General features: G+C 47.8%; 4 protein-coding genes across 5 annotated transcripts in view; 1 reads left to right on the top strand and 3 right to left on the bottom strand.

Moving 5' to 3' along the window:
- The window catches only part of MOB3C (MOB kinase activator 3C), a 14,993-nt gene extending 5,036 nt beyond the window's left edge, over window positions 1–9,957 (bottom strand). The window contains exon 1 of the mRNA XM_009479435.2: window positions 9,540–9,957. Within this exon, the coding sequence (XP_009477710.2) occupies window positions 9,540–9,957 (418 nt within the window). The remainder of the gene's footprint in view (window positions 1–9,539) is intronic.
- Window positions 9,958–25,248: 15,291 nt separating this feature from the next.
- Window positions 25,249–35,240, bottom strand: ATPAF1 (ATP synthase mitochondrial F1 complex assembly factor 1). 2 transcript variants are annotated; one of them, XM_075711576.1, is made up of 9 exons: window positions 35,050–35,240; window positions 34,586–34,694; window positions 33,975–34,025; window positions 33,180–33,242; window positions 31,697–31,747; window positions 29,834–29,881; window positions 27,404–27,499; window positions 26,705–26,812; window positions 25,249–25,752 (listed from the first exon to the last, which is right to left on the bottom strand). In XM_075711576.1, exons 1-9 carry the CDS (start codon window positions 35,238–35,240, stop codon window positions 25,558–25,560), a joined length of 912 nt encoding a protein of 303 aa, XP_075567691.1. In that variant the 3' UTR covers window positions 25,249–25,557. The 2 variants fall into 2 exon arrangements, with proteins under 2 accessions (XP_075567691.1, XP_075567692.1); XM_075711577.1 differs by having other exon boundaries at window positions 34,586–34,901; window positions 35,050–35,085.
- A 1,173-nt stretch (window positions 35,241–36,413) lies between these two features.
- Window positions 36,414–54,060, bottom strand: EFCAB14 (EF-hand calcium binding domain 14). The gene is made up of 11 exons (XM_075711125.1): window positions 53,879–54,060; window positions 52,773–52,921; window positions 49,283–49,428; window positions 47,306–47,404; window positions 44,361–44,471; window positions 43,401–43,481; window positions 42,339–42,530; window positions 41,582–41,662; window positions 40,225–40,336; window positions 39,226–39,357; window positions 36,414–38,378 (listed from the first exon to the last, which is right to left on the bottom strand). Exons 1-11 carry the CDS (start codon window positions 54,058–54,060, stop codon window positions 38,203–38,205), a joined length of 1,461 nt encoding a protein of 486 aa, XP_075567240.1. The 3' UTR covers window positions 36,414–38,202.
- A 1,565-nt stretch (window positions 54,061–55,625) lies between these two features.
- On the top strand, window positions 55,626–67,814 carry LOC104028538 (cytochrome P450 4B1). Its single transcript, XM_075710191.1, has 12 exons — window positions 55,626–55,805; window positions 60,243–60,387; window positions 61,042–61,086; window positions 61,617–61,744; window positions 63,298–63,422; window positions 63,540–63,691; window positions 64,261–64,367; window positions 64,695–64,885; window positions 65,422–65,555; window positions 66,189–66,253; window positions 66,789–66,871; window positions 67,646–67,814. The coding sequence occupies exons 1-12, from the start codon at window positions 55,626–55,628 to the stop codon at window positions 67,812–67,814; spliced, it is 1,524 nt and encodes a 507-aa protein (XP_075566306.1).
- The last annotated feature ends 2,099 nt before the right edge of the window (window positions 67,815–69,913 follow it).

The raw sequence follows: 69,913 nt of genomic DNA, 5'->3' as shown, positions 1-69,913 counted from the left end.
ACCTAAAACTCCTCCCAGCAGAAAAGATACCTTCCCTTGTCCTCTGAATCAAAAGCATGGGTTCATACTGTTTTTCTTCCTCCACACACCCTCAAACATCACTTCTGATGCCTCAACAGAAACAGGTGGGGTTTCTACCTTTTTTCCTGATGCTTGTTTCAAACAAATGTCTCATTAAAACAGGAAGAAAACTGCCCATCTTAATGATGCTTAGGTTGTGATTTCATTGCACCTGTATGACACTCCTTCCTGAGATGTCCTCGCAGGCTGTTCAAGAACGGGACCCACCACACATTGCTCTATACTTTTAGCCTTGTCCTACGCAAGGACACAATTTCATACTCTACATTTCCATCCTTGTCTAAATGCACTGCTATCACAGGGGAAAATCTCAGAGGTGTGATACAGTCAGTGTCAGCAAGCTTGGGGTAAATCTCTGAAGGAAACTTGGCTTTGAAACCCTGAACATATTTTTGGGGAGGAGGAAAATGAAACAACTGGAATTTGTTTTCCTGACGCTTCTTCCTCTCCCCTGAGCAATTCAATGCAAATTTGAAAAGAACAAAATAAAAACCTCACTTCCCACGGTTGTACCAACCTCCTCCCTTAGCTTCTTATTAATGCAGTACATAGCCTCTTAAAAATCTTTCCAAATAATCTCTGCTCAACCATGGCCAGATCACACATTTTGCACTGTGGAAAGCATCAGCAAATCTCTTAGCTAAAAAAATTTAAAATGGTAATTTTATCTTTGAATCTTTCTCATCAGCCTCACTAGGCAACTAAATTATTTTCCCCAAAGGCTCCTGGCAGTTTTGTTTCCCAGCAGCAGTGCCATGCCCCTCTCCTCCATGGGTGGCAAATGCAGAGGATCTGTCCCTCCAACATCATGTGTGGAGCCTGTGTTTTCAATGACCAGGGTTCAGCGGGTGCTGGGCTCAGTATTGCAGCACCCATAACAGAAAATGATCTTTGGTCTAAAACAGAGTCACCCTCAGCCCAGCCCAGTCTCACTTTGCTCTGTGCACAGCGCAGGTGCGGCAGGCAGGACAGAAATGCGTGTGTGCTCGTGCCACAGGTGAATGTCCCAGCCACCACTTGGAGGAGGACACGTATCTCGGCTCAGCATCACACAAACACAGAGAGGTGGTTTTGAGACTGATACACAGCCGCTGCTCTGCATAACCACAAGCACCCTGCAGCCCCAGGGCTGCTCCCATGGCAGGGACCTCAGCGTGACCCATTTCACTGCCAGATCTAACAGATCCCAACAGGACTTTCTGGGAAAGGTGTTTGCATCTGGCAAAGTACAACCAGGCTCTCCCCATGCCAGCAGCTTAGAGATGGTACTGGAGATCTTCTGCCCTGCACCCTTGACTGCAGAGCTCTCCTTGCCTGCCAGTCCAATAAGGCCAGGGATCAGAGAGAGATCTCTGGGTTTCCCTTCAGTCAGGAGGGACACGATGCTTTACCAATGGCTTCATTTGAGCTTTTTGCACTGAGTGAGAATTTGCTGATCAAATAAAAGCTGCAATCACCCAGCTGGGGACTCAGACATGCCGTTAGGGTGGCCCCTGCAGACCAGCTTTGAAGAACCAGTCAAGAAACATTTTTTTTAATACAGAAAAATTCATCACAGTAGGTAATTTCTGATGAGCACACATTGCCGGGCCCTGGCTGGGGAGTACACAGTGTTCTGAACAGCCTGTCTTCCCAACACCAGAGGCAAGCAGTCGCTGCTGGGAACTCAGCAAGGTGCCAGCAGGCAGACAACAATGCATTTGTTGCCTCCAACAATTTGTCACCCATCCCACTTGCCTCGTGCCTCCTCTGGTCCAAGCAGGCAGTGAGGAAGAAATCAGACCTGACCAGCCACCTGGAGTTTATTGCCAAACTGCGAAGAGTGATAGTGAAGGCAAGCAGCAAACCTCAACCCAGTCCTGAGCTGAGAAAGAAATAAGATCAGATAGTGAACAGCAGATCAAAAGGATCTCAGACTCCCAGGGCTGATAGCATCTATAGTCCAGATACTGCTGGTAGATGAGCCACCTCCAGAGCTGGCAGATGGTGACAAGTGGCTTTGCACCGCTTTTGTCCTGAGGTTAACCAGGAACCCTCTTGTCCTATAAATCAGTTACCAGCAAGTCTTCATGGACATACTGGCAACTGAGACTTGGAGGGGAGACACCTCCAGCTAAATCCTGGGTTCTCCAAAAGCAGCTCTTGTGTCAGGGAACAGAGATTTAGCATAAATCGTAGAATCATAGAATAGTTTGGGTTGGAAGGGACCTTTAAAGGTCATCAAGTCCAAATCTCGTGGCTGCTGGCAACTATGGGAGTTGCTGAGCTATCCTATACCTAATGATGCCTGGAAAGATACCATCAAGCTGCCAGGACCTATAAGTACCCTTCTGGGCTACCCCACCACTGTGCTTTCACATGAACCCAGCACCAGCTGGGAAGCACCAGCTTCGGGAAGGTGAAGCTGGGCTGCTTTTCTTTGTGTCCATCACAAGGTGTCAGTGTGTGGCCATCCCCTCCAGACACGGCCAGGCTGTAGTGATGGCTGGGTGTTACTAATGGACTTCGACAGGTCACCCCTCCCCCTACCATGTCATGACACTAGCACCCACTATGGTCCTTTGGGTCCAGGGATCGCTGGGGTCCAGCTCTGGCCCTTTCTCCCCGCATCACCCCTCTCACTTGCACACATGGCCAGGGAGGCACGGGCAGTCCCAGCAGCACAGGGTGCAACCCTGGGCCATCAGGTCCTGCTTCCTCTCCCCGTGCTGCAGCCACGTCTGCACCTCCTGTGCCAGGACCCTCCATACAAGCTACGGATACTTGACTGGACCCTGCATCTGGCACGGGGGCCTGCACCAGTTGATCAAAGCGCTTCCCACAGGAAGGAAGCAGGGCGGATATCTGATAAGCAGGTTGCCTCCGCCAGCCGCAGTCGTGCCTTGCTGCTGATCTCCAGTGACTTGGAAAGCAACCCACAGCAGCCCCGCAGGCACTGGCCACGCCAGCGAGGAGCTGGAGAAACTCCCTATCCCCTCGCCCAGAGCTGAAAGGAAAGGGCTCTTCAGTAAAGGCTGCATCTCACCAGCCTGGGGAGAGCAGCAGAAAGATCTGGCATAAATATGGCTTGCCCTGGGTCACGGCTGCTGGCGCAGCGGATGTCCAGCAGACAACGCATGTGACATCCTCTCCAGCACATGAGGGGACACAGCAAGAGCAGGCTGTGCCTCCTCCCTGCAGCCAGGCATGCATTGCAGCCAGCACATCCCAGCAAGGGGAAAGCCCTGGGACAGGGGTCTCAGCACTGGCCACTCACCTATCCTGCCCTTGCAGATGTTTAGCTTTAAACTGAGCAGCCAGGCCCCCATATGTTCACATTGAAGCCGTCCTGGCTGCTAGGAAGGGTCACCATGACAGCAAGCAGGGAGCAACAGAGCCCATTCCCCATGCATGCAGAGCAGCAGGCTGCTCCCACCATGACTCCCACCTCCCTGCCAGACTGGGCCAGGCAGATCAGCCTTACAGCCAGCAACAGAGAGACCCCATTTGTGGCCAATGCACCCATAAGCAGCACTTGGAAATGGGGCAGCGGTGGCCCTTGCTTGGGGGACTTCCTCCATCCCTTGAGGTGGTGTATGGTGGCATGAAGCAGCAGGAGTAGCAGCTTGGTGAAACGAAGGGATGAGGCCAGTGGGACTGACTCTGCACGGCTGAGATGACCCATTCGCAGGAGTGTTGCAGGTCAGGGGGAAGTCAGGATGGAGCCCCAACTTTTGACAAACCACCCTGGCAGCGTGATGTTTCTTGGATTTGCTTCACCCTCCCCAGCCCTACACACACACAGCAATCCAGCAACGCCATCCCAGCATGTCCCACTGATGCTGGTCCCAGCTGTCCCAGGGGACAGCAGAACACCACAAAACCCATCTGGGCTGATTTAAAGGCATTGAAATTACCTTTACATTTAAATCCCTGGTGCTGACCATCCAGCAGCCTTGGAGGAAGCAGCAGCAAACCCACAATCTAGGCCCCCTCTGACTTTTCTTGCATGATGAGTGATGAGGAGGGGACCACAGGATGCAATGTGAGCTCACTCAGATGACAGGAAAAACATTTATAGACAAGGTCAGCTCGTTTTCTCCACCCGTGATCGCAGGCATGCACTACCCAGACATTGCATACAGACCAGACAGCCGGCAGCTGGGAGCATCGCCTGTTCCAGAGCAGAAAGGCAACCTGATCCCAGGAGGAGTGGAGCAGAGCATCCAGGGTAGCAGAAAAGGGAGAACCTTACCCATGTTCCAAGCCAGGGCAAAAGCTGTAAGTACAGCAGGTGTAATTTCACTCACTGCAATGCAGCCAGGGCACTGGCAAGTGGTGTGACTCACAGCCCTGAAATGAATGAGCACCTTCAGTTTATCTTGGATGTTTTGCTTGAAAACCCCAAGATATGATTTAATGCTTGGAGAAACCTGTTTTCCCCACTCTGTGCTGATTGCTTCAAAACATAAGGAAACCATGTGGGACCACGTGTAAAAGGAAATTAAAATGAGAGGTAACAAAGTGTCTGTGCTTACGGTAAGGGACTGTGAATGGCTCTTGGATCTCTCCTGCCATCTCTCCTGTCTCTAACCCTCGTACTCCAGCCAATTTAATTTTTTCATGATGAATCAGTACTGGGAAGCTATTTTGCTTCTTGGCAATTGTATTTTTTTCCTCTACAAAAGCAGTACTTCAGTGAACTATGTGATGAATTATTGTTGTTGTTATTATTTCTCAATTCCATTTTGGCCACCGTGGTGTTCAGTGATTCATTTTTTCCTAAAAATAAGTCTTTAAAGTCCCATTTAAAACTAATGGCATGATGGCAGCTGCAAGCTGGTGTGGTGTTAATTTTGGAAGAAAATAGGCAGGAAAAAAAGACAAATCATGTAAAAAATAGCCAACTGAGAGAATGGCAATAATTAGCTGAATTCTGAACATTTTTCTCCTGTTGTTATGGGGAGAAAGTATCAGATAATTTCACACCAAGTTTTCTCTGTTTTTTATAATTGTTCTGGGACCACACTTGAATGGCAGAGCTTGAGTTTTGAAAAGCTTTCCAAGAACTGTTCAAAATCTCCTGTGACTGATGCTCTTTAGAGCCACAGGCACATTTGGCAGAGAGCACAGGGTGTTTCCGGCTGGGTCTGGTCCAAACCCTGCGTCTGCACTGATTCAATAATGGAGAGGTTTCAGCAGCCATGATGGTGCTGATGGAGGATGCCTGGCCTTGTGCAACACGCAGCCTGGTGCTGGGCTGACCGGTGCAGGTGCAGCTGACTGCCACGGGCCCTGCAAACCCCATCCACCCAACCCTCCTCCCCAGCGCACTACCACCCAGCAGCAGCTCCCTAAAGCCAGGCACCACAGGGCAGAATGATTACCAGGAGGAGCTGATTTTTTTCAGGTGGTAATTTGTTCACGTGGACACTCACTGAAGAAATCTACTGATAATAGTTTTACCAGCTGGTAAAAATACACCTGTAAAATCATTTATTCTTCTCCCTGCATGGGAACAATGCTTATTCTCCATTTAAATGTATTTTTCAGGACAGCTACATTGGTTGGAAGAGTGGAAACAGAGCGCTAGCATACGCAAACTGATACGGGTTGTCTGGGAAAGCTGCTGTTGCTGTAGATTTATAGCAATCAGGTAGGCATAGCTCACCTCATGCAGGGATTTGTCTCATCTTGACCGGCAGACAAACAGGTTTCCACTCCAGAGGAACGATTATACAGCAAAGCCATTAAGTGGGACTGAGCCCTGCAGGTGGATTTCCTTGGGGATGGGGAAGACTCACTATCTCCCCCCAACCCTTGGTGTGGTACACAGAGTGCTTGGCAGCCCCCCCAGCCCCATTAAACCACCACAGGGATTTTCTACTGGTGCAGGCATGCCATCTGAGGGCTGCGGTCCTGCTGGTTAACTCCACCAGGTCACAAGCTGTCTGCTGGTGTCAGGCTCCCTTGCTGCCATTTTGGATGTCAGCTGCCCCTCCGGCCTCACTGCAGAGCCGACACACGCTCTGCATCATGCACTTTGGCTAAACCGACGGTGTTTGTCACCTAGGTTGCTCTGCTCCCTCTCAATTCTGACATGTGCTGAAGGACCAGATGCTTCAGTGGTGCAAATCAGCCCAGTTCTGCTCCGGTCACTGGAGTTGTGCCCATTTACCCCAGCCAAGGTCTCACCTGAGATGCCAAAGGATGCTGTGAGCCCACAAGACAGTGAACCGTCTCTGCTCAATTCCAGCTAAGCCTCTCACCCCAGGGTGAAGGATTTCCCCTCTCTGACCCATGAGATACCTCTCCCTTAACTGTCAGGACAGCCACGAGCGAGCCCCACTGAACCATGTGCTGCATCAGCTTTGTAGCTGTGGGTCACGCAGCCTGCTGTGGTCCCGGAGAGCTTTTAGAGGGACAAGGATGCTGAGGTTAGCCTCAGGCAACATTAGCAAGTTTGGGGAACACTTGCTGTTTCTAAAAAAAGAAAAAAAAAGAAAAGTCTGTGGTCAGGTGGCCTCAGCCAGGGAAATCTTTGTGCTGGGATGGTTTTATTGCACATGGCAAAGAGGGGCCAGGAGGGAAAGCTGAGATGCACACAGCTCATGAAACACCCACTGAGACGGTGGTCAGCCATACTGGTGGACCTCTCCAGTACAAGCAGGAGTGGAATCCCATCTCTGTTAAATCCTATCTCTGCTGCTAATATTGAAGAGCCTCACCGCCACTCCACAGCATGAAATTTATAATTTCTCCCCGTCACCTCATCAGACTCCTTTCCCCTCCTTAAAACAGCTCACATCTCCCCTGTGTCCTCTCAGTGCCTTATCCCCCTTGTTCTGGGTCTTTTCCCAAGGGGGAAAAGGAGGGAGGGAGGGAGGCTGAGCATCTCCATTTGCTCGCCCTGGCCACTGTCCCCAAGCCCCGTGTCCCTCCCTGTTGCACATCCCCCAGCCTCCCCTGCAATCCGGCATGATGACGAGGAGCAGCCGGTCGAGAACGGGCAGATGTGACATTTCCCTTCAGCCAAACACCTCCATCTTCTGAAATGCCAGAGCTGCCGAGCAATTACCCAGCCTGCGACAAACTGCCACCGGCTCCCTCCTCCCCCTGCCGACAACAAGAAGCTGTCATGCATTTAAAGTGCGATCTCGAGCTAAGTTCCCTTTTACATGTGCAAGGCCAGAAGCACCAAGACACGCCAGCAAGGGGACTGAAGTCAGAGACACGAGGGTCATCGTCCCCCGAGAAAGGGGCTTGGAAGAGGGACCCTGGGAATGGCTTTGGAAGAGAAAAAAAATGGGTTTGCCCCACGACCGCCTGCAGCCAGCCTGGATCTCACCCAGAGCTACTACCCCCATGCTGAAACAAAAGGAGAAGTAGAAACCAAAGGCACCAGCCGTCCCTCGTCATGTTGGGATGTGTTACACCTCAGAAGGAGAAGTGCCAGAGACAGGGTGAAAACCAGCAGGGCCATGACTGTACTTGGCTTTTGTGCCTCTGAGGGAGACGTAGGCGAGTGGAGGGTGCTGACCCTCCGTGGCTCCTGCTTTCTGCAGAGTTAAGACTCCCTGTAGCCCTGACTCCTCAGAGCAGCTTTCAAGCAGCATCACATCACAAATCCTACCTGAAAGGCATGAAATTGGACCCGGACACTCTCCTTTCTGGCCAGAGGGAAAAAGGAGTAAATCCACGTCTGCCCCCTTCTTTTAACAGTATGCAGAGCTTCTCCTTGGGAACAAGTCACCTTGGAAAATGGAAGATCCAGCTTGTACCCTGTGCCTGCCGTTTCGCCCCTTGGCAGCAGCGAGCCTGTGCCCAGCTGCAGCCAGAATCAACAGGGACTTTGTTGTCCCCAGCAGAGCTGGAGCTGCCAGCACGGAGCATCCTGCACCAACATTGTCAGCCAGCCACCCTTCCAGCCTCCTCTGTCCTCCGGGATGTGTGGAACCCACTGAGCCCACGAGGGAGGGGTGCCTCCATGGTGCAGCAAATGCCCCCAGTGAATCCCAAGGGCAGCCTGCCCCACACACCCTGAAGGCAGCCTATCTGCCTGTCCTCTGGCACGAGGATCCAGCACTGCGCTACCCAGACTGCCAGCAAGGGGAAGGCAGCAGCTATTGCCTGCAAGTCTTGGCTTCAGGTGATTGGAGGGAGAGAAAAAGAAAGCCCTGGAAGGCAGGTTGTACCACCCTAACCCCAGGCATAGCCAGTGCAGCCAGGTCAGACGAGGGATCTGGGGGGGTCACCCCATCCCAGAAGGCTGAAATTAAGAGTTTGGCACAACCAGCCTGCAGGCACTGCCTCCCTCTTGCTTGCAGAGAGCCACGACCCCTCTGAGCCTCTGAGGGCTGGAGACTTTCCCAAAAAAAGACACACAACTAGATGCTACAGCACAGCCAAACAGGGCTACAACAGTTAGTGGCAGCCAGTAATCCCACACAGACCATTTTTCTTCCATGTTTCCCAGCGTATTAATGAAAATCCCGAGCCTAAACTGCACTGATTTCATACGGCTCTGTCAGCTATGCTGCTTGGAAAAAAAAAAAGGTCAAGCAGACCTGCAAAGCCAGGTGTTTCCCCCCTGAAGCTCCTTAAATCTTCTTTTACATTCAAGCAGCTTTGCATTTCATCTGAAAAGCAACCGCCCCAAGGTGCGACCTGAGGTTCTGCCAGCCCCACCACCCAACGCATCAGCTCCAACCCTGGAACTCATCTCCCCAAACTACAAGAAAGCAGCTAAGTAGCAGGGCTAATATTGGCCCCAGCAGCTGCCAAGCACTGCAGGTCAGCAGCAGAGGGGTTAGTTTGCAAGCTGTGTTGCCTTTGGCAGCTGCTGCAAGCTCTTGAGGCCAAACTTTTTGAAGGGATGCATCGTAGACGCTGGGGGTTGGCAGCTGGAAAGGCCACATCCTGGGTCAGGCATCTCTGCTTGGGCGATGCCTCAGCTAAATAGCAAGATGTGATGTATAATCAGGGCTGAGATGAATTAGCAGAGACGGAAAGGAGCTGAGAAGTGGAGCAGCAAGGTGGGACGAGGGTTAAACTTTGGGAGCATGAACCTGCCTGGAAAACCAGAAAAAAATGCAGTTTGTTAGTCAAGAGAAGAGAGCGCTGCAGGGATGTGATGACCACCTCTAGCCAGCCCTGTGGCTCAGCTCCTTGAAGGAGGGCAAGGAAGCTGATGACCTACTAGCCCTCATTTCTCACAGTCACAGAATACGTGGAAAAAGTTCAAGCACAGAAAAGAACAACATTGTTTTTTACATCCCCTAGGAGCTGGATGAGGAATCCCAAGCTCAATTTGCAGCAAGGGGGTATGTGACAGACACTGAGGAACACCTGTAAAAGGAAAGGCTGTGATCCTTGGGATCACAAAGTTCAGCAACACCAACCCTGAGGTGCACCAATGGCTTGGGAACCTGCACCAGTTACAACCCCAGCCTTCCCACGAAGAACCAGAGCACACTCACCTATCCTGGTGGGGAAGATGTCCTCGTTGTTAATGAGCATCTCAATCCAGTCCATCAGCATACACATGTACTGCGGGGCCGACAGCTTGGTTGGCTTCTTGTATTTGCTATCGTCCTGCCACCTGTACTCATACTTGAACCCACCCGACATAATGGGGCAACTCTTCTCCGTGCAGTACTCCGACATGGTGCCATAGATGAGGTTGATGCGGTTGAAGAAGTCCACCACGTGCACAGCGATCCAGTCGTTGATGCTCTCACCAGGAGGCAGCTGCACCACTGCTTTCAGGTCCAGCCCGGACTTGAGGGAGGCTTGGGCTTTCTTGTACAGCTCGAAGCGCTGGGTGCCGGGCTCAAACTTCTTTCGGGGACGAAACGTTTTGTCTTTGTTGAAGACTTGCTTGAGACACAACGCCATCATGGGGCAGGGCCAGCCAGGGTGAGGGCAGAGGCTTCGCGCTATGTGAAACCCCAGGGTCGGCGCAATGTGACCCCAGGGTCTTCAGGGGTGGAGGTTTCTGGGAGGAGAAAGAGAAATTTCGGTCACCTATGAAGGCAGATGCATGCATGGGCACACTTGCAGGGACAAATTTGCACCAGGATGCTGGCTGGCCCCACTGCTGTGGCAGCACGTGAGGACAGAGATTTGGGGTGAGCTCCTAGCCCTTCTACACTCACCGAGGTGACCTGGAGCAGCTGCTGCCACCTCACACAGCAGCTCCCAGCACCAGAGAGGGCGAGCGCTGCTGCACATGCCCCATGCAAAGCTCGATGGCTGACAGAGCCCTTCCTTCCTCCTGAGCACACCAGGAGCTCATCAATAACTGCTGCTATATAGCGAGAGCCACAGTATCAGTGGAGCCCACCAGTCCGGACAGTCCCAACCTGGTGGCCCTTTCCTCTTCCAGCAAAGGGGAAGCATCTCTTTCCCAGGGATTTCTCAGTACAAATAACCCCTGACCTGCTGCAGCGGCTGGTGAGCGATGCCCCAGGGACTTTGCTGCGATCACAGCTGACTGCTGGTTCACACAGCCTGAGTGTTGAGATCAATGGGAAAAGGGGGGATTATTTTTGTTGTTCTGCCCCGTGTGTTTGTTCAAAAGAACAAAACCGCATCCGAAGAAGGGAAACAGCAGCCCAGCACAGCAACACGACGTGCCAGGATGCGGCTGGCCCTCCAGGCATGCACACAATGCACACAGAACCAGTTGGGGTGGCGAGCTGATGCTCCGGGTGACTCGGTCTGGAAGTCATGGCTTGGTAAAGCTGCTGAGCTCACCCCTTCCTGCCCGAGGTTAGCAGCACAGGCGAGGGCTGCGGTATTTCCCTTTTTTTTTTTCTTTTTCTCCCTGAAGCTCCAGTGGAAATTCCATCCATCCACCCAGGCTGTCCCGAACAGGCTGTAATATGCTTGTGCATTTAGTTACCTGCACTCATCACCTGTGGTGTTAACGTGAGATCAAGGCCCCTTTGTGCTAAATGCTTTGCTGAGGCTTAGGGAAGAGAAAGTCCTCCAACAGCCTCCCCTGACAGGAGGAGATGGAGAAAGAGTTAAAAAAAGGAAGGAAAAGATTCACGGAAAGGGGAAGTGACTTACCCAAAGTCACGAGCAGGAGGGAATGGTGCCCAAGCCAAACCTGGATGCACATTCGTCATTAAAAAGACAGCTTTCAGCCAAAAGCTTGCTATATAAACTGTTTTCTAAATTTAGTCCTGAGCCACAGGCAGATCCTGTTCTGCCCAGCAGAGACCAGCTAAACATCTTGCAAGGGAATCCCTGTGCTCCCCTCAAAGTGCACCCACAGGGGCATCACTCGGAGGCAGCAGGACCTAGCGATCACCCCAAACACCAGCAGGATCTGCCCTGCGGGGATTTCTACACCACAGCCAGCATGTGGCTGCAAGGGGAAAACCTTGGTGTGGGTGCAAGTGCAAACCCTGGCGTGGGTGCCGTTAGTGCGCTAACCACAACCTTTCCTGCAGGCTGCAGTGACGCTTTGCCACCATTACATAGCTCACAGCATGGTGGTACCAAACCCCGCCTTGCTCTGCTATAGCCAGGTACAACCAGACCTGAAACCGTAGGATTTTAGGTGCTTTTTGCCCCATGGAGGTTGTCACAGCCGTCATGCAGTGTTATGCAGGATGACTGTAACACCGGGGTATGTGCAAACCTTCACCAGCTCATGCGGCTGGGTGGGATTTTAACAGGTCCAGCCCTGTTATCCTCATTTATTGCCGAAAGGCAATGGCTGGGAGGTATTTCTTATATGCTTTTTCTCCCCTGCCCCAAGCATCTGGTTCTGGCCATGTCAAAGAGCTGGCTCCCTGCTTCAAGAAAAGAGCATGAGCTCTCAAAAATGCCAACCGATGGAAGGAACCGGCATCATGTCATGACTCCTACCTGTGCTGAGGGGAAGGGTCTTCAGTACAGCAGCCCCAAGGGAGCCCAAAAGAGACCAGGGAACTCTGGGCATGGGTGAGGCTGTAACGAAACGCCCTCATCCGGGGCTTCCCACCCAGCTGTCACATATTCAAGGCACATCCTGTTGAAAACACCTCTTGGTTTTATCAAAGGCTTCTTGGGGAGTTTGCTAATGCATAACAGTTTCTAAAATAAGTACATATACATGCATATATATTTATATATAACTACTGCAGTGGGGATCCTAATCTAGTAATGTAGGAAGTGCCGGGCTTCCCTTTGGGATGAGGCATCCAGCAGGGTCTGCCCGTATGGAGGTAGGCATGATGGGGCTGAGCAGTGCCCAGCCCTGCAGCCAGCGTGGGAGGGAAGGAGCCAGCGGCGCCTCTGGTGCTTTTGCCCCCCCGCCAAAGCACTTGTCACTAAGTGGCTCTGCCAGCAAGCCAGGACGTGGGGCTGCCACCACCAAACCAGGACGCGGGGCTGTCCCTGCCGTGCCACTGTCCCTGCCCTCATATGTGGATTATTTTTCCTCTCTCTCTCTCTCCTGTCACCAGCCAGCAGCAGAGGGCTCTGGCTGAAATGTAAAGACCATTCAAATGAGCAAAAGTAAACAGTCGTGCACCTAACGAGAAGTCAGAATTTCCCCACCTGACACTTGGCAGCTTCCCAGGACAGGGATGATGCAGCACCCACTAATCCGTCCTGCAGCTCCCTCATCCCCTTCCCCAGCCAGTCCACAACCCCCAACAAAGCTGAGCAGCCCCTTTGCCCAGCACCCAAATAAAACCCAGTGACTGCCCCCCCGCAGGGCTGGACAGGCGTCGCACAGCACCACGCCAAGCCTGCGTCCTCGCTTTCTTTGCCAGGCAGATGGAGGACAAACAGCTTGTTCATCCGCCACCGGGTCACACAGTCCCTCCAGGTTAACACCAATACAAGCGGGGACTGGGATCTAACCCAGGACGTTTCCCTGGGATTTCAGCAACACAAGTTGTGCCAGCAGACCTTTCTCCATGTTGCCATTTCTGCTGGCCTCGGCTCCATTTGCTTGGCTCCAGGAGCTATTGCTATTTGCAGGCTTTTCCAGGCAGAGGCCATGTTTGTTCCGGGGTGATAAGAAGCCACCCCAGCAGATGATATCCCATCAAACACATCACTTCCAGGGGCCACCAACAGTGAAATCTGTTCTCCGTGAACACGGTGGTGTTCCTGTGTTCCTGTGCCTCACATTGAAAGCCCTCTGCAAATATCAAATCACTCACTAGGAAATAAACTCTGTGTCTTATCTCCCGAAGCCATTCTACTGCCCCATAACTCATCCCACAACCGCATCTCTGCATCATCCACAACTGGATCTCTGTGTTACCCTGCAAGCTGCTCTCACTCACCAAGCAGGTAGGAATGTGCTTCATGCTGCAGTACCATCTGAATAAAACACCAGGTTTTTTTTTAAAAAAAACCAACCAAACAAGAGCAACAAAACTGCTAAACATCTGCTAGGTGTTTTCCTACCATGCATCTGTTAGAGATTCCCAGGAAGCGGGGGGAGCAAAACCCATTGCTGCTCAAGTGCTCAGAGCAGACCTGTCCCCTGAGCCTGCAGGATGCCGGCACAGCACCACAGCCTCTCTGCTCCCTGGGCAGCAGCGAACGCTGGAATAACAGAAGTGGTTTTGCTTTCAGAATCCTCGCCAGCGTTGCTACCAAATTACCAAGTCACTAAAAGGCCTTGTGAATCCTTACTGGAGAAAAACATCCTCCATAAATTAAATTTAACACAAAGCCAAAAACACATCCTGGGATTTACGACCCAAAGAAGCAGGGAGAGGCATCAGGCCAAAACCCAGATTTCTTCTCTACCTCGCTCCAAAGTTTTCACTGCCCAGCGAGATCGATGTGCAGGGAAGGACGTGAGCGGTGTAGGCAGGAGCTGCACGGAGGCCAGGGCTGGGGCTTAAAATACCAGCTATGGCCCTTGCAGCTGGGGCACTGAGATGGGACATACCAGCTTGGAGCAAACAGGCTCTGCAGAGTCACCAATGCCTCAGTTTCCCCTCAGGCACAGACCCAGCACCTGGCCCCGCTTTCTGGGAAGAAACGCAATGGCCTTTGCAGACACGTACCCAGATGCATCCCAAGTCTTAACTGGTGGAAAAGGGTATCAGCAGCAAACACAAGACCAGATTTTCCTGGCATCCACCTTTATGCATCCAACTCAGCCGGTGCTCTTCCATTACTGGCCAAGTATTTGGGACAGGTCCACGTAAAGAGACAGAAAATGGGAGATTTTCCAATGTTTAGCTGTGGGATGGAGTTCAGCTGAGCCTGACATTCAAGGCTGTCACATTCCTGGAAATCAGGCTGTGGTCTGCTGGGGCTTCGGGTGGGACAGGAGACCCGTCCAAGTCCAAGTAGCTGCTCATGCTGCCCATTTTTGGGTAATCCGAAGGGCGAGCTGCCATTCAACAAGCTTAGAAAGCAGCTTCCTACGACATGACTGTACACATCCCACAGCTGGCCCGTGCCGGCGGGGCCTGGACCGGCGCCACGGCGGCAACCTGCAGGTCTCTGCCTTCGGTTCCCATGTGCAAAATGAAAGCTTCCCCGAGAGGGGTGTTGGCAAAGGCTGCAACCCCACTTCACCGCACTGCAGTTCCCATCACAGGGTGGTGCAGGCACCCTGGGGGCTCACACATCCCTTTCTGAAGCATCTGCAAACCCCCAAATCAAACCTTGTCCTGCTCCTGGGAGCAGACGGGGAGTGAAGCAGGTGGAGCTGGAGACTTTCCCCGCTGTTGCCCCATGTACCCGCCAAGGACGGTCGGAGGAGGATGAGCAAAGCTGCTGGGCGGAAAGAGGCCGCCGCTTCCCATGGGACATATCCAAGCCATGGCACGCTTGGTGCTCACCCCCCATCCGCATGCCCAAAAATAGCCTGAGCTTTGCAGAGGGCTGGCTTCAAACCCAGCTGAGTGGCCACAAAACACCGTCCATGGCTGCGAAGGCTGCTGGCTTCAGTCCTGCCCCTGTTTTCACGAGCAGCAGCAGAAGCAAAACTCTGTTGGGTATAGCAAGAACCAAATGAGCACAGGGTTAAGCTCTGCAAGGGCAAGGCAGAGCCGCTGCCAGGGACATAGCAGAGACACATGAAAAACTGATTTCCTAGATTGCTGGCAGGTCCAGAGACAAAAGGAAATGAACTGGATGGGGGCGGGGCGTGTAAATTCAAGGTCAAACTAAGTGACTAATTTCAGATTTGAGGGCTGTTTTGTTTTTTTACTTAAGCTTTTTTTTTTTCTTTTTTTATCATTTGAAAACCACAGAGGAACACAGCAAGGCAAAGGCTTTGTTGTAAATTAAAAACAACTCTGAAAGGTCTGTTTAGAAACTGGCAAAACAAAAGGGGAAAGCAGGCAGAGCAGCAGGAGGGGGGCTTCCTCCCCGCCCCGTCCTGCAGGCGCAAGGCAAGGTCACCAATAAAAACCTCCAGTTCTGACTCCTAATAAGCTGTAGTCAGAAAACCAGCAGGAAGGATCAGACACACTGCCAGTCTCCAGGGTGATGGGCACTGCGGACGGTCCCACACTCCCTGCCTCAGTTTCCCCAACTTCGAAACTACTCTCCCTCCCAGCTGCCTTTATATTAAGGGCTGCAAAAGCAAAGGCTTCAGAGGGAAAAGTGCTTTGCAAGTGCCCCTGGGAAGCATTAATGATTGTGAAGGGTATGGAGAGAAGAAGGCTCCGGCACCTCCCACAGCTCCGGTGCCGAGTGCATCCTCTCTGGAACCGGCCCGAAGAGGTTACACACTCACACAAATATCCAACTGGAAACCACAGGCGGCTGCTTTAGCAGCATGCTCCAACCTTCACCAGCAGTGCAACAGCCAGGAGCACAACCAGGGGTTCAACGCCATGGGCAATCTGCAGGGAGACTCCAGCTTCCACTGCTTTGGGAAGAGGCAGTGGAGGGAGAGTGCAGATCCGTGCAGCTCCAGCCACCATAGAGCAACGTGTAGGTTAAATACTACCAGCTCTGTGCAACCCCCTCAGGCTTCCCCGGGGAGATCTTGCCTTCGGCCGGCCGCCCAGATGGCTACTTCTGCTTCCCTGCTTTAGGGGATTCCCTTCTCCCCACCACAGGCAATGTGAAAGTCCCGTTCTGCCCCTTCCCCGGCAGAGGAGCAGGGCAGGCATCAGCTCAGCCACAGCCCCGAAACAGCCAGCCAGCATCCAGATGGACAGTCTGACCAGAAACCGGCTGGCCCCGGGGCTTGGCTGGCTTTTCCCTGCTCTAGGAAGCGTTACTGTCTGGCTGCTGACTTGATGGCACTGCCTCTGAGCTTCCCTTCAAGCCACAGAGCAGTCCTGTCACAAAGGCTGGTCTTCACCCTGTCCTAGAGCATCTTTGCTACCAGGGCTTCTTCTTGGTGGACAGAGGCCAAAGCTGCCTCTCCCAAGCATCCCTTGTGCTGCAGCCATCCCGGCCCCAATCTAGCCAGGGGCTGTGGGCATATGGGGCTCCTAGAGAGGGGAAGGTAGCCCCTCTTTTCCAGCCTTTGCAATAGCCACATCTAGTTTTAATCATCCAAGGAAGGGGGGTTGCAGGAGGAGGATTCTGGGGAACACGGTCTTAGGGCGCTGGCCTCGCTTCCTCTGTGCTTCCTGCTGGAGCCAAGCCCCAGCTGGGCTGTCCGTGAGAAACGGGGTTATTGGCTGCCAATCCCAAATATAACCCAAACGATGGAAAATTCCAGGAAACGAGCCAAGACAAGATGCTGGGAAGGGGATCAAGGCCCAGCACATGGGCTGGGGGAGCTGCAGAGAAGCCCTGAGCTCTCAGTAGCGTCTCCCTGCCGCCAAGCCCTCCTTGTGCAAACACCCTCGGTGCCATGGAGACCCACGAGAGGTGCGAGCATCCTCCAAGGCAGCCCCCGAGCACCCATCTTGGGAGCAGCCACCTCCAGAGCAGCAGCAGGACTCAGACCCCTGTGCCTCAGCTAGGGACAGCTGGCAGTGGGAAGCCACACTGGTGCTTCCCTGGCTCGCCGAGCACTCGGAAATCCCCAGCTCATGCAAAATGTACCCAGCAGGGCTTCCAGGAACGGGACCGCACACACCTTGGCTTGCCCCTCAGCTGGCCCCGCTGGCCCCCAGCTCTGCCCCGCTCCTTCCCTGCCTCCCTGCCACGCCACCAGCAAAGCAGCAGCTCCGTAGGGACCACAGCCTGGCCCAGAGGCAGTGAGAAGGTTTTCCCCGAGTCACCCACGGTGCCTCCAAGCAGAAAAGCAAAGCCCCATCTCTCCAGGCTGGAGGCAGCATATCCAGTTCATTTTGGGGGTGATGCCCTTGTGGGGCTGAGGGTTTTTCAGGGGTACCTCATTCCTGGGGAGCTGGGATCTTGCTGCTGCTGCCAGTGACTTGCTGGGAGCCCCGCAAAGAGATGTCCAATGGCCTCCACGGCGCTCGACTGCTCTGGTTCAGTCCCAAGGGTGATTACTCCACTGTCAAAACTGTAATCCCAAACACGGGAAGCTCCGGGACTGCAAGCTTGAGGAAGAAGACAAGAGGAGACAAGCCAGCTGCTGAAAACCCATCTCCAACCGCTCACTCTCACCCAGTTCCCCCCGCCCACAACTTTCCGCCCTCCCTCTGACACCAGCAAAGCCGCTGCCAGGACTCTCCCACCCGGGAAATGGGTGTCTGCCACACCACGCGCTGCTGGCCGGGCTGCCTGTCCCCTCTGCCCCTGTGCACCGTGCACGAATCCACCGGCGGTGGCCCCCGGATCCTCCCGCATCCCCGAAACAGGCTCCCTTGGTATTTACACACTGGCAGCTGAGTAGAGATGCACGGAGGAAGGGGAAGAGCCTTCTGCAGGCATCCATGCCCTGGCCGGGTGGAGGATTGCTCCTTCTCAGGCTAACCCCGACCAGGTCTTGCCCAACCCATGCTTAAAAGCACCTGAAGAGCATCCTTGGGGGTGCAACACTGACTGTTTCCACCCCCAGCACTCACCTCATCCCCCGGCACGCCCGCCTTCCAGCCCCAAATCCCTCTGCTGCACTTTCTGCTCTTACTGAGGGAAAAGAAAAAAAAAAAAATACAAAAAAAAGTCCAAGCCAGGCTCCCCGTCAGGACTGTCGGCAGTTTGGGGATCGCAGTGGGAGGGAAAGGCGCCGTGCTCGGGCGCTCGCCGGGGCTTCGTTACAGAAACCCGGGGCTGAGGGTTTTTCTCTGGCCAGTGATGTCACATCCTGACCCCGCCGGCAGCTCCAGCTGTCCCTGGAAAACTCAGTGGGAAGCCAGCCTGCCGCCCCCCCCACCCCAGCCCCAGCGGTGGGCACCCACGCTCACGGGCAGGCACCCACACCCACGCACCATTCCTGGATGCTGAGGTCCTTTTTGGCACACAGTCCCGCGCCGCTGGCTGGCTCTGGGCTTTCACGAGACAGCAGCGCGCTGGGGGAAAGGAGATGAAACCCTGCAGTATTTTTCCCCCCCCTGTCTTTTGCACGGTCCCTCTCCCTTCATCCTTCCCCCCTCTACACTCACACAAAAATCAGCCGGAGGTTTCAGTGCCAGGCCAAGCTTGATGCCATCCAAAACAGAAAAGCCAGAGAGAGGGGAAAGAAAAAAAACAGAAAAACTTTCGCTGCACAGAGCAGACTTACTTTCTGTTGGTCTCGGAGGTGGGGTGAGTTCTGCAGCGCGTTGCGGTATTTAAATACGGCTCAGCGAAAGCAAGCCTGCGCCAGCACGCTCAGCGCTGAGAGGAGAAGCCAGCCAGCGTGGGATGGCTTATTGTGGGCCAGGACTCTGCTTCGGGCTCAGGCTCCTGGGTGGGGATTTAAAACTCGCGGAGCACCCCATCTGTGATGCTTACGGGTGTTGCAGCGGGGTGGGAGGCAGCAGCACGGCTCCGATGCTCACAGTCCCCTTCCTGGCATGGGTGTCTTTCCCAGGGGAGCAGCCCAGCTCAGCTGCGGTGAGATGCGATGCTAGCATTGCTGGAAACGTCTGCAAATTGTTTGGCACTGGGACAGTTCCAGTGAGGAAAATGTTTCTAGGCTTTGCTTAAATGTGCTTTAAACTCAAGTTCAGCCAAGCATTTGCAGGTGATGGGGCGAGCTGAGGACCGGGGCACAGGGCGAGGTGGGGGTAAGGAGCAGCCAGAGTGTGAGAAAGGAAACCACAAACCCAGAAGCCTGAGACAGTGGGAGGATCCAGCCGCTGGGTACATTTGTATGAAGCAGGAGGGTTTAGGCTGAGGGTTTGTCTCCCTGAACCTCGCCTGGCTTCCCCTGCTGCTGCGGCCATGGATTTACCTTCCGACCCCATGCAGACTGTGCACCCAGTAGGATGCATCCTTGCAGAATCTGGACTCCTTCCCCCGTAATGGGGCTTCTCAGCTACAGGTGATGCCAGGGTTTGCCCTTGAGGCACAATGTTCAGAGACGGTCTTTAAAAATAAAGTTACCTGCCCAGCGACGGCAAACATCCTTGATTATCCAGCAGCCTCCCAGAGCAGATGGCCATGAGGGAGCTCAGCCAGGGCCCTACAAGGCATCTGCTCTTTCCTCCCTCTCCCTGTGTCGGTGCAGGGCCCAGCACAGTGCTGGTTTTGTGCAGGTGCAATAGAAACTAGTTGTCACCTGCAGCAGTATCTTACTAGGAGCAAAGAAGACATCGGAGGGCCTGTCGCATCTGGCAGCAGCCACTGGCTGACTGCTTTTTGGACAGAGCTGCAGGGAGTTGGGGCTCTGGCAGGGCTGAACGTCTGCTGACGGGGTCTTGCACACTGCAGCAGCCCCTTGCTTTCCTACCTGTCCTCGTTTGAGATGCAGCTGAAGGGCAAGCCATGGGATAGGTGATGGGAGAAGCGTGCACCGAAGGCATGCAGAATTCACCCATGCTTGGCACCCACCACAACGTGAGATGGCTGAGATGCCTCACACCTGCAGCACGTTCCTGCAGAAAAGGTAAAACATGGAGGCAAAGCGCCCTGCACACTCAGCTCCTGGGGCAGGAGGGATGCTCAAGGTAATGAATTTGTCTCTCTGGCTGCTCCCCACCACAATCATCACCTAATTCAGTCCAACAGCCGTAACCCCAAAAGCTGAGCTCTGTGTGTACATCCTCCCCAGGATCCGTGGGCTACTTTACAGAAGGAGAGCCTTTTCCACATCAGCCTGGCCCCAATCCTAGGCGAATCTCTCGTGATCATTGCACGTAGTCTCAGGCCAAAGTAACACCCCTAAAACCAGGATCCAGCCCAAGGAGAACAGCAGGCTCCTCCTGGCTGCTGGCAAAGGGAACAATTAAATAAATTGGCCTTGCACCTGATGATCCATGGAGGACCATCAACAAATACTGAAGGAGCTGGAAAATGTCACTGCAAGGTTCAGGCAGCACCAACTCTGTGAAGTCTTTCTTCGGCAGCTGGGGGAGCGTCCCCGATGCTGAATGCTCCCTGCTTGCACATCGCAGCCGGCCCGAGTCCCGGTGAGGGTTGAGCAATGCTGCTCTCCACTTTGGGACCCAGCAGGCACCAGCGTCCATGCTCAGCCCCATGGGATGCAGGAAACCACAAAACAACCTCAGACCCTGTGAGCAGGAGGCAGAGGTCTGCAGAGCAGATGTAACTTGTGGCAGCTAATGCCAAGCCAGGAGGAAACTTTCAACTGAAACCCCAGCAAAAAATAGGCACAAATCCAAAACTGAGGGGGCTTGGCTGTATAGCAAAGGTCCTGGAGCGAACTCACAGCCAGGATTTACATCCAGATGAAATGGAGCCAAAATACTTAGAGGGGAGGTGGGGTCCTCCCACCCTCAGCGGTCTGGAGCCAAAGGAGAGGGGCCAGGAAAACAGCACAAGGGCTGAAGTTGCACCAGCTGCAGCCCTGCAAGTCCACGGGGGTGAGCAGCATCTCCTGGTCAGGGAGTTACCCCCTCGCGCAAGGCTTTGGGTTTTGGAAACCTCGCAGAGCAGAGAGCCCGCAGTCCCAGAGCCACCCGGGGTCCCAGCTGTGAGGAGGGAGGGCAGAAGTCGCTTGGGAAAGAGGAAAAGGTCAGAGGGGCAGGTTTGGGGTGGGAGGGATGTGTTATTGTGAAGAGGGCATTTGTCTGCCCCGGAGGAAGGAAGAGGGAGGTTGGCCCTGCTCCTGAAGGCAGGTGCATGGCTGAATTTATCTGCAGGGAAGGAAGCAGGGAAGGAAGCAAGCCCGGAGCACTGCACGGCACCATCGGACCTCACGGGCGGTCACGGAAAGAGGCCCAACAGTGATGTGGCTTTTCACGGCTCAGCAGGACACAGCGGCGCTGGGGAGTGGGGGTGCGGTGACCCCCCCAACAGCTGCGGCGCCAGGCTGGACTCTCCCCAGCCACGCGGTGCCCTGCACGGCGTGCACGCCAGCGGCACTGCACCCCGGCAGCACTGCACCATCATCAGACAGGGAGGTGCTTGTTCCCAGGCAGGGTTTGAAGGCTCTGCGTGCCTGTGCAGACCACAAGACACAGCAAAAGGGAGCAGTGGGCTTGCTCTGGTTATTCCCAGAGAGGCAAAGGATGTGCCCAGAAAAGCTTGCCTCAGCTATGCAGCGTTGGGAACAGCCAGTTTCCCCTCCCGGCTCCTTCGAGCCATGCACAAACTCAGAGACAGGACTAGGAACTTCCTCAGCCACAGATCAGGGGGGACTGGAGTCTTGCCGTTTTCTAAGGGCACAGGGGAAAAAAAAAATAGGCGCAGATGAAAAAGCACTGGAGTCAGCATTTCAAGCAAGGGTAAGAACATCATCCTTCAGTCTTCACTTCCTTGATTGCTGTGACAGCCGCCTTTCACAAGCCAGGGTGTCTCCCTGAGGAGCAGGACAGGCTCCCAGTTTCCTGCTGACGTGGGGGTACATCTCCCCGGGGCGACAGGGGTGGGCGGCCAGACCGGGTTTTGAGAGCTGCTAACAAGAGCCTCTGGCTGCAAAACTTGCTCCACAGCTCCTAGCAGGAACTGCTGCCACATCCCTGGCCCTGGGCTTTCCTCCAGCCGGAGGCAGATGGCAAGCAGCACAGAGGAAAGGAGGTGGCTCCTGCAGCACCTGGGTCAGCTGTGAAGACCCTGGCCCGCAAATGGCTGGAAATCAGCAAAGCCACCTGCAAAACCGCTGCAGGATGCGTGCCCTCCCCAAGGCAGCTCATCTAGAATCTAGGGCGCCAGGCTAGGGTAACTGTTGGTCTAACTTGGTCCAGCCCACCACATTATTGACCATATAGGAGCAGCCTGGGCACCTAAATGGTTTTTTTTGCACAAAACTCACCCTGAGTTCGCAAAGCTGAGCAGACAGGTTCACGCAAGCTGTGTGTGCTGGTAGCTCAGAATAAGGAGACAAACCTTCCCTCTAGCGGCTGTACGGCACGTAAGCCTCGCAGTTGCCTTCTCTCACCACGCCAAGAGTAACAGCACTGTTTTCACCAGCTCTTAGGCTCAACACGGATCCGAAGTGCATTAAGTATCTTAGGAACACGCCGAGGCTATGCCAGGCAGCCGGCAGCACGGTTCATGCACAAGTGCATCCTGGGCACCGGGGAAGCCACACAGCCACGAAACATTGCTGGCATATTTCTGCAGCAAGGATGGTTTGTGAGGCTAATTCTTCAGCTGAGTTACTTCCCCTTACAGCAAGCATTTAGTGGAACGGAGGATCAGGCCTAGAGTTTCTCTAGGACCTTTTTATTACAGGTCTTTATAGAATCATAGAATCGTTTCGGTTGGAAAAGACCTTTAAGATCATCCAGTCCAACCATTAACCTAACACTACCAAGTCCACTACTAAACCAGTTAAGGGTAGAGTAATAATTTCATGTTTCCTGGATTGATGGATGGATTATTTTTAATGAAAGTAAAAACTAGGAATCATTAAGTTTGGAGCAGCAGTCAGTGCAGATCCTAGACTGTGCTGCTCAAATCCTAACTGTGGCACAAGCACACACATTAGCACATACATTTCCAAAATGACTAAGATCCACTTTTCCATTTACAAATTAGGGAGTTTATTCACACCCTGTCAAGCTCGCACCCTGCAACTGGGCCACCAAATACTGAACCAACTCTGTTGTCCATAACCAAAATGCTGATGGTGCACCGTCTCAGACTACAGGGCCGCCTGCTGTTATAATCTGTGTTCCCACGTGACGTTATAACCTGTAGGAATAGAGATTATAATCTGTGTACAGATCATACAGGAATACAGTAGGAAATAGCTGTCTGAAGCTTCCCTGCTCACAACAGCGCGTCAGTGGCACAGTCCATCGGACTGTCTTCCTGGAGAAAACACAGGGGTAACATTTTCCGGGGCTGCAGCGAACCCCATCCTCAGCAGCAGATCTGGGAATACCTCCCAGGAGGGTGTGCAACTTTCAGCTTTGTAAGCCACATGCAAGCACAAGTCCAGCCAGCTCTTTGCTCCTTCGGGAGATGCAATAGTGCACCAGATCACTGACACCAAGTCAGAAATTTCGGTGCCGAGTGGTCTAACCCTGACACATGGGTTAACGTGTTATAGCGTACGCTTCAAGGCATATGAATACACCTGCAGAAAAAAAGCCCTTGCTCCCTCCATCAGTCCATCCCACCTCTGCCAGGGCCAGAAAATGCAGTCTCTTGCAAAACGGCTGCATGCGGTATGATCAACTTTGCCTTTTCAGTTTGGGTCTTATTTAAAATCCTTTCCAATGCATGCAATGCAAGAAATGCTTCCTTTTCTTGATTTTGCCATTTCTGTCTGCCTTAAACCCTTGGAGAAGTTCTTACGTTGGGATTAATCACATGATAGGTTGAAAAAAACCTACTCAAAATTACAGGCAGTGACTGCTACAGCCTTTACTAGAGACTTTGATCTTTTAAGCTCAGAAAGGGGCTCGTGTAGATTTGGAAGCCTTGAATTTCACTCCTGTTGGCCATTACTCACCCAGGGATGTTATGTTATAGCTATATTAAAAATGAATACAGCAACTTTGACTTCTTCAGTGCAGGAAGTGAATATGAATCAAAACTGCCCTTATTTCAGCTAAGGGAAAATGATAAATGGAACACAAATACTATGAAATAGAAGTAGAAAGGCTCTTTAATAAAGGTGATTTGCTGTTCAGATAATAACAGCCCTATCCACACCTCCTCTGATTATTCCCCTGCCATGGACACACTCACAGACCCAATGCAATCAGAAACAAAAAGACGTTACCAGGGAGCAAGACCATCTTCTTGCAGCAGAGCCCCAGAAGATGTGCCTCTTCTAGAAACATCTCATAATTCCCTGAATGGTCAGGCATTCACACCCAACGTATATGAGTCGCTGCTAAAATAGACCCCAACAATAAAACCTTACTACCTACCTTTAGTGCTTAGCTGAACACTGTTCATGTCCAAGGAATGGGCTGAGAAAGTATGGAGTGACAGTGAATATTACAGCAACAGGGTCCTGCCATTACACTAGCAAACAGGTTGTGTAGAGCCCTTTATAACTAATCAAACATCCATATCAGGTCACGGTTAAGGGTAGCACAGAAAATCTGTTACCAGCCCTGCCCAAAAAATTGGTCTTCCTCTAACACAGAGACAAGTTGCATATTCTTCTTGCCTCCATTTCTTTGGCAAAGGAGGGAATGCTTTCCAGCTTCAGCAGGCTGATGGGAAGATGCAATGTGGCCCAGACATAACAGATAATTAGTGCTAAGGGCAAGTTAGTGCCAGGGATTTGATGCGAATATGGGAAATATTTCAGCATTGCTCCTGGGAAGCTCCTGCCTGTCTTCTGTTTACTTGTCTACCTGTGCAGTGGTGGTATGCTGGCAATCCGTGCACAGGCTGCACATGACTTAGCCCTGCTGCAGCATGCCCTTGTCTGCAGATGCACCATGTTTATACTGTCCTACTCCTCAAGAAAAACATCTCTAAGATAGAAATACAGCAAGAAGATAAAATTAACGTATCAATTAAGAAGCACAAAATTCCCAGAACAAATCTAGACACTCTATTTTTTAATCCTGAGAAAAACAAAGGCTACAGTACACATCTGTGTAAGGAACCTCACACACAAAAGTAACAAAGAGAAGTCTGTTCTAGGCCATTGGTCCTATTGTCTCTTCTTGATGGACAAGCTTGCATAAATTCCACACAGATTAAAAAGCACTGGACCATGCAATTATAATGGCAGAGGGCATTTAAAATGCATTTACTGAGAAGACACATTGATTGTTATCTGTCTCCTGATGTCAATGCAGTCCATTACATAGCTACCCTTCTGTCATTTTATTTCAGATTTCAAAAATACAGCACGCAGCAGTAAGTTACAGGACAGAAAAATGGCTTGTTCTGACAAAGTTACACTGAAGTACAGGGCTCCACTTTGGCAATTAGTTATTGTTGTTCAAATGGCCCAAGTCCTCATCTTGCATCAGTGCCAGACAGGCTTGACTGTCATACTCCCAGGACATCTCCAGATCCTTTCTGTAGCCAAATCAGACTCATAAAACAAGAGACAGGACCACTCCATCTAGGAAATCCCCTGCCTGCTGCTGGCTTGCTTCACCCACAGGTCAGGATCTACGACTTGTCAGAAACCTGACCAGGTCTCAGTTCTTGTCCAAGTCCGCTTTGCTCAAGCTCTGCTATAACTGACATATATTTAAATTCACTAGATCTGTGGTTGAAGGTCTCCACTAATTTGTAGGTCTCGGAACGATCCGTCGCATAGAAAAGCTGCACCTGATTCGCCAAGCACTGTGCTTCACGGACCACCTGCAAGTTAAAACAAAGAACTTGTTATTATCTGGTTTTGTTTTATTTGAGTATCCCGCTGAAAAACTCTTCAGCAGCTGAAAGGCTGCCGTCCTACTCATCAAACGACTCGATTCCAAGCCACCTTAGTTTTGCAAATCTCTTAACAAACCACCTCCCTCTTGTTCCTGACCTCCTTACACACTTTAGCACTGTGCCTACAAACTACTCTCCTGCTGAGCATACACCTCAGAGGTCAAAGATGTCTTTCATGATCCCTGCCCACTCTAGGGCACTGGAGATGCACCAAAGCCTCATCTTCCCCTTCTTACGGTTGACCTATTTGCAAAAATTGTCTACTCTGAGATACAACAGGGCAAATGCATTACCAATGACTCCTCTGTGCATAGTTTCAGAACTGGTTTAAGTAGGTCACTTAGAGGTGGGATGCTTCATTTCTTGTTCCACCAGTATAATCCCTAGTGCTATTAGTCCTAGTACCGTACTATTACAGATATGCAAATAACAGCACACCCACACATAGGGAAAATAGCGAAGGCACGCAGAAACCTAACACAAAGCTCTGGAGGTCTCCTGATTTGATGAGCAGTATTAAGCTTCACTGTTTTAACATGTTGGCAGGTAGCAAAAGCTTTCATTTAAATTTGCTCCCATTAGTAAGAAAACCAGAAGCGTTTCTATTTTTTTTTACAACAATCAACTATAATACCCAGAGTAAGGGGAAAAAAAAAGTATGTATGAGCTGAAATCATCACACAGCCAAAGACTTATTATTTCCTTGTAGCTTTCCCTAGTAATAAGTAGATTAGGTTAAAGAAATCTAGTAAGACCACTCTTTGTGAAAGGATCTTTTAAAGACTTGACTTTAATTTGGTTTTAATTCAAAATTATAGGAGGAGTTGCAGCATAAAATGAAGGAAGCCAATGAACAGATTTCTCCGATTTCTCTTACCAAGAACTTTGAGTCCATTTCTGCTGTCATTAGTACTATCCCTTTTTCCTTCTGCAGCTCAGGATAATGGTACAAGACCAACTGGCTAGGAGCAGTTTCACCTTGGGTCTGAAGGAGATAAAGAAACCTGTCAGTACCCCATAAAGAACTTCAGCGCTACTGCAGATTTTGAGGCTTGATTACAAAACTTTTGGGTATTAACTGCTACAGAGCTGTAATTTTTCAAGGCTTAAGGGTCAGTTCCAATTAGAAGTTCATTATTCCTGGTATTTAGAGAAAACAAGGGATTTGCAGAGTTAGGTTGGGTTTTTCCTTGACTAAAGACCATTTTGCATTTAAAATAATCTGCAATTTCCAGAAAGACATTTAATCTCATAGCATCTACTGGTATTTTAAGTAGTTTGCGCAAACAGTTCTAAAAAGTTTGGCTCTTGCTTCTATTTTGAGATTATTTGACTTCTTCCTCATTCTCCTTCAGATTAAAGAGACACTTAATACCCATAAATTTACTAATTTACCCATAATTAATTTACTAATTTACCCACAATTAATGGCAGTTTTTCCCTGATAGTAATTCTCAAGTTAAGCTAGCCAAACTGTTCATTAAACTATTTAGCAAATATTATATATTGTAATATGCTGATATTATATATTCCTGGATCTTAAGCCATTTTGGGACTTTTTATTTCAATCACTCACCTGAATGTTTATTAGGGAAGTGAAGTGCAATTCTGTTCCTGACCACTGGCCCACAAAGAACTCATAGCCTTCTTTTCTTGGCAAAGCATACAGAAACTACAGAGAAATGATAAAAAAAAAACAATTCTCCCTTTCATAGAACAAAATGATGCCCGTGTCATACTGGCCTCCAGCATAAATGCTTCAGCAAGAGAATCACAACAGAGGAAAGGGTTTGTTTGCCCCACCGCAAGTGATAGGACAGCAGGAACCAGATTTCAAAGCAGATCATAAATCAACGTTACCTTATCGGTATTCATTAGCAAATATGCTGGCACATATTTTTATCAGTATTATATGAGACAAAGGAGAGGACAGTGGAGAGCATTCAGACTCCAACCTTTTTGTTCACTTCTAGAAGGTTAACAGCAGAACAGATAGGACAAGAGGAAATGGGCTTAAGCTGCGCCAGGGGAGGTTTAGACTGGAAATTAGGAAAAATTTCTTTACGGAAAGGGTGGTCAGGCATTGGAACAGGCTGCCCAGAGAGGTGGTGGAGTCCCCATCCCTGGAGGCGTTTAAAAAACGGGTAGATGTGGCACTTCGGGATATGGTTTAGTCTGGTCTACCCTTGATTAGTCTAGAGTGGGCTTGGTAGTGTAGGTTAATGGTTGGACTGGATGATCTTAAAGGTCTTTTCCAACCTAGATGATTCTATGATTCTATGATTCTATAAATGGTCAAGCGTAAAGTAAGGAACATTCAGAGTTTTTAATCCTGTGATTTCACGAACTGTTCCAGAACAGGCAGCAAGTATTTTCTCGAGATTTCTCTAGAGATTTACAGTCTATTCAGCTCCATAGGCTAGAGACTTGCTCATTTTCCCACACCAAAGGAAAGGACAAGACAGGAGCAGAAAAACAAGCATGATACCTGACTAGATGCCAATGCACTGTACAGAAATACACTTAAACCTAAAAATAACTTTCCAAGCTCCAAGTAGCTTAGAAGTCAGATATATTTGATCTTGCTCTTGGCAAGTGTAATATACAGGACCAATCCATCAATCCAGTAGCGTCCACCATTCAGATCTACAAAAGCACTCAACGCAGCAAAGTCTGCTACTTTGTTTTCATAAAGGAGCGAAGCAATTAATTTCTGTCTCAGCACAGTGAAATTTGCACAAAGTCCATGCTTTGATGCACAAATTACTTTCAACAGAAAACAATACTAATCCAGCAGCATGTGATACAAAACTGCAGAATATATTCTTTACCTTGTTAGCTGTTCTGCTCTTTTGCAGTTTAACTTCTTCAGTGCAACAACCTGCTCATTCACACAGGAATCATCTAACTGAAGCTTACACGATACCCACCAACCCACATGAGAAACAGTGAACGCAAATCTTGGGAATCCACTCATTTCTGAAACAACCATATTAAGCATTTTCATTATTTTATGCTTTGTTGTGCTGGCATACACCTAAGACACAACCCACAGAGTATTTACTCTGTATCTGTAATAAAGGGTCCAACTACACCCAATTCCCCCCTTCCTTCCCCCGTCACAGCTGTTGAATTACGATGCTCTGCAACAGGACTTACACTACTCAATTTTGCAGTACCACAGTCTTTCTTGACAACTCACACTCCCATAGAGACAGAGGTGCATTATTTACACAGCATCCTGCCTGCCCAGTTTGGCTTCTGTGCAAATAAGTCATATTCACTTAACAATATTTACCTACCACAGATCACCAGCGTGGTGAAGAAAGCATGGCTATGCACATTTATGATCAGGAAACACAAGCTAATAGATGACAAGGTTCAGTTCGTTCTGTGCACAGAACCCCAACATACTGATTTCTTGCCTTTTTCTCTTTCAGATACTGCTGCCTATCTTCACTGCCAGTAAACAAACATAAAAAGAAAGAGGAGCAACTCACACCAGCCATAAGACAAGAGAATTCACTTTCTCCATGTACATGCAATGTAATGCCATGGTGACAGGTAGCTACAGCTAATAACAGTTGCCCCAGGTTAAAGCAAGGATGCTTTAAGCAATAAGGGAAGATATGTAGGAACAGCTGGCCTACGAGGCTTGGCTCTTTATAACACTGCATGGAAGAGATTTAACCACAAGACATCAATTAATGGGAATGGGAGGTAGGTAGCTAAATCTATTCCCTGAGAGATTTTGTGCTCTCATTACTAAACCCTACATCTCTTTTATCTAGGTATCTGATATCTAGATCAAGCTGTTTAATACATATGAATAGCCATTGCTTTTATATGAACACTAACACAAGTATTTGAACACCTGGATTTTACTAATAGAGCTGATGGAATGAGTCTGAATACAGGAGGGTCAGAAATTTATGAATTAGGCTTTAGAGAGGAGCAATGCACCACAGCTATTCATCCACACATTGCGAGCCTCTGCCATACGTACCGATGGACATTCCTGGGCTCTCTTCCACACTAAATCAAACTTCTCTGCCTTTGGGGAAGGAGAAAGAGAAATTAAAGTTTCATAACACAAACGTGGATGCACAGTTATTCAGAATCATCTCATTAACCTTTACAGGGTACCATTTCCATCTACAGAAGGTCTCACTGCAGGAACAGCTAACAATTAGTGCACGGAAAACTGTATTTAGTTCTTAGTTACCTAAATGTCATTGGTATCCTATTTTAACAATGCTGTCTCTAAGATGCAGCAGCAAACTCCTTGGATCCAAAGCTTTATTCCCTGGAGGTGGGGGGCCCACGCTTTAGGCTTACATTACGTCCTCATTCAGTAATAGCTCCACTGCATCATGTTGGTGTCAACAGTTGAGCAAGACATTATCATCCCTGGCTCCAAATTGTAGATTTTATATCATAGTCATCTGTTCTTCAGTATTAAAATGCAGCCTAGATATCTACTCAAATAACATACTTATTGCTTAGGTTTATATTAAAACAAACATACTTGGTCATCCCTGATGAAACCTGGCAGTCTCATTCACGTGTCCTCTGCATTCCCTCCAAACCTTTTGCCCGCTATTCTCTTCCCAGCACCGTATATTAATACCTACTCTAAGGTGTTCATGAAAGAAAACATAGCCCATTCATCAACATGAAATTCCTCCGTGTGTGCTTTTGAACAGTGGAGAATCATGCAAGGCCTTTCTTCCAGCCAACAAAAAGCTTCTGGCAAAAGACGTAGTTTCTTCCCCAAGTGACACCAGGAACTACTTCCTAATGTGCTAGGATCTGCTCTGCATTAAAGCCTTGAAAGCTCCCAAAGCTCCTCTAAAACAGTGCACCAAAGAACAGTGCCAGACCCACTAATGAAAGACCTACACCATCTTAACTGGAGTCCCTGGCTTTGGCCCTCTGCTACAGTAAATGTGCAATTCAAACTATTTTCACGGCATCCACGTGTTGGGAAAACTGAAACACAAAGCTGCTTGACTTCAAATCCCACATTGCCATTTTCAGAGTATACAGTACTTCATACATTTAGAATACAGCCTCCCATCACTTCAGTTGCAGCTCAAAGGGCCAAGTACAACTGCAAATCAGACCCCAGATCTAAATGAGGTTTCAAGAACTCAAGGAACACACAGTTCGTGCCCAGCTGTGAAAAGAGAGATTTAAAAGATCATGATCACACAGAGACTCTGCAGCAAAGAATAAAAAGAAATCCCCAAAGCGAAAAAAACTCCTTTAGCCTAACACAGATTAACAACAATAACATCTGGTAAAGTTATCAGGAATAAGAAATACGATCTTATCACAGGAAGCACCATGCAATCCCAGTCAAAGACAGTGCTGCCAATAATTTTAAATGTATGAAAGTAAGTCATAAGTGATTAGCCACGTGCAAGTTATTGGCCAAGTGCTCTAACACTTCCATATGAAACTTGAGTTAGCAGTCCATGCTGCAGGGAAAAGGGGAAAGAAACAAGCAACTCTGAAAAAGAAATGATGTGAAAATACAAATGCTACCTTAATAGATACTAGGGCCCTGCGAAGAGTACTGGATACCGGATACAAAAGGCGTGGAAATTCAAGCCATGTGTACAGAAGAAAAAAAAAAAAGTACTAGTATTCCTGAGACTGACGTAAGTGAAAAAAAAAAGGAATATGCATTTCTGGAAACAAAAGCCTTTATTTGGGGCAGTAAGATCATTCAATCTGGAAAGTAAGTTTGTTCTTGAAACCTCGTTTTCTTTCAATGATTGCTTTTAAAAGCAACAGAATCAGTTAGAAAGGAAAGCTTTGCACATTGGCCTTTCAAGAGCATAACTACAGGGGAACTACTTACAGGAATAACAGCATAAACAGTATCTTTTGCAGAAAAATACTGATTCCAAATCTGTAGGAAACAAAGGAGATGAGGTACAGTTAAAATCAAGCATCTAGCAGTAATATTAAATGCTTTAAAAAGAATTCCATTTGTCAACTAACCTTTGTAAGCACTTGAGAAGTCATTTTTCAATCAATCCTGACTAACTTTCCTGCTAATGGTAATGCAATACGCTTCTCCTAAGGTTCCAGAGTACTTGTACCAAATGACAGATTTCAACTAGTTAACAGAAAGGGCTCAGAGGTGGCTGAAGATTTACTAGACATCAGAAGTGCTTCTTACATTTTTCCCAACAATCACACTAATGATTTCTAGAGGCTTTGAGTTGTTGGGTTTGGGGTTTTTTTTAATAAAGAACAGACAAAACGTTTTCAACAGAAGGCAAGACTTTGCAGAATGCTCCTCTGTGTTCACAATCTTTTTTTCTCATCACAGCAGGATGGCAATACCAACATAAAAGCTCAAACAAAGTCCTTAACAAATGGACAAGTGCAAGCAAAAGCCCAGAGCCCAGAGTCACTCTTCCCCAGTCCTACACGACTAATGAGAATTGTCAGTAAAATGCTTAATCAATGAAACAGAAATAGTGGAACTCAAAGGAAGCTCATGAGTTATCAAACGTACTCCCTGCTATAACTAGTCACACACCATCCCCTGGAGAGCACTTAACGACTTCTGTAATGTTCTTGAGCTATCAGGAAAGCAGCTAGATTTCTGCTCTCTAAGAGTCATGCCGGAAGGCTCCTTCGTATGTGCTGCTCCCCTTAAATGACCATGCCTACATGAAGTTTCTTGGCATACAGTCTGATTAGGAAAAAAAAAAAACCAGATCCAACTCAAGCTACATCAGAAATGTGGAACAGATCTGACTTGTAACTAGATAAAAGGGAACACAGTGCAAAGCCAAGTAGATATTAGGGAGAATGACTTGATTCACACTGTTCTTCAAACAAACAGACCCACCCACCTCCTTCTTACTCTAACCATCTTTAGTATGGGTACAGAGACTCCCGAGCAACAGATAATGCAAGCAACAGTAGAAGATGGCAAAAGCTTTGTTTTTATTCCTGCAGAACAGAGGTAGCATAATCCACATGAGCTACTGCTAGGGTTTCCCTTTACCTGGCTTCAAACCTGACAGCTTACTGATGCCAATTCAACCGCTACACATTAAATGGCAACAGTAAGAATTACAACAGAGACAGTTTTTGAGTGATCAAGTCCAGATGTATTATTTATCAAGTGGGTACACCCTAGGTGGACTTACCTATATGGGGAAAACTTTATCTTCTACTATTGATATGCATATGAATGTGCTTTTTATAAATATACATCCATAGCCATGTTTTATTTTTCAGTCTAAGTAAAATTTCCATCCTCACACGTAGATTACTATCAAGCATAGATGCGGAGCAAATTTTATTCCGTTTGAATCCATCACCTGTTTTATCTCCTCTGATGATTTTTCTTTCACCATCTCAACATTAAGAATCGAATCAAGCGTCTGCAAGAGAAAGCATAAGGAATTTGGCATGATGACAGTTCTCTGATTCAAGTAAGAATCCAGAATGAATGGGTGCAATTTCAGAGAACAAAATCAAGCTCGAGGAACTTAATTCAATTTACAATGTGGACTTAGTCCTCTGAATTGCCAAAACGACTAGTAAATCATAAGCAGTAACACACTGAGAATTGGATTCACACACTGAGGCAGAACAGAAGAGATTTCTGTCAGGACACAGAACACACTTTGCTCCAGTTCTGCAGATCTCTGCTGAAGCTGCAAGAGGAGCTGCAGCCTTTCCCCTTCAGACACGTGCTTTGTTGGCAGATTTACACAGAAAGTTTGCCAAAATACAAAACTGTGAAAGAACAAAACCATTCTCTTGTCCCTCTGCTGGCTGACCTTTGGAAATATATTTACATGCTGGAAAGGGAGCTTAACCCTTTGAATTTATTACTGTCAGCATTCAGTACAGATCACCTCACTAGTAGGAACTTCCAGGATGTCAAGAGAGAAAGGACTGGATAACAAAAAACCAGACTGCTGGGAGTTTTAAGACTTGAACGTGATCTCAATAGTAAATGAGTATCTTATACTCAAGTGCAGTGTAAGGAACATCAGTTTTATCTCAAGAAGCTCTTGGCTGAAGCACTGATGGTAGCAATACAAGTTAATCCACATCCTCAATTTGCCAGCAAGTCCTCTCCTAACACTCAGGTTCATTTCTCTTACCTTATCTTTTGTGAAACCTCCCTTTGATGTCTTTGTGCCCAAGCCTTCTGCCTAGAAGAAAACATTCTTCTTTAGTTTTTATAGCTGATGCTTTAATACCATTTATTTGCCTTCCCTACCATGCATAACATGCCTGCTGACAAGATGTCCTGAGTACGAGCTCAAATTTAAGATACTTAAAGAGATTGCTGCAGTGCATTTTATTAAAATAAAATATTGATTTGGAGAATAAGAAGATGAGTAACAATGTGAACTATAAATTTCAAGATCAGAAAGGATTAAAGCAAACTATTATGCATTTTGGATCCAATATTATTGAACAGCTTGCTTTCATTCACTACAAAATGATAAATGCAAGATCATGTTACTCTATCTGGCCAAACTAATCTGGAACTAATTAAACACTTAAACAAGGCCTCAAGCACAGAATTTACAGGCTAAAAAAAAAATAGCAAAATAATATGCTGGAATACAGAACAGTATTTTTAGCCAGCAGTGTCAAATTCTGGGGCACCTTACTAACAGGAACGCTGTATATTTGTAGCATTATGCTGATATAATGTGACATTATAGCTTTAATAGACATGAATTACAAAGAAAATTGGCCTTGCCTTTTCCTCCATGCATCTGATAAATTCTCCTTGACTGGAATATCCCACTGGCTGCTTTTTCACTTCATTTCTTTTTTCCATACGGGATTCGAACACATCTGGACTGGATCTGAATCGGAAAAGGGACTATTGACAGTACTGGGTGATTAACACCATTTGGCCTTTTAAGATGTTCACTGTGGAGCTGATTCATGTTCTTAACTTAAAACTTTTAACTTCTTGTTAGTAAAACCTCTTATCAAGCTGGTCATGTTGGGGAGACGACTTTCTTGACTTGGTGGCAACAACGTAAGTGAATTTCAAGGCAGCATTTAGCCTAAACGAATTCATTTTCTCGTAAGGGCAGAAAGCTAAAAATAACCTCCCTCCTCCCCAGGAAACCCAGCTCCCCAAGCACCCCCTCTCCCCAAAACCGACCCGACCGCTGCCTCCTCCCTTCCCCTGGGGGCCGGGCCCCCCCGCACCTCCGCAGCTCCTGGATCTTGTGCCGGTACTTCCCGTAGAAGGGGTTCTCCTCCAGCGCCGCCTCGCCGGCCCCCGGCCCCGGCCCCGCCACCCCCCGGCACGGCGGGGCCAGCAGCCCCAGCGGACGGAGAGCGGCGCGGCTCCGCAGGGCCGCCCCCAGCCCCCAGGCCTGCACCAGCGGCCCCGCCATGGCGCCCGCTCCCTCCCGGTCCGTCCGCCAGAGCGCTCCGCCCGCCGCGCCGCCCCGCCCCGCCGTTCCGCCCCCGGAATGAAACGGCCGGAGACGCACGCTGAAAGTGAGTTTTTATTTAGGTAAATTAAAAGTCGCGTTACATGATAAAAGGCGCGGAGTGCCGTAGCTCAAACCCAGCGGAGCAGAGAAGCGCCATGTACGCCCAGCACGGTGCGGCTCGGCTCCGCGTACAGGCCGGTAACGGAACTGAAAAGATGCAGCGGTCCCTACACAGGGCTCACCCGAAACGCACCAATACAGCCTGACAACCAAGCCGAGAACCACAGCGTAAAGCAAGGCTCAGCTACAGCCCCAGCTGCCGCTCGCAGACCCGGCTACTGTCGAATTTGATTTCAGACATCACTTTTTTTCCTCCAGGACTCGCCACCCGCAGAAGCAAGCGGCCTCCGCAGCCTGGCTGCCAGCGGCCCCTCTGGAAAATGAGCTCCAGCAGAGAGCGGATCCGGGCAAGCGTTTTTGCTACGCCCGTGGCTTTTATGTCCTCTACCACCTGCAGCGTGAATAAAAGCACGGGGGAGGAAGCCTGCCAACACCCAGCGCCGGGGCTTCGGAAAGCACGCAAGACGGAGGCCGGAGGCATAGCGGAAAACTTGCCCAGATGGGAGCGGCTGGCTGGGGATCGGTGGTCCCAGCCTGCAGCACACCGCTACCGGCTACCCTAGGCCAAACAACAGCGACCACTGTACTCAGTGATGATTGGATTTTGTTCAATTGATAGCACGAGTCCGTCCTACAACAGCAGTGACTACAGCAATACGCGATCCACTTTGCTCTTGACGTGCAAATTAAGCAGCACCACTGGACAGCTGTGCCCTCGTGCCCATCCCTGACCACCTCGGCTCCTTGGCCACGGGCAGAGGACACAGGCGGCTGGAGCGGCACGCGCGGTCTCTAGCTGACAGTTTCACTATTGCTGTTGAAGAGCCCTCTAAAAGTTAAAAGTAAAGCAGACTGCAACAAACCAAAACAGTAACAGATTCACATAGCAATACAGTAATCCCTTAAATTTTAAGGTAAGTTAAACTCCGTACAAACCAAACTTCCAAAAATATTTTGCAAACTCTGGCATATGGCTATGATACAATATGTACAAATAAAATACCAGAATGGTTACATTTTATTGCTAGGTTTTTTTATTTGGTTAAGGAATTAAACAGTAGCGTATAAAAGGGTGTGGGAAGCGGCAAGAAGCAAGTGTTGGCTTCTTGTCCTCTCAAAAGCCAAGGTTGGTTGGTTTTGTTTTGTTTTTAAATACTGTATTTTCAAATGTCACATGAAAAGCATCTCCATATTGGGTCACGTCTGCATTACCCAAACAGGATAGAAGAGCAAAAGTGAAAGCAGCCCACGCAATGGGTAACAGGGTTCCATTTTCTGCATTCCTTCACCGATTCATACTCCAGGATACAATTATTCATAAAACATCCAGTCTAAAGTTATATAAAAGTCAACAATTATGAACTGACTTCCACATAAGCTGGTGTTTCAGTGAGGTGGACAACTTCAATTCACTAGTCATGCAAAAAAACTCCCAACAAGATCAGTGGTATTTGTGAGCAAAATGATCCGACTTGGCCCTGATCTAGCCTGCAAGAGAATCCCTTCAGCAAAAGTAATTTTCCATGTTCCAGAAACGCTCTGTGTTTAGATCCACTAGTATAAACAAACCCTTAAGTTCCTCTATAGTAAGGAAACCTCACTTATAAAGCATGCATCAGCATGGAACGCCAATGCGACTGCACGCTCCTATCCTGCTTTTTACATCCTTCTGCTGGCAAAAACATAAAAGGTAAAGGTACCAAGAAGTGATCGTGTTCACATTAGTCAGGAAACAGCCCACAAGTCTAGTCTGGGCCTTCCTCACCTGCTCATGCTCCTAGTGACCAGGAGCTTCACTCGGGGCACTTCAGAGTGACCCCAACAACAGCGGGTGGAAGAAACCAGCAACACCAGCAACCCTGTTCAAAAGATCTCCAGTGACCAGTCAACGAGACAGCCAGCACACTGCTGATCATACCCAAGGCACGAACTATTCAGGTGCTACTCAGCAGACTGCATTGCAGACTTCTACCTCTTAAAGCATCTGTTAAAAGTTCTTCAGTAGCTTGCTTTTTATTTTTTTCCCCTCAGATAGGCTCATCTCGCAAAATAATCTGGACGTAATACAGCAAAGCTAAAAGAATGCTCAAGTGAAAACCCAAGCACTTGGCAGGTAATTGCTCCTGTAGGCTCATGATATAAAAACACTTTCAACTCTTCCCTCTAAAAATAAATCCTGCTATAGATGGGCATGATTTACCACTCCTGCTTTCCTCTGGCTGAGTCCAAACTCATTCATGGACATACTTAGTCAAAACTAGAAATTTAGCTGAAGCTCTTAACCACCCCTTTTAGGCTCAGTCTCTCATCATAAACAGCTTACTACCAACACAGCCCCTGACACAAACTTCCCCTTAAATATGCATAATTTACTCTATCTCAAATATTTACAAGCAGAAGCAGCCCATCTTTACAAGACAGATTTCTTTCTGCTCTACATAAAGTGCAGCTCTCTAATTTAAGGCAAATTTCAGTGAAATATAAAACCATAGTTTTATTTTAGTATGTACACATTTTAAATTAAAAACAAGAACCCCCTTGAAAAGGAAAGAGAGGAAAATGTTTCCAAGTTTGGGAATTTTCTGGATTTTAACACAGTCCCAATATTATGTCTTATTGACATATAAACTTGTAGATTTCTTTTCAATAAATGCAAACAAAAAAGAGGTGGCAATGTGTACAGTAATTTAGCTCCGAAGATCAGTAAAACACCGGGAAAGTGCAGACGTAGTTTTTCATGTCCCGTAGTTTCCTTTAGCTACAGTAGCATCCATCAATACCACATTTCTAAATATATATCCTATACACCTAGAGCTAATCTCAGTTCTTGCAATGAGTATTTCTCATCTCCATCTGTGTCAAATTTCTTAAAGCTCTGTGGCTCCTGGGCTGTAGAGCCAAGCAGCTTTTGAAGATCTTCATAAGATAGTTTTCCATCACCATCTTCAATTGCTTTTGCAAACAAATTCTGAAGATCTGCAAAGAGAAAATTATTTAAAAGTAGCTCCTTTAAGTACACAAGAATATCCCATAAGCTGCCCTTCCAGTTTTACTGCACTATATCTTACTACCTAGTAATTAAATAAAGCAGACCCAAGTATGTAGCTTGCCTTCTGCATTGCTGCAAGCTGTCAGTAACAGTTTAGGAGAAAGAAAAAAAAAAAAACCCAAAAACATGAGCATTTCTGGATTAAATTACATTAAAACTCGAAAAAATAATCCCTATTTCTGGCCAGGACTAATAGCCCATTCTAGAACCACTAACTGCATACAGATGAAGTTATCCTCCACAAAAGCAAGCTCTGAACGACTGTTGCTATACCAACAGCACAGATGATATAAAGGGAAAAGTGTCTATTCATTTCCTGATGGAAAGTACTGCCCTTTCAGTAGCTGAAGTGTCTGAACAGCAAGATCCACAAACCATTCATTTGACCAGGCAGCATTCTTTAAAAAAAAAAGAAAAGAAAAACCCCCAAAACATACACACTCACATCTACTTCATTTTCCTTCAGCACCCTAATTCTGCCCTTGACTTCTCTCTCAATCTCTGGGGCACTTGGTATAATACTTTGGCACTCAAAACAATTACAATTCACTTATAATGCACATTCCTGTTTAAATCCCAGTTTCCTTCAGTTTTTGGTTTTTTTTTTTAATTACTTTTTTTTAAGAAAGTCTCTAGTTCTCAAGCTTTCAAAATTGACCTCACTTCTCCCAGAATGCCCAGACACACTAACATAATCCCAGTTATCCTTCTTGTCTCCTAAACATTTACATGAAATATTCAGAAAAAGAAAAGGTCAGCCTAGAAAGGACATACCTTCGATGCTGGAAATTCCTGGTAAGGACAGATGTCTCAGCTGTCTGTTACCCTCTGCGTTATCATTAGCTGACCTTGAAGCCAGCCTTGAAAGGTCTGTGGGCTTTGCTGTAGTACTCAGACTACTGTCAACTGTTACAAAACAATTTCTATTAGTCTTGCTAATTCGACAGAATTAGTTAGCAGAAACAAAAAAAAAATCTGATAATACAAATTAATTTTTTTTTTTTTTGCATCACAGATGCTGTATGGGATAAGAATGCTGCAAAATCATTTCAGAATACAGCAGTGTTGTCCCCTTTTACCAATAACTGGAAGAACAGAAGGAAGGAAACTTTTTTGGACAGTTAATACAGTTTTAATCTTTCATGCTATACTAGGAGAAGTCATTCTTTGGTGTTTACAAATACACTTGGAAGTGCTTTCTACTTCCCAGCCTGAAAGTACTGAATAAGGTTTATTAAGCAAATTACATCTGCCCACCTGGGTTGTTTTCACCTTGTCAATGCAGGTATCTATCTTCCCCAACAGCAAGGTCTAAACTTCCAAGTTGCTGATTAGCAAGTTAACAACAAGCACAGTTCTATTGTAATGAAGTATTTCAAGTCTTATCTGCAGCACTACCTGAATATATACAGCAAAAATGCAGAACTGAGACAAATCAGAGACGCAGACCTTTCCTATATGTTATACTTAGGTTTTGAAAAGCAAAGATAGATGTTACTGGGTATAAACTTCTACAAATTAATCACTGTATGCCTTCAAATACAAGCTATTGATGCATGTGAATCCTGCTATACACATGGAAAGTCACCTGCAAACTTTTGTAGTCATACATAGTTTTCTGGTTTAGAGCCATCAGTTTTCTACCACTTTAACTGAAATAATCTTCACCAAAAATGTTAAGGAACAGTCTAAATTTTCCACCTTCATTAATTATTCTTTGAATTACACAGGGAACCTTCAGGTTTATGGTTTACTACTATACAACATTCTTACCATTCTTTGATGTCTCAATGGATCCATCGTTTTCTGGCTTGCTTGTGAAAGCATTGATCATCTGAAGCTTCTCTCTTAGTTTTGATACCTGAGAATCTCTAGTTCCTGTTTCCTGCATATGTAGAAAAAAATTTTCTTAACGAGCACCTTTTCAGTAGATAGAGAAGATCAGGAAAAGAAGTAATTTAAAATATGTAGTACTTTTGAGTGACTTGGAGGTCTCCAGGCTGATCAAGTTTAAAATGATAAACAAGATCTAAAAGAAAAGAAAAGAAAAGAAAAGAAAAGAAAAAAGACAAAACACCCACAAAAAAACACAACTATGGAAAGATGTAAGGAATAAATTCACATGGTCTATAAGAAAAAAACAGAATCAGCACCTCAACCTGAAAAGCAGACAACTATTTTGCAGACACTGATTTCAAAAGAATCTGACACTTAATTTCCATATTTCTTATATAAATGAGCAAGAGTCTGAAAAATCATAATATAAACCAGTCAAACATAGTTGGAGCGAACATTTATACATTAATTGAATTGCATAATTGTTTTAAATGTTTGTCTGAAGAACTGACTACCTTAGTGCTGGAGTCATTATATCCCTGTCAAAGTAAAACCACCACATTTTTTAATCTGGAGCCCCTTTCCTCTTTTTATGAGCAGGGTCCAGATAACAGGCTGAGTTCACATCAATCCAATCCTAGAACTGACAGCATAGCCAGATCACTCACCTGCCTTCTTTCCAAAGGACGGAAACTAACCTCAGCAGCACCGCCTCTTATTCCCAGCCCACAATTTGGCCATTCAGTTAGTCTGTTGAACTTGCTCACAGCCAGTCAGCAGATCATTACTGAGAGGTGGCTTTCATCAATTCCTAGACTCCACTAATGCAAAGTTTCTTTAAATCAACCCAAGAAAGTTTTTACACCTGGATAAATGCCGTAACCCCCTTTGCAGTGTGAACCCACAACAGTTGGGGTAGCTCTGCTCAGAGCATGGCAATGGGTACTCAAATGAGCTGGCTGCCAGAGTCCCCTATTCCACTGGACCATGGCTCTGAATCTCCCAAGATGCTTTCAACCACACAGAAGGATATTACAGTAGCTCTACTATCTTATCCCATACGTAGTCAGAATGGCAAGACTTTAAACTATTACAAGTTTTGTCCCATCCTAATTGACTTCCTGTCCCCAAAATCAGGTGGATAAGCTGTCCTTCTACTCCGGACTTTTAAAAGAAACTGGATCAGATTAGCCTGCTTACAGATCTTTCTTCAATTAAGTCTCACTTAAAACATAATTATAAAGACAATGACATGCTCTACTAATCCAGTGTAATTTGTGTTTCCTTACTTTACCTTCAGGTCTTTATCTGAATGAGTTTCATTATCTAGTTGATCTTCATTTTCCACTTTTAGAGAGGTAGTTGCATCATTCCCCTACAGGAAAAATGGAGAAGAGCTGAGTTTATTCATGTGCTTATTATTTTCTACAAGTTTCTTTCCTTCAAATTTGGCAGGCATGAAGCAGGAAAAAAACAGGACAAATACATGCTAGAATAAATACGAAGACCATGTGTTATAATTGACCACAGCAACTTCAGCATGTTCCTAACTGCTAAACCTACAGAACACATTCTCAGAGACTCGCCCCAGTATGGCATACAGGAAGCACTGGACAGATTTATGAGCATCTTTAGCACTAAATTTTTTTTTTAGCATTTAAGCACCACTGAAAAATCCAGAGGCCCACCTAGCTCCTCAGTGGTCTTAACAGATCCCTTATATGCCAGAGTGCCTTCCTAAAACAAAGTTAAAGAGGTTTGTGAATCCTGTCCCATTAAGCAGTTGCCCATCTTAAATGTCACAGTGTTTTGGACATTTTTCTGTAGATTCTGCAGGGAAGAAATGACTACTTCAGAGATACTCTTAACATTGGTTATCTGTTCCGATATATGGAACAAATTCCAGTCTTCTAAAATGAAATCTTAAGAGTCTCAAGTTTCATTCTGACATCTTCTTTAGTTAAGTTTGAAAAGCTATATCTGTAGTGTATAGAAACTACTATATTGAAACTACTAGCCTGAGTAGACACCCTTAGACATCAAATACTTACCACACTGGTAGACAAGTTCTCACTTTTGTCCAGATTATTCACAGCAAGGGGGGAGTTTTCTAACAGCATAACCCTCCGGCTAAGGTTACCAATGCTTGAATCCACATTTAGAAGCTTGATGTCATTCAACTTCTGATACGCCACTGCAGTATTATTTAGCTCCTCCAAAGCTGCATGCAGCGACTGGCTTTCCTGAAATATAAAACCAGCACATCAGTTTACTCAACCTCTGTAGCACTCTTGCTATTAACAACATGGTGACTGACCGAGTTGAACTGGGCAGACTTCAGACTGACTCTCCACTGACACTGCTGAAAACACCAAACTGGAAGCTTCCAGAAAGCTATTCCAGCTTTCAAAGTTTGAAACTGAAATTTTCCTCAGGGCTAACCTCTTTGTTGCTAATGTAACCACTTCAGCTGTGCCAGCAAACACACAAAGCCTATTCATCTAATTTTCCAGGGCAAGCTTAGTAACCACACCAACTATTTTTCCCAAGAAAGCATGTACTAGGCATATTTATACACAAGATTAATTTTTGAGGAAGATATCAACTATGTTAAATGTAAATAAATGCAGTCATCCCATTCCAAGCCATTCAGCTAAACACCCCACATTATCCTTTTTTTTGTTGTTGTTGTTGCTGAATCTCTGCTTTCCACACCTCATTACACTGAGGGTGACTCAATACATCCCACACCCAGATTTGCTTAGATTGGCAAGTACCTGCCATAAAATCCATTTGATAAAAAGCCTTTAACTCATTTCCATTTACATGAGCAAAGTACACCTATAATTTGTTTGATACTTGTTTCAGTCTTTTTACTCCTCACCCTGTTAGAACACAAAAAAATACTCTCCGACTAGGATACTTTCCTGTTTGCACATACACAGGAACAAACTACAGCAAAATTATCTTACATTTCATTTTGAAGGATGCTGTCTGTAGTGTCTTGATAAAAAACATACTCTTTTATACACCACAGTACCACAAAACACACACAAAAAGTTAAGTGTCAGTGATATTTGTACCAGTATTCCTTATGCAAGAGAGAAAAATACCTGTTTACAATTTTCTGTCTGATTTCTCTCAGTCCTTGGCGCAACAGTGGAGGGAAGTGAAGATATCTGTTTTAATTCCTTCTAAGGAAAGAAACAGAAAATTGTGTCACCAAATGCCTGTAAAAAATACTAAGCTTTTAATAACTGGCAGGCTGTAGCTAACGATGTTCTTCTAAAATTATAGTCACTCATGTCTGTTGTGCATGCAGTATTTTACCTAGGCTAATACAGAGTTCCTCTTTCAGACACATAAGGTCCAAATTTATTTTAATTAAACCCTACTAATTAGCTCTTCTCCCTTTAATGAAGTATTATGATACACATTTCACTGCTACTATACACACTGCCGTATCTGCAAAGTTTTCGTAGCACTCACTGACTGAATCAAGTTTTATAATGTGTCTAATTTAGATTTTATCTGCAAGTATTCTTATTAAAGTAATGGTGTATAGCAGTTTAGCTGAAAAACTTTAATTATTGGCTCAGTTTGTTAACCCCAAGCAAGAGGTCAGTGTAAATACAGTGAGTAGTTTCTGGTAAAGATGGTCAGTAATTTCATCCTTACACGCATCCTTAATTCAACCAACAAACTATCTCAACACTTCCACCATCTCCAGTTCCTAAGACAGTGCAGACAGTTACCATAAGCAGTACCCTGCATCACACAAAAGCAGAGATTCCCAAGGCTCCGCATCTGTGTAGTAGGAAGCAAAAATGCAGGATAGGAAGTATAGAAGCACTCAACAATTCTGGCTACAGAAAAATACATACTTGATACCATATAGAAGATGACACACAAGGATTATGAGATTAGCAGTGTACTAATGTACCAACCAGCACCTACTAAAACTCCAAAAGTGTTTTGAAGGCATAAGGCAAAACTCCACACAGTTCTTAAACTTGCTTCGTATTAGGCAGGTAACTGTTGAAACACAGTGTTAAATCAGTACATTTTCTTACCACACCATTCTGGAGTATTTCTATGGATTTCTTGTATTCTTCAATAGCTGTCTGTATATTTTCAACATCATGAGAAACACTGGTAAGAGTGCTCCCTATGTTCGCTACAGTCTGGAAGAAAGAAGTAGACAAAAATCTCAGCCTTCCTCAACTGTACTGTTCCAAAGTTTCAATCTGCTAAACATGATATTGTGCTAGGGAAACTGCAGGCAGACCGCCACAAAAATATGCATGTGAGTTTGGAGTATTTGGAACTTCCTTTGCAGACAAAGCTGCAGATTATACCCATTGCATCTCCGGGCCAATAAATGAACACACACTCTACACCATGAGAGCTTAAGCTAGATAACCAAAATTATGGGTTTGCTACTCTCACTCCCAAAACAATACAACTGTTCTGGCACTACTTTACAAAAAAATAATCCCGAGATGAAGACATCTTACCTCCTCTCTTGTATTGAATACAAGAATGCTGACATCACCCATTTACCCTGCCTTAATTGTCTTTCAGGGCTACTCATCAGACACATCATACACTGCAAAACCAGTCTGCCAAAGGTCACCAATTAGAGTTTCAAGCAAGTATTACCTTTTTTAAAATGAATGAATAGCTCTGAAGCATCAGGAAAGCCCCCATGAATTCTGCAGGTACAGTCAGCGTGCTGTGACAGCTACCTTAGCTTCTGACTACTCCCGTCCCATCCTTCCCTTGCCTTCACCTATGCGAACGCGAACTCCCCCGACCCCCAGCTCTAACTCAGAAAGTAACTATTCTGTAAAGCTGCACTGGTGTTTTAGCAGCTGACAGCATAGCACCTATTAGAGTCAGACTGTCAGCTCGGACATCCACAGACACTAGTGGAAGTTACAGTAATGGGACAGAGCACGCCCCTACGCTTCTCCTTCCATTTTTAATACTTTCTTTGGTCGTTAAAACAATCAGAACCCATTTAAAAATCCCCTTTTCCTATGACCCTGTTATGATCATAAGCTCTAAAGGCACTGAAGTAGCCCTCTAGCTACCCAGACCATATTCAAACAATATCCACACAAATCTTCCTCTAACTCTTCATTTTGCAAGTCTGAAGACAGGTTCATAAGCAATCTCTCTGCCCTGGAGGACCTCAGGACACTTTTAGCACCTTTCATCAGTCTGAACAAAAGAGGAACTCCCTCAGTAATCCTTCAGGACACTACCACCAGCAGGCAGCTCTCCATTTTCAGGAACAGTACCTAGAGGGGGGAAAGGCTCAAGAAAACCAAAATCCTATTATAAGAATAGCAGCCTTTTCTTCCAAGAAAGGCAGGCAATTCCAAAGACAGCTGGACCCAATGGACAGTTGAGCAGGAGATTTTTCACCAGGGCTATCAAAAGCCAGGCTACCAACCTACACCCACTGAAGTTCTGTGTGACAGGAGGCAGTGCAGCACACACACAGGAGTCAAAAAGAAGTCCAGGTCTCGAAACCTATCACTTTTCATTAACATGACACTTACAAACCATTAAAACTATTGTATTTAAACCTCTGAATAGTTTTTCTACACACAACACCTCACAATATACCTCCTAGAAGGATTCCAGCTCTGTTTTTATTACATCAACTTTCCAAAACATAAATGCAAGCAAGATGGCATTAAGAGAGCAGTAAAACAGAAACACCTCAGACTCAACAGCAGAGACTGAAAAGAATTCAGAAGTTCCCAAGATACTTGATTTTCACAAAGTACGACAAAGGATGGTCTTATTTCAACATAAAAAAAGCCCTGCTGTTCAGCAGATCGCTGCAAGCTGAAACCTGCTGGCCCTAACACGTCATCCTGACAGCACTGAAGGCAGCAAGATGACAACAAGCTTTTTCTATATTATATAAAGTAGGTGCCATTTCTAGACTCTAGGTACTGCCTTAAGACTTACTTCTGATATGACACAGTGAAAATCCAGCATGCTCATAACAGCAAATTAGAAGCTTAGGAAATAGCTTTGTGCTCCTCCCAGAAAAAGAAATCCTAGCAGCCTGATCAGCCAAACCACATTAATTGCTTTCCATATGACTACCTTGTTGATTATACATTAATTTTGTAGGGATAGGAAATGAGAAGCAGAAACCCATAAAAGCCACAAAGACAACTGGACTGACATTAGGTGTTAGCCCAATATAAATGTTCATTGATAAACAAACAGAACTGCCATGGAAGAGCCAAGGAACTTTCAACAAGCCCTTCTTTTTACCAACATAAACAGGACAGTTCTTTGGTAAAGAATGCTCAGCTAAGGCACACGGTAAGACACTGTATTAACAGAAGTCAGCCTGTGTCACCCACTAGGGCCCATCTTTCAAGGGACCGTCACAAAACCATGCCAGTATAATTCATGTTTTGCTGTGCATGTACTGAACACCAAGAAAGCTCCCACACTTGTGTTCCATGCCCACTGCTCCCAAGTTAGACCCCTGCCCGCCTCAAGACTGTAAATGCAGAGCCAGATGTAGAACTATATACTGCTCAAGATGAGGAAGTGTTCCAGAAAGCAATGCATTTTCTTTTCCAATTAAAAAAGCTAAACAAACCACCTATCTGCAAGAAGAGTTGTAAAACTGCAGACAGACTTTTTGCAAGTGCCTTAAATTATATTAAGATTAGTAACTTGAAGGAAAGCAACCAGAAAGATCAGCTCCAAGATAAAGAAGTGATAACATAATACAACCAGAAACAAGTGCATCTCCAGAAAGGGACAGCCAAGGCCTTCAAATTTTTTATCTGCCCTACGTTATACTTGATATTGTATGGTCCCACGATATGAAGTCAAATTTAAAAACGAGATGGAGAAGCAAGTATTCCTCACATGCAATTCAGGTAACTCCTGTTGTCACTGCTGTCCCCAAGAGCCCAGCCGCAGCTTCGCAACACAGAACACGTTTAGCAATAGCCAAATTTACAGTACTTGCCTTCTGAAGCTTCTCTACTGTGAGAGGAAGATAAATCAGATCAGAAGCAGACTTTATGTTGTTTTTGAGATGATTTACTGTTGAGGTCAATAGTGATATCTAAAAACGGAGAGGAACGTGTAGAATTAGTCAACATAATCCTGATTCTGTCCTTCCCCAATACCAATGACTTAATCTGTAACATTAAAACACAAGACAAATACACACACACACCCCCCCCTCACCCCTGGCTCTAGGTTGTAAGTCCTGCCCAGGCTACATTAAAAATATTCTGCCTCTTGCAACAGAGGCAAAAATTTTTTTTAAACTGAATGAAAGCCACAGAAGCCCCTTCTTTTGAATGATGTACCCTCTGCCCATTTTACATTAATCCCCTTAGAGACAGGCTGTTGCCCAAGAACTATTTTAAACGTTGTGCAAGAAGCCTTTACGTGAAAGAACCAAGTCATCTACTTCTGTATTTAGCAATCAAACCTGCCTGGCAAAACCCAGCGAAGCCATGCAACTTCTCTAGCTGAGTGACAAGCAAAGAAGTTGCACGTATCACCCAAACCTTCTGCTACAGTGACAATCTAGGTACAGTGGGCCAGCTCAATTCCTGTCAACCATTTGACCCAGGAGGCACGTTATTCAATGTGTCTTCAGGATTATTTATTCATTCCAAATGAGAGGCTGTCAAATAAATTAAGAACAGCCACATGCTGGTCATTAATTTCTAACATTATCACTTTAAGAGCGATTGGGAGCCATAATGAAGAAAAATAATTTCTTCTCACATTTGACAACACAGAAGTAGAGCGGATAAAACCCACTTTCTTCTGGTTCAAAAAAGTTGTTTTGCAAGCTGAGGAAATGGACAAGATCTGAGTTTTATATTAGGCCAACACTGATCAGCTGGTGTGCAGATTTTCTCTTTCCACAGCTGCAAATATTGGCTGAAATAATTCCCAGCAGTGCATCCTAACAATTTATTGGGGGGTGGAGAGGGCAGGGGGAGTAACCCAGTAACTAAATTTTAATACCCAGAAGAGCTGGCTCAGACTATAACCAGATCCTGAAGTAACTTGGGGGCCTGCAAGAACCATGTGCAAGTATCTTTAACATCCAGGTGCAGATGATAGCATTTTAAAAGTCCAACGAAGCACCTAAATATCTGTGGATAATGCATACTGTCAGATGCCAAAGAAAGCAAGTCAATTTTTCAAATATATTTACGTGCCCCATTAAATACTTAACCATTGCACTAGACTGAAGAAAAACTAATCTGAGCAGGCACCTCAATACTCTTAAAAATTAAACCCAAAAGCACCAGTGTCAGGGAGTGTACCACGCACACCTGTGGATACCACTAACTGTGAGCAGCTCTGAACTTCTACCCTCCAAGGCAAGAATTTCAGTAAGAGCCTTGCTGGATGCTTTGTTTGAAGCATGAGCTAACACAACAGAAAGCTGTTTCCTCAGCTGATAAGTGGCTTAGTTCAAGCCGCATAAACAGAGATAGAATTTACACCAGCTCGGATTCCGAGTGTGTATTAGCAGATTTTATATTCACAAGACACCGGTATTTCATTTGTAGCAACATGAACTTGTACTGATTCAGGTAACTTCTTTCCATGCTCATGATGTGTTTGCAGACACTCTCAGAAATTTGAAATATCAAACCTCTCACAAACATCACAATTATTTGGCAGGAAAATTAAGAACTGAACAGTTCTCAGGTTCTTTTAAATTCTGCCTGAAGTCTTTCCACCAGTTGTGTAATTTCTCCTCTTTGTGACCAGCCTCCAGTCCAACTGGATGCTCACCCTTTTTTTTCTTGTTTAATAATGAAGCTTACACTCCATTTTAACTTTAAGCATATGGTTATGGAAGTCCTTAGAGAAAAGCTCAGCACCGCACTTGAAATTAATTTCTGTAAAAATAAATTTGAATGGAATATTTTATTATTTTTCAAAACCAAGCACTGATCTCTCTCACCTGTTTATTGATCTCTGTGATATTTATCCAAATTTTATTTAGCCCCAGTTCTCCAGTCTCAATTTGTTCTAGTTGCTTTTGGTTCTGCACCAAATCTTCACTCAGTTTAGGAATTTCTTGGAATGATGTCTTTTGATTAGATTCCACTAAAAAAAATGAAAAAGATAATTAAATTTTGTTTAAAAAAATCCCCAAAGTGCAGGTAAACGTAAGGCAAAAGACAATTACAAGCAGCAACATCTACAGCAGTGAAAAGCGGCAATAATAGTTTCTACATATGGGTTTACTGCCAATTCAGAATTAAGTGTTTGTTCAGAATGGCAGCTCTTTTTTGTTTTAAGAGTACTAACGTCCGCAGAGAGAACTCAGAGAGACTGTACTAAATTTAACACTTTGCAAATAGTACTGTCATTCTGGCAAGCCTCAGCAGGTCTTTATTTAGTGCAGTTATTTCGCATTACTTTCACAGAGGAACATGAAATAGTAATGGGACTATGAATAAGAACTGCCAACAGTACCAGGGCAAAGGAAGTACATGAAATGAACCTCGGTGCCCTTTTCAAGCCTGCAAAGGGGCTGCTGATGATGAAGTGAATTCCAGAGAGATTAACATGATTACAGTTGTTCCATGTGACAGAAAGACAACTGAAAAAAAAACATATAAGCTTATACACTAGCATCTGTTGGTAAACAAATCAGTAAACAAGGTCTGTGGAAATAAAGTCAGTTATTACTGCAATTAATACTACAGAAAGAGGGAAACATGCAGCTCAAACCAATTCAAGTCAGCCTCAGAAATGGAGCTCTTCCAGGTATGCAGTGACTAAGCTGTTTAGCTGCAAGCGCTGTTAGGCAATCCTAAATCCCTAGGTTGGGGAAACAAATAAGCAAAGGTTTTGAGATGGACATGAGGGAGTTCTCCAAAACCTGCACCTCCACCCTGTAATACGGCACTGAAACGCTCCACAACAAATGCCATCATTCAGACCACAGACCGCCAAGATCAGCAAGACCTACATGGTACATAGCTGGTAGCTCCCAGAACAAATTGCCTTGTGTCACCCATCCAGTCAAAAGGGGAAGCCTTCAGCAGTGCTTCATGCCTGTGGAGTGGATACCCAAATACACACAACTGGAAACCTCAGCATCTTCAAAAACCCACTTCACTTTTCTTGAAGCAAGTCCTAAAGTCATTGCTAGGTACAGAGTAATCTGCATTGATCACTCAAGACCCAAATAACACTTCGGGTTAAGTAAGACCTTGAAAGATCTATTTTAGCCAAAACAGACTGAGTGCTAATTGTGCATTTGACACAAGCAGTTCACACTGAATCTGATGTTTCAGAGGCTCTTGTAAACAAATTATTTTCTGTTTTGCCACTCTTACTATGTACAATAAGACTCCACTTAGCTTTCCTAGCACTGCAAAAAACTCTTAAGCGCTATATACGTTCTTAGCATCATTACTAACAACCAAAGGGAAATGCTACAATAACTTTCCCCCACCCCAAACATACTAGATGCAGAGATGTCTTATTTTTAAAAAGCACTCATACCATACTCACTTTGTTCAAAATATGGAAGAACATTAGCAAATACTGCCACGGGAATCTGCTCTTACGAGATAAAAATCTGGATGAATATTCAGAGGAGGAAGATTCTTTTTCCAAACCTGCTGTAGGACAGACTGATCCCATGCCTTTGTTTCTCCATCCACCTACCCATCTCACCAGAGCGCAATGTTACTTTTTGGAGCCAGGTTGGTCTTGCTGTCTGTTTTTGTTGTTGTTGTTTTTAACGCTGTGCCTCACTATGAGACTCCTGTCCAGCTTCTAGGCCTGCTATTACAGTGGCAAGGAAATCCAAGACTATTTTATCACTAGACCAACTATTAAATGCACAGCTTCTCTATCACAGCTATTAAGGAAAAAACAAGCATATCTGTAATTGCCAGACAGTAAGCTCAGAGAGAACAACTGCTTTAACAAAGAGGACTATGTAGAGCAGGAATGAAGAAACTTAAGTACACCAAAGCCAACAAATGCTGTCATTGTGCAAAACTTTTACTGCCAGTCATTACTTAAAGCAGACCAGTCCATGAACAGAGGCAGCCAGCTTACCCGGAACACAGAAACAGCTACTGCAGAGCTGTTCAGTACGCTCACAGCACATGTAACTGAAGGTATCCTCCATAACTGGTGGGCACCAGTTATGGCTAACTTTCAGAGTTCAGTAGCAGTTAATATAAAAACACATCCATCAGTGATGCTTTCTCCCACTCCCAGCCAGCCAGCCAGCAGGTTCCACCTTGGCAGACAACTCCTCACCTCACAGCAGAGTTACACACCCGAACAGAAAGCCCTATACACCAACAGCAAAGAATTTCTACACGTTTCCTCAATACCTCTTTCACCACAACCAAATCAAGTCCTCTGCTTACCTCCAGCCCTAGCAGCCTCCTAATTTTTTAACTGATTTCACCAACCTTATTTTTAAGGTCACCTTCATGTCCTAGGCACAAAAATTCTAAGATGAAGACCAAAGCTATGGGACAAAACCCGCAGTCAACAGCAGTGCTCCTCAGGGAAAAAGTAACTACCTAGCTTTCCTGAAGCAGCTAGAGACTACGTGAATGCTTAAGCTTTGCTCTCTTCTGCTCCATTCACACAGCTCCTCAGCTTATCCTTGTTTTCAATATATGGGATTTTAAACAGTACTAAAATAAGGCACCAAAACCTATCTTGTGTGCAGAGGTGAGGTACAGAGAACCAAGAGCGTATGTTACATGCAAATCTCACCATTTGTTATACCTCAGCACTACAGAAGTTATAATATTTAAATCTTAAATGGACAGGGAAAACCTGAGACCTACAAGCAAAATGCTTCACCTTAACTCCATACTTCAAAGTATTAAACATGATGTAACTCCACACCATATGCAACAAGACATAAAAGTTGAACAAGAACAGGTCAATGCAAGCAAGATAAACGTTCAGAGGATATGAAGAAAAAACATAATACCAAAGCAACATTCAAACTGCAGTAAAGTCATAACAAGTATTAGAGTTTTTTTAAAAGAGCTCAAGACAAGAACATTGTTTTCCATTTAAAAAAAAAAAATTAAGGGACACATCAAAATTCCCTTGACTGTTTTTATGAGGCTGATCAGAACTTTTCCTTTTTAAATAGGGGCTTCCTTTGGAAGAAAGCACTCCCAAGACCAAAGTCAGGAATTTTAGAAATGTACGTACAAGCAACTACAGGCCCACCTAGCCCAGTGTCCCTGCTCCTCAGAATATATAGAGCAGGCAAGAATATATAACATTTGCCTTAGGTTTGCTCAGCCTCCAAGTGTTTCTAGCTCAGAAGACTCCTCAATTCAGGGGCAGTCTGCTCAGTACTTTCAGACTTTGAATAAACAGGTAGGCAACTACAGCTCTTCATACTACCCAATGCAAATGTCAAATAGTGTAGTTACATTTATACTTACTAGTTCGAAACTTCTCCTTTATTGCATCCAGATCCTCCTTGAGAGCCACCTGCATCCAGACTAAGCCAACGCACGCTACCACACAAGCGGCAAGAATGACAAACGCACATAATGGGTAACAGAATTTGCAGCATCGCAGATAGTCTCCCCTGGGTAAAACAAAAATAACAGATTACCAGTATTCAACAGTACCTAGCAAAGTTTTATTTTAAATGCTTATCTGTCAAAGTAAAGGACAGCGCTGGAACAGCACACATGTTTTGGCTGACGAGCGAATGAAGAGCTTTTCCAAGAATAAATAAGGCTATACAGTGACATCAGGGCTATTACTTTCTGTTCAGTTTATCCTCAGGAGGCACATCTAGCATATTTAAGAGCAGCTGTCAGGTTTCTCTTACTAAAATTTCCTGCTCTGCTCACATAAACTTACATTAGGAACATCTGCTTGATAGCTGCTTGGAAGGCAGGCTTCAAGAAAGAGTATTGCCATAATGTTACGACAAGTACTTCTAGGTTATCCTAAACTGCAAAAGCCTAAGTTTCTCTGCGACTATGCCTACTTTTAGTTATGCTTAGAGGCCCATTAATAATGCTGTTACTTAACTTAGAAGTTTATCTGTTGGCAAAAGCACGTTGTGTCCATGACAAAACCACCACTGCATTAGCTCGCAGACACGGCACTGTGCCACGCTGAGCCCGCAGGGATAACCGCTCTCAACATCTCAAGCAACTGCCCCCGAGCTGCTCTAAGGACTTCAGCTGCAGTGAGCATAAAACAGAAGAGCCAAGAAGCAAAAAGCCAGAGGATGGCTCAGACCTACTGCTACACTCAGCCGGGCGACCTGTTGGGCCAGACGCACTCCGTGCCGCTCCAGGGCTTTCCTGGCAGTCCCCAGCGCCCCACGATCCCCCCACGACCGCGGAGCTGACCCGCTGAAAGCAACGCAGCCGCCTCCACCACCGCCCCGGAGACCGGCGCTGAGGCGAGGGGCTCCCGCCGCGGCGGGGGGGGCCTCCCTCCCACCGCGACCCGCAGCGGGGCCAGGGGCCGCAAGCGGCCCGGGCACGACCGGGCCGGGGACCGGGCGGCAGCCCCGGGGACTCACTTGCCGCAGCGGCCCCGCGCCCCCGCCGCCGCGAACTCGTCCTCCTCGGAGCTGGACTCGGAGTCGGAGGCGGGCGGCTCGGTGCGCAGCAGCCGGTGGCCCGAGCCCTTCTTGGCGGGCTTCTTCCTGCGGCCGTCGGCGGCCAGGCCGATGAGGGCGTTCAGCTCCTTCCGCTTCTTCATCCTCTTGTGGGGCGTCGGAGGCGGCGCGGCCGGCGGCTGACTCCCGCCTCCCTCCTCCGCCGCCGCCACCGCGGCGGCCGCCGCCAGCGCGCCCCGGCTCGCCAGCCTGCGGCCCGGCCGCGGCTACAGGCGCTCCGCGGGGCCGCGGCCGCTGCTCCCCCGCCGGCCCCGCGGCGGCACGCCCGGCCCCGCCGCCGCCGCCGCCCGCCCCGCCCGCGCCATGGCTGCTCCCGGCACCGCTGCGACCCGCCCCCTCCACCTGCCAGCAAGCCGCGCTCCCATTGGGCGGCGCCGGACCGCCCCGCTCGGGGCTTAAAGGCCCAGGCGCGCCCGCCGCGGGGGCCTAGAAATGCGCGGAGAAGCTGGGGGTTCGAGTCCCGCTCCCGGCGGGTGGGACGAGCGGTGAAGGCGGCGGCTAGGAGCGGCCGAGCAGAGGGAGACGGCCCGGCTGGTGCCTCCCTCCGCGCTTGCCCTCCGTCCCCTCGCCCGCCAGGCTCGGCGGCGGCCCTTGCTCCCGGAGATAACGGTGGCAGGGAAGCGGCGTTGCCTGGCAGCTGCCTGCTCTCTGCCTGCCGCGGAGCTCTGCCAAGGCTGCCGCCTCACCCGGCCGCTCGCCTGAGGCAGCGGCGCAGAACCAGCCCGGTGCAGGATTCACCGCGCTCGCTGTGGAGGAGATGTTGTCCTGGACGCTTTTAAGACGCAGCTTAAAATGATAGCTCGCTCGGGGTGCCGGCAGCGGGGAAAGCGGGAGCGGTCAGCCGGGATGGGAACGGATGGAGATGAGGGTGAACCCTTGGGAGGCAGGAATATGTGATGAAGACCTTGGGGGGAGGAAGCCCAGGAGGAGGAAGCCTATTTTCTCCTTCAGGCTTGTGCGCACTAAAAGCCTGAAGAACCGCATGTAAAGGAGCGATATTCCCAAACTCCGGCTTCCCACGCCCGGTGGGAGGGTTGTTGCACACCCTCACTCGGCCAGGTGGTTTTTTTTTTTTTCCTTCCTTTCCTTTTTTCCCTTCCCTGAAAGCTCCGGCCGCGCTCGGTCTCCGCAGTGCTCCCCGGCGGCAGTGCACAGGCCGGGGGTGTGGGGGGATCGCAGGCCGAGCCGTGCCGGGGCCGTCCCGCCTGGGTGGGTGGGTGGAGGCCGGGGAACGCGGGGCAGGCAGCCGGCCAGGTCCGTCCCCCGCGGCCGGCCAGGCTGGGCACGCTGCTCTCCCCCCGCAGGCTGCAGCTCTGCCGCTGGCACAGGCCGCCGGCTCCTTCCCTCCCTGCCTTCCCAGCCCGCATCCCTGCTGGCGCCCGCCGCCGCCGGCCAGCTGCACGCCGGTGCCGGCAGCGGGGAAGCGAAGCGGGCAGCAGCTTCGAGCCCATTTTTCGCGGGCAAGCCGCGCGTTTCCCGAAGCCCCGCGGGACGCACCCCTCCCAACAAGCGCTGCCGTGATTTGGCAGCCGCTCGGACCCTGAGCCTGCCTCTCCGCCCTGCATTGGCTGAAGGCGGTCGGCGCCACCGGCCCCCGCCCGAGCCAGCCGGCAGCGGCAGCCGGCCGTCGCTGCCTCCACCCGGGGCGATGAAGCTCTCCTGGCTGGGCGTGGATGTCTCCCGGGTGCTGCACTTGGCTGCCGTCTTCTGCCTGACCTGCGTGCTGCTGAAGGCCATCCAGCTGTACCACCGGCGGCGGGAGCTGCTCAGGGCGCTGGCTGACTTCCCCGGCCACCCGACCCACTGGCTCTTCGGCCACGTCCACGAGGTAGGGCGAGAGCCGGCTCTGCGCGGCCGGGGGGAAGGAGGGAGCGGGCATCCTTCTTCTCAGCCGTACAAAGTGCTTTTGCTCTGCTTGTGATACCTAGAGGACAGCACACGCAGGCTGCTGCAAAAGGCACGCTGGAAGGGGGTGGTGGCTGGCTCGCAAGGGAAGAAAGCGGTAACGTAACGTGGCGTGGGCAAGGTCGTCCCGTGGTGTAACCCGGCCTTGGTGCTGGAGGCAGCAGAGCCGTGCTGCTCTGCCCCAGGGCAGGCTCTGCTGTCGCCTCTCTGCTCCTGTGAAAGCCAGGGCACGGCTGCTGCAGATGTGCCTGCGATGCTGAGCGGATGCACGCTGCTCCCGGCGTCCGGAGGCACCTTCTCTCCCTTGCCGGCTCGTGTCGGCTTCACGGCCGGGCGAGCCAGGCAAGGCATCGATCATTTTCAGTCACGTTTAACCCACAAAACACATCCCAGGTATAGCACCTGGCGCGGGGCCCACCGATCTTTTTATGGGTGCGTTAAACCCAGGACCAACTAAACCTGTGTACGTAAGCCAGCCTTGTTCTGGGCGCCCACGGCGTGGATGACTGCTCCCCGAGGGAAGATCGTGCCTGCACAGATCAGCGTGGCTGCCTTGGCAAACAGATTTGCACAACTCATCGGCAGCTTCGCGAGGAGTAACTGAGCCGCCGATGCAAAAGGCTTTTCTGTACATGCTGAAGGTTGCTTCGCATCGCCCTGACCTCTCCTGGGCTCTGCTGATGCCCTGCTCTGGCCAAATCTGTGGCACATTAAATAACTGGCACCCTGAAAAGCAGCTGGGAAATCTGGAGGGGACCTCCTAGGGCTTCTCTCTGTGCCGTGGCAGCCCCAGTTTTGCTGTGCTGGATGGGACAGGCAGTCTTTTGGCAATGTAAGCGTGAAGATGGGCCAGTTCAGGGCTTTGTTGCGCTGCCAGTTAGACTTTAAAACTGCAATTAAATAAAACGCCTGTCTGTCGGTTGTGACTGTTTATCCTAGAATGGGATTTAACCATTTGTGCCAACCACTCAGTCCCATCGTGGCTAGGTTGTTCACAGCTTGACTTTTACCTCGGACAGTATTTTTTTAAGAATTCCTGTTTTTCAAATTTAATCATTTGCTGATTAAATGCTGCTGAATTCCCCAGAGTCCAACAGTTCATTGAGCCAGTGAAGAAACTGGCAATGCTGTAGGCACATGCTGAGTACAAAGTTTACAAGCACCTCAGAGGAGGACCTGAGAGCTGTATTCAGGGAAAGCACTTCCTATTCTGTTGGTTTAAAGTGATTAATTGCCAGTTTTGATTCGGGTCAGTTTAGCATCTCAAATATATTTGTCATGCTTTGGGTGGGTCTCCTGGGAATACATCACTTTGTTTTAAAGCATTCATAGGTATTAGCCTCTCCTATCCAAATCCCTCAGCAGAAATTATGTTAAAATATCAGGAGAGGTTGTGTAGAGCTATTCAGTTTCACTGCAGCAGCACGACTTAGTTAAAACCGAGTGCCAGCCCCAAGCTGGCCAAACCGACTTCCCAAGGCCGCAGCTGGTGGGAAGCAGAGGAGAGCGGGGAGCTGCTCCACGGGCGCAGCGGGGCTGTCGGTCCCTTGGTAGCCCTTTGCCTGCATCTGCCCTGTGCGGGCGGCTGGTAGAGGGGAGCCAGCCTGGTTTTGATTGAGCACCGAGCAGCTTCATGCTCAGATTTCAGCTCCTGTGTTTTCTGTTTCATTTGCTATTAGTGCATAACCATTAAAAGCACCTTTAAGCACCTCTTCCCAGATGCTTTTAATGATGGATCCATTTCAAAACTTGCATTTCCGCATGAGATCAGGCTTTTACCTTTCTTCCTTAGACCTGAGCGGGGGTTATACTTTTCTTTTCAAACCCCCAAGTGAGGAAGAAGTAGAAATGATGGTCTTTCATCCAGAGCCTTGTAGCTGGAACCTTAGTTAAGAAGTAGGAGCTTTCCATTCCTGTTCCTCCACAGTCCACAGGACTTTTCACCCTCTGCCCCGGGAGTACTCGGCACAGCAGGTGGAGGTTACTCACCTCGGGGGTAATCTCTCTTCTCAAATAAACCCATCCCACCCTCTGCCAGCACAGGGATGGTTCTTGATAGCACAAACCGAGGCCAGCGCTCCAAAACCAAGGCTGAATGCAAAAGCTTCTAGCATTAGGAATTCTGCCAGCAAGGCTTGCTCAGCATCTCCCAGTTACTTCCATTTATGCTTTCTGTGATTTTGTGACGGGAGGAAGCACAAGCGTCAAAGGGACTTTCACATATTCAAGTACCGCTCCGCTAAAGGCACCGTGCCAAGCTCCGCTTCTGCTGGCATTGCTGAAGGGGTGGGCGCTGGGGCAGACTGCCTCCTTTTACCCCAAAAACTTGACCCCTGCAAACAGAGAAATTGATGGTTCTCTTTAATAAGTCCAAAATCTTGAACTTGAGCAAAGGAAGTTGAATGATAACTTTCTATCATAAATGGTAAGTGGATGTAGTTCGTCATTCTGCCAAATGCGGGAGACACATGGGATGTGCTGCAGGGACCCCCCTGGCTCGCGGGGAAGGGGGCTCAGCCGTGGTGCACAGAGCCTGGCTGTGCGCCCACGTCGTCTGTGCAGTCCCCTGGCAGACACCCCACGGCTCCTGAGCACCCTCTTCAAGACAGGCCTGACATGGGTGATTATTTGAATATAAGCCATCTCCTGGGTTGAGAAACACTAGCCAAACTAAAAGCTGAGCTGAGCTAACTCAGCACCAAAGTGATTCAGCAAATATTCAGTTGACTCCGTCAATAGGGTGACTTTGTGGCTGATTTCTAAACCAGTACGCAGATGTAATTGAACTTCAAACTTCAAGCCAAAGCAGCAGCAGCTATGTCAGCCTTAGCTCACCAAAATCCTTCCCCCTGCATATTGTGGCAGAGTAGTTTCTGTTCAAAGAAAAAGGAATTCTTACACAGTTTTGTGTCTGTGATCTTTTTTTCTCTGCCTGTGACTTTGGATCTTTCCAGCGATCTTTCCACTTGTTCTTTGGCTATTGCCTGTTTAATATACAATAACGCTGGCTACAAAAGCAATAAAACGGTGATCACTTTTGAAGAGTGAACCCACCGGTGTTGCTGATACGAATGCTGGTGTTCACGTTACTCCTCAGTGTGCAGCTTCCGAGGACCAGAAATGAACCTTTCTGGGAACACCAGCTCTTCATCGCCTGCTAAATTCAATTCCTGGAAATCAATGAAATCTTAATCTGAGATTATTAACCAGTGTCCCCTCTTCTGTACACTCCATCAGTGACTGTCCTGGTTTTGGCTGGGATAGAGTTAATTTTCTTCCTAGTAGCAGGCATAGTGCTGTGTTTTGGATTTAGTAGGAGAAGAATGTTGATAACACACTGACGTTTTTAGTTGTTGCTAAGTACCGCTTATGCTAGTCAAGGACTTTTCAGCTTCCCGTGCTCTGCCAGGTACATAGGAAACTGGGAGGGGGCACAGCCAGAACAGTTGATCCAAACTGCCCAAAGGGCTATTCCATACCATATGACATCATGCTCAGTATAGAAACTGGGGGGGGGTTGGCCGGGGAGCAGCGATCGCTGCTCGGGGACTGGCTGGGTATCGGTCAGTGGGTGGTGAGCAATTGCATTGTGCATCACTTGCTTTGTATATTATTATTATTATTATTATTATTATTATTATTATTATTATATTATCATTACTATTTTACTTTATTTCAATTCTTAAACTGTTCTTATCTCAACCCAGGAGTGTTTCTCACTCTTACTCCTCCGATTCTCTCCCCCATCCCATCGGGGTAGGGGGAGTGAGCGAGCGGCTGCGTGGTGCTTAGTTGCTGGCTGGGGCTAAACCACGACAGTGACTGTGGACTCATTCTGTTAAGTTTTACCTGAACACTGGCCTTCTCCACCTAAATGGCTGGAGGAAGCTGTGGCCCAGGTTTCCGGGTCAGGACACATCATTGCACTGGGGCAGACACAGCAACGATGCCGTTGGCTGCTGTAAAAGTGCTGCTAATTGCTCAGCCATGTGCAAGTGAAAACATAGTTGCATGCCACAAAATGCAGATGCTGTCTGGGGCAAATCCGAGTCTTCTTTGGGGTGGCCATGGAAAAAGAGTAGATAATCTACATGCATTGATATGCACCATCACTGTCCCTAAGGATGTTCTCCATGGTTAGGGTCAATTGATAAGGAAGAATTATTTTATATGAGGTGTAAAAGTAACAAGCATCTCTAATTCTTTTGCTCTGAGAACCCAGAGGGACACCACCTTGTTTGCCATTACCTGGTTTTGTGATGCAGAAAGACCTTGAGCTTTTTAAGACAGTGTATTGGGACGTTATTTATTTTTCCTCAGAGTCTATATATCCTTTCTCTTTTTTCTTCTCCGCAACTAGTTTCTTAAGGAGGAAGAGGTGCTGGACAAGGTGGAGATCTGGGCACAGAAGTACCCATACGCTCACCCTCTCTGGTTTGGAAGTTTCTTAGCACTCCTGGTTGTCACCGATCCCGACTATGCCAAGGCTCTGTTGGCCAGAGGAGGTAAGAAGATGATGCCTTCAGCTGTGGAGCAACAACCATAGCCTGCAGACTTCCCATGTCAGCCTAAAAATTCACAGCAAGGCAGGGTTTTGCAGAGAGGTTGTCTTGCAGAAATCATCTAAAGGCACGGAGAGATACCCCTCCTTTGTGCCTTGCCCTCCGTGCTTCAGGCACAGGGCTGCAGGGGTGATGGGGCCCCTCCAAATGTGGCAAATCAAACTTCCTCAAGTGCTCCTTGAAAAGTTATTGTCTTGGTGCTTGACCCCAGCAAGGAGAAGACAGCTGGAAGCTTTTCTCAGCTCAGACTCCTGGCTCCTACTGCAGAGCCATACCTTTAGTGCATTGAGAGAGAAAGGTGCTAAACAGTGCTGTCTGGGAGGGTTAATTGTTTATCACACAGCACAGACTTTGGACTACCAATATGCTTGTTTATTCCAGTCTGGGCATCTGCTTTTATACATGTTTCTCGCAGTTGGGCCAAACAGTGTTGTTTTGTTGTGAAATACTGTTGAATTCTGCAGGGATGCTGCCAATTCTGCTTTATACCCAAGCAAAAACGAGAGCCCAGAGGGACCTGTAAGGTGCAAACAAGTAGATTGGTGCTAGTGAAACATTTACCATTTTCTTTTCTCTTTCTTGATGATTTTTTTACAGATCCCAAGGACAACATCAGCTATAAACACATTGTCCCATGGATCGGTATGTATTCCCAGTGCTTTGCCTGCCAGGAATGATTCTGAAGTTAGTCAAGAGCATGCTATAAATAAACAGCATTGTGCTTGTTCCTTGATGCAGTTACAGCTAAACAGTTCCTGAAATTATTGCGTTGATTGAAAAAGGTGCTCAATAATGTTATTTTTTGTGATTCAAGGAATGAAAGTTTAGACATAGTCATATATACAAATGAGAACCACTTACATGTCCATAGTTAGCAAAGGGCAGTGATGGGAGAAGCTCAGATTCAGTGGAGGACTGGTGGAAAATGCATCTGCTGATCTGAACTTCTCAGCTCCAGCAGTGCTGGTATTTCTTTTTGGAGGCAGCGCTGTGTGAGGGCTCTGCTCAGCCTGGGGAACCCTGGAGCTGATGGCAACATTTGGAAACACTCTCTCATAGCAGCTCAGATAGCGGATTTAATCATGCTCCTTGCAGGCAGAGGCTGTGTCCACGGGCAAGTGAAAGCAGCCTGCTTGTGCCCAGCAAAACATGCCTTGCCTGTGTTTCCTCAGGGAACGGGTTGCTGGTCTTACGTGGGCCAAAATGGCACCAACATCGAAAACTCCTGACTCCAGGGTTTCATTATGAAGTCTTGAAACCGTACGTGGCCCTGATGGCAGAGTCTACTAACGTGATGCTGGTAGGACTCATATCTGATGCTCCTCTCTCTGCCATGTTTTCCTTTCCCTGATCCTGACCGGTTAGGAGGTAAATGCTGGAGCAGGGTTTTCTTGCAGTGTCCTTACTCACAACCTGGTAAGTGTAAGGACCGGCTGTGGGGGTGGAGATTTCTGAGCCACTGCAAATCCCTGCCCATGGGCTGGAAGGAACGAGCAGGTTTGAGCCTCCCTGCAGGGACTATGTCTCTGGTACTGCTTTAGGCTCTGTGGTTAAATTTTCAAGATTAATGTTACTGCCATCCCCAAACTGTGCATAATCTCAATCACAGCTGCAACTTCTTATAAGGTGTTTTTGTAAGTGAAAAATTGAAGTAATTAAAGGTTCATAATAAATTCCCAAATTACAGAGGTTGGAGCAGAGCTACACTGCGACCTAAGGTTAAAGGGTATCATTTGCTGTCAACATACCCATGACTGGATTGCAGTCCCTGCCTTGCCTAATACACAGCAAAACTGCACTGTTCTTCCATCTATCAGTGCTGGGCACGATGGAAACCAGTGTGAATTACACGTGAGGGGCACCAGGCTTTGTGCATGTGGACTGTCAGGAGTCTGGGTGTCAGATCTATTCCTTCTCCTTTGCATCCCTCCATCCAACGTCCCAGCAGCTCCACATGGATCCTGGCTGTCCTCGCGCCCACTGGCCCTGGAAGCAGCCAGGAGCTTGGGGCTGGAGAGTCACGAGAGCTTTTGCAATGCACACAAGTGCCTAGAAGTTTATAATTCCTTGCAGACAAGTGCCTATTGTGAGAGCCCATGCCACCAGGTGGCAATCTTTGTATGTGCTAAGGACATAAATCTGTCCGTATAAGCCCTGTTCCCCAGCCTGTTTTCATGCTGTGGGAGGTCAGATGTGACTGTGCTCCTCCATCTCCTCCCTTTCTCAGCTTTTGAGTCCACTGGTTCCTTACAGCCACAAAAGGACAGAGGATTCGACATCGTTTCATGTCTGCCAGACAAGAAAGACACTACTTATAGTTTCTCTAGGGATCACCTATGGGAAGAGTTGAGCCAGAGCTCCTATGTTATATGCTGGAAAAACACAGTGGGAGAGAGATTGTGAGATGGAAGCTTGCATCTTAGACCCCAAAGGCACCAACGTCATATGTGCTTGTAAGAGAGAGACAGAAAACACAGACTGGGTGAAGCCCAGTGCCGACATATGCTGCTCTTGTGTGGGAAACACACTTCACCCTAAGAAAGACTTCGGTAACATGCCGCCTCACCCAGCAATGTGCCTGTCCTGGGCTTCTCCAGGGTGCCTTTGCCCCAGGGTAGGGTGTACCAGGGCTCACTGCTGCCAGGATCTGAGAGTAGCAGCTGCCTGAGGCAAATCTTGTACTAACCATCCCGCTCTTGGCTTCCGGGATTTTGATGGCAACTAAGAGATCCTCTTCTATTTTCCATTTCGCTGGCATGTATCCCTAGCTGACCACTCATTTAACCAGAGAGTGACTGCAGATCATGTAGAACTGTCCCTTGCCTTCTCATTTCTGTCTCCTTTGCACCCTAGGATAAATGGGAACAGCTGATCACAGACGGGAAAGCGGTAGAGCTCTTTGAGCATGTCAGCTTGATGACTCTCGATAACATCATGAAATGTGCTTTCAGTTGTCACAGCAACTGCCAGACCAACAGGTCAGTGCTGGCTGCCCCAAACCCTGGCAAAAAGTTTGCAGCTCTGAAGGGAAGCGGGCAAATTGCTTGTCGTGATGGTCCCAAATTTACAAACTTCCACCATTCCCCTCTCCCCAGGAAAAACACCTACATCCAGGCGGTCTATGACCTATGCCACATGGTACACCAGCGCCTCCGCATCTTCCCCTACCACAACGACATCATTTACTGGCTCAGCCCCCACGGATATCGGTTCAGGAAGGCCTGCCAGCTCGCTCATGAGCACACAGGTATCCCTGCCTTCATCCTCTCCCAAAGCTTTTGAGCAGGGTGGGTGATGGCTGACCAGAGGCAGTCGAGTTACTTCCTTGACCATACAATGATCCTGCCTAGAGGCTCAGAGCCAGGACCCAAGCAGAGCATCAGCTTGCAGCAGTGGTCTGATCTAGGCATGAAGCAAGGGGGTCTCACAGCTTCTGGGTTATTAAACTGGTCTAATGGAGGAATTCCCCTCTGGAAACACTCCTGTTAAATGACCAGAGACTGGTAAGACAAGGGATGGGCGCTGCAGGCAACACCGATGCAAGGAATGATTTTCCTTTCCAGGCCAGGTGTGATTTTAATGCAGGAGGGGTGGGTAAAATAGGCTGAGGAGTCTGTGGTGGACAAAGAAGTTTGCAGAAAAGGATGGTAATGTGCTGCTGAAAAAGCCAAACTGCCTGGGAGGCAGAAGCCCACATGTCAAATACGTCATGAACTGAGCGGTGGTCACCCCCTTGGGTGAGCTTTGCATTGGCAGGACAATTTTGCATCTCAGCATCTTCTGCCCCTGCTGAACCTTTAACTATTTCTTCCCCAGACAAGGTGATCCATGAGCGAAAGGAGTCCCTTAAAGATGAACAGGAATTTGAAAAGATCCAGGAGAAGAGACATTTGGACTTCTTGGACATTCTGCTCTGTGCCAAAGTGAGTGGCAAGGAGTGATGTTGGTAGCCTCTGTTCGGAATACAAGATGCGAAGGGATTTCATTGTCTTGCTGCTTTAATATGGGGGGGGATAAAGGGATTTATAACCAAAGGAAAAGAGGCCCTGAATTCAGTCTGAACAGATTGGTTTTGTTTATACATATCCCAGGGGCATCACCCCCCCCCTTTGCAATAGCTGAAAGAATATAATGTCCCCTCCTGCGATGTTATATTTTATATATATATATCTGAGCCACTATCATAAATATAATTTTTTTATATATATATATGTGTATATGGACCACTGAAAGTGTCTCTGGGCTGTTAGGACGAGAATGGAGCTGGACTGTCTGATGAGGACCTGCGTGCCGAGGTGGACACATTCATGTTTGAGGGCCACGATACGACGGCCAGTGGGATCTCCTGGCTCTTCTACTGCCTGGCATCACACCCCGAGCACCAGGCACGGTGCCGGGAAGAGATCCAGGGGATCCTGGGGGACCGGGAGACGCTTCAGTGGTAACGTTGCACATTTCCTTAGCTGGTAACTTTTTTTCCCATCGCTGGTATTTCTAAGTGAGCAATGTCTTCAAGGCTTGAAAGCTGGCTGCTAAAAGACCGATTTGTAAGGTTGCTGCATGGGGACTGCATCCTTCAGCTAAATCTGCCTCCCTGCCCTTCAGGGCTTCAGGGGTGCTATTGCCAGGGCAGACACAAGAAAAAAACATCCCAGACCAGGAGGACATGCTGGATGCTGTGCCCAGACCTGGGCCACCAACTTTGCCCTTTGCTCTCTCCTGTTTTCCCGCCATAGGATGTTGTAGTTGCAGCTTTTCACCTTTCACTGTTACTTTGCACTTGAGCTTGTGCAGAGGTTGTTAAGGTTGTTCAGAGGTGTCCTGGAGTCCCCAGCTTGCAGCAGCCCGTGGTTGGACATTATGGGTCCCTCCGTATGCTCCACCTGTTGCAAGGGGGCTGGTGACCATGGGGCAAGGGGCCTCCCGGCACAGGGCAGTGGGGGGAGCGTGCGGCTGAGCCTGCCTCTGTCCCGGCAGGGAGGACCTGGGCAAGATGACTTACAGCACCATGTGCATCAGGGAGAGCCTTCGCCTCTACCCACCGGTGCCCGGCGTGTCCCGGCAGCTCAGCAAACCCATCACCTTCCCTGATGGACGCACCTTGCCAGAAGGTCTGTAAATCCCATTCCCCTTCACAAAATGGTGCTCTTGGACATCTCACTGCCTGCCGCAGAGCAAAGGTGACAGCCCTGCCTCTGTGACCTGGTCCTTGCTGGCACAGATGTTCAGATAGGACTGTGCAGATGTTGGCATCCCGTTGATAGACTGAGGCCTGGGCTGTACAGTGGCATCCCTGTGACATCCTTTCTGCCACCGCTATAGGGTAGCCATGCCTATGCCCAAATCCCCTTCTCTTCCTGGCCAAGCATGAGCCCACAGTTCACCCATTTTGGCAAACTGCAGGCGCAGGGGGATGGGGATTGATCCCATCCTGACTTGCAGTGTGGGAATTGCCCTGTGCTGCTGCTTTCCTTCTGTGATTTAGCGCACAAGCGGGCAGTGTTGGTGGAGGGGCGATGTCACTGTGGTGCTGGTGTCTTCCTCATTGCCACTGTTTGGCTGCTTACAACTAGACAAATGGAAACTGTTTAGTTTTCTCTGAAGCCAATGACAAAATCTTCATTGGTTTCCAGTTGACAGATAAGACCATGATGATTTAGACAGACCTTCGTGTGAGCGGGCTGCAACTTCTCCTTTAGTTTCTTTGTCACTGAGCCCTTTTCTCCTCCTCGATTGCTTTACAGGCAGCATCGCTGCGATAAGCATTTATCTCATTCACAGAAACCCCGCGGTATGGAAAGACCCTTTGGTAAGTTTTCTTTTGCCCTTCTAATAATTTTTCCCCTTTATGCTGTGCCTCTTCAAATGCCCTCTTCACCTGTTAGCAGGAGAGCAGAGGCCCCCCCTTGCTGCTGAGCATCTTTGGCCATGGGAATCGTGCTGAGACATGACCGCCTTGCATTAGTCTCGGCTGGCTGTTGTGCATGTCGGTCAGAGAGCAGAGTTAGGGCTGGGTGCTGCCCAAGCAGTAAGACAGAGTGCTCCAAAGAGTTTGTTGTATTAACAGGAAAAAAGATGATTTTTTGCTCAGCCTACAGGTGGAGAATTGAGTTCCAGCTCCCCGGTTTTCATCATATCTATGTCTGGTTTGTCTTGGCAATACCATTGCAAGGCTCAGTGGAAGGCAAGGGAGTCTGGTGTATGAGTTGCAGTTCATCTCAAAATGAATTCTCTCTCCAAAGGGGTTGTTCAGAAATTATGGTGGGTCATGTTTCTGAAGATACCAGTCAGTACCGTGTTCCTTAAATAATTGCTTTTTCTTGCTGCGTATTCTTCATTTCCAGGTGTTTGACCCTTTGCGGTTTTCTCCGGAGAACATCTCTGGCAGACACTCTCATGCCTTTCTGCCTTTTTCTGCTGGAATGAGGTAAAGTGTATTGAACACTGAAGGAGTAGTGGGGAGAGAAAACATGCATCCCTGGAAACTGCTCAGCCTGAGAAGTGTGTGCTGCTGCTGTAATTGCTGTAATTGCAGGGAAGCACTCGCAGAGTGCTTTCAGAGTCCGCCGCCTGAAGTCCTGGCCCTGCAGCACTAAATAGTTCATGAGCTCATAACAAGTGTTTGTGCCACAGAGGGGTTCTGACACCAGCAGGCAAAACAGAAAGAAAACATCACTGGGCCCTTCCTGGGGACCAGGAACAGGGTCCCAAAGCTGCTGAGCATCCTGCTGGCATCACATGGGGAGCCTGCAGCATCCTGGGCTCACCTGCTCGCCTCCTCTCCTTGATGCAGGGGCCCCACCCCACACCCTCATCCTTTGATTCCCTCTTGTCCCCTCCTCCCAATCCTTCCCTTCGCCCTGTGCTGCGCTCACCTCAACAAGCCAAACACATTGCAGACCCTCCTGCTTGGAGACCCGCTGCCTCAGCTCTGCTGGCCTCTCATTTGGCTTCCCCGTCTTCCCTCCCTCTCTGTGCTCATTGAACACGCATCCAGGAATTCCCCTCCCCTGATGCTGCCCCAGATTTCCCCTGCTCAGCTCATGCCCCTGCTTTTGACACCCAAAACACTGCCTGGGGCCCCCAGAGCTGCAGAGGGGAAGGGTTGTCTGCTGGTGTGAGAGGACTGGGATCCAGCCACAGGGGTTTATCTGTGCCCAGCACTGAGACCGGGTGGCTGAGCTGCTTGGTTTTACCCCAGGAACTGCATTGGGCAGCAGTTTGCCATGAACGAGATGAAGGTGGCGCTGGCCCTGACCCTGCTCCGCTTTGAGCTCTCGCCTGATCCTGCCAAACCTCCCTGCAGAATACCTCAGATCATCCTTCGCTCCAAGAACGGGATACACCTGTATCTAAAGAAGATCCGCTGATGCTGGAAAATGTCCTGCCTTCGCCAGAGGGAGGCACCAAGCAGATGACGGGACAATGTTTCTCTGGGGCAAAAGGTGCAGGGCAGGATTTGGGGATGAGGATTCCTGATTTATGTGCTTCTTTCACCCTGAAAGCCCTTTTTGGCCTGGGCCCAGGTAGCCTGGATCTTGGAGCAGCCAGGCATGGCCATGCCTCTTTGCTGGCTTTCCCCTCGCCCCACCGCAGAGCCCAACCGAAGCTGCTGTGAGAGCTGTCCTCCCACTGCAATGGGCCTGGGAACATCTGCAGGTCCCACCAGTTTCCTCCTTACCAAATCCTGCCTTTGCCCTTATGTCCTGGCCAAATCCACAGCCATTCCCAGCCCTGCTCCGTCATCAGCACCTTCCTCAGTGCCTAGAGGTCAGCCCTCCTCTCCTGCAGCAGGGACAGCCTGTGGCAGACCTCTGTCTCTCTTCTCCCACTCAGTGTGTCTCTGTTTTGTTGAAAGCACTGATTCGAGTTTGGGCTCCAAAATTCTGCCTAAACGGCAAAATATTCTGTAATTTTTGTGTTAATAAACCAATAATTATTCCTGTAACAGCAGGTGCATCTTCTTTTATTGCTGATGCTTGCCCACTTCATCACAAATACGGTGTAAAACCCCTTTAGAAATGGGAGATGGAGAGGAAACCATGAGCAGCAAGAGACAATCCTGGGGGTGTCCAGCCGGGCCCCTGCCCACGGGTCTCCGGCTGCAGCCAACGCAGCATCTTCTTCTATGGGCAACCTTCATTGTGCAATCTTCATTTAAAGCTGCAAGGGAGGAGTTCTGATAGTTAGAAATTTTTTTTCCTCCTTTTTTTATTTTTTTGGGTTTTTTTTGTTTTCCTAAGCTGATAAAGTTATGACAGTTGTATGCTTGAGGTACACTGGAGGACACTAGTGAGCTGTCCTCTGCCTCTGCAGGAATCATTATTGGGGTAGAAGCGTCGAATTGGGAAATCCCAAATGCTGCTGTTGCAACTAGTGTCGCTGTGACGTCAGCTGCAGTTCCTGCATCATGAGCAGGCTGCCGTGCAGTAAGACAGCGGCTGACTTCATACAGTTCTCAGCTGCAGAGATAAGGCAGGTAGAAAGCAGTGGGGGAAACAGGAGAACCTTTTTGTGGGATACACTGTGCTACACTATCAACACTGCAAGCCCGATCACTGGTTAGTCCCATTAATGGAAGGTTATATCAAACATAAGGTTTTGTCCAATTTTAATTTTAAATACACAAAGGGTGCCCATAATAAGTAATAAAGATAATACAAGTAACTTGTGTCATCTCTCACTCAGTATATTACCAACCCACTGCAAATGTCACACCAAAGGTGTCCTCAGAACAGCTGTACTTGAGAAGCTGCAAAAACCTGGCCAGTATATTGTGCAAACAGGGTTGCCCATGCACCTCCTCTGCCACATCACCCATATCTCCTCTAACCACAGCTGTATCCACAGCTACCACCAAGCCCCCTGCAAACACCTCCTGTGTCCTCTCCACTTATTTCTGTGCCAGTGCATCCAGCCACCATCGATAAAACCTGCCTGCCGTGGGGTGCTTGCTTAGCCAAACAGTCTTGAGAAGACACATCCATCAGCCAGCTTCACCTCCATCTCCATACCTCATGGTGCTCCAGGCACCCAAGCCACAAATTAATCCCTCCTATAAACAAAACCTCCCGGTTGCCCTGAAGCAACTGCTATGATTCAGTAATATCCCGTTTCAGAAGAAATGGTAAAAGAAAAATCACCTGCATGCATGGGTAACACGAAGGACACAACAGCATCATCCAGCTTCATGCCGAATTCTTCCAAAGATTGCAAAAATGGCCTGTATCATAGAATCATAGAATTGTTTAGGTTGGAAAAGACCTTTAAGATTATCAAGTCCAACCATTAACCTAACATTACTAAGTCCACCACTAAACCAATTAAGGGTAGAGTAGTAATTCCATGTTTCCTGGCTTGGTGGCTGGATTATTTTTTAATGAAAGTAAAAACTAGAAATCATTAAGGTTGGAAAAGATCATCAGTCCAACCATCAACCCAACACCACCATGCCCTCCAAACCATGTCC

This window comes from Pelecanus crispus, chromosome 5, assembly GCF_030463565.1.
Source record: "Pelecanus crispus isolate bPelCri1 chromosome 5, bPelCri1.pri, whole genome shotgun sequence".
In the NCBI taxonomy this organism is placed as follows: Eukaryota; Metazoa; Chordata; class Aves; order Pelecaniformes; family Pelecanidae; genus Pelecanus; species Pelecanus crispus.
This window is presented reverse-complemented; position numbering and strand designations above follow the sequence as displayed.

What these genes read in the sequence shown, in the direction of transcription:
- EFCAB14 (XM_075711125.1), bottom strand. Translation starts at nt 54,060, where the DNA reads ATGAAGAAGCGGAAGGAGCTGAACGCCCTCATCGGCCTGGCCGCCGAC. An exon ending in GCGCGGGGCCGCTGCGGCAA is followed by an intron (nt 52,922 to 53,878) that starts GTGAGTCCCCGG and finishes TGTTTTACCCAG; the next exon opens with GGGAGACTATCTGCGATGCT. An exon ending in ATTCAGATAAAGACCTGAAG is followed by an intron (nt 40,337 to 41,581) that starts GTAAAGTAAGGA and finishes CTACATATGCAG; the next exon opens with GAAACAGGAACTAGAGATTC.
- LOC104028538 (XM_075710191.1), top strand. Translation starts at nt 55,626, where the DNA reads ATGAAGCTCTCCTGGCTGGGCGTGGATGTCTCCCGGGTGCTGCACTTG. An exon ending in AGCAACTGCCAGACCAACAG is followed by an intron (nt 63,423 to 63,539) that starts GTCAGTGCTGGC and finishes CCCTCTCCCCAG; the next exon opens with GAAAAACACCTACATCCAGG. An exon ending in CCTTTTTCTGCTGGAATGAG is followed by an intron (nt 66,872 to 67,645) that starts GTAAAGTGTATT and finishes GTTTTACCCCAG; the next exon opens with GAACTGCATTGGGCAGCAGT.
- ATPAF1 (XM_075711576.1), bottom strand. Translation starts at nt 35,240, where the DNA reads ATGGCGGGGCCGCTGGTGCAGGCCTGGGGGCTGGGGGCGGCCCTGCGG. An exon ending in GAGGTTTCACAAAAGATAAG is followed by an intron (nt 33,243 to 33,974) that starts GTAAGAGAAATG and finishes TTTCTCTTGCAG; the next exon opens with ACGCTTGATTCGATTCTTAA. An exon ending in AAATGGACTCAAAGTTCTTG is followed by an intron (nt 25,753 to 26,704) that starts GTAAGAGAAATC and finishes TTTAACTTGCAG; the next exon opens with GTGGTCCGTGAAGCACAGTG.